Here is a 60,948-nt window from a genome sequence, read left to right as displayed (position 1 = left end):
CTGTACATGTCTGTAGAAGTAAAATATTTTATGATAATTTATCCATCAGAGGTTAATCAAGTTTTATCATCTATGAGAGAAGTTTTATTCAGGTATTTAATGCATGAAATGCAAACATGTAGAAACTGGTCAGGACACCTGGATGCAACTTAAAAATCTGTGGACAAGCAGTGGAACTAGACAGTGGACTAGCGTGGTGCTGGTCGCCTCAGACACATGACTGGACACCCCAGGGGTTGCCTCAACTGATTTACATGTGAATGGAAGAGGAGGACAAAAACATCTCTCCGGACCTGCATGGATCACCAGTATCACTACACCAGTATTATCAGTATCACCAGTATCACTACACCAGTGTCACTATACCAGCATTACTGCATCAGTGTCACCAATATCACCAGTATCAACAGTAGCCAGACACCAGTATTACAAACATCACAACACCAGTATCATTGCACTGATATCACTTGTATCACCACACTAATATCACTACATTATCAGTATCACCAGTATAATTACACCAGCCTTACAAGTATCACTACACCAGTATATCAGTATCTCCAATTTCAATATACCAGTATCACTACACCAGTATCACCAGCATCACTATAACATTATTGTCAGTATCACTATTATCACTATGCCAGCATCACTACACCAGTATTATCAGTATCACCATTATCACTACACAATTTGAAGTATTTTCTTGATTCTTTCTTTTCTAAAAATATCTGTGTGTGTGTGTGTCCACTTGTTTTTGTCCCTGTACAGCTGCTAATACCATGTAAGGCTGTTAACCTGATGTTAGCATGAAGCTGCGTAGCGGTGCTAATGTATTAGCACTAGATTAGCTCAAGTTAAAATGGGGAAACCATGTCATATTTAGTTTTCAGTGAGTGTGTTTAGAGATGACACATCCAGATTTTCAGCATGGCGAGCCAGACTGTCTCGCGGTACCAACGTAGTCTGGGGAATCAACGGATTTCTAGGGCGAAACAAAGGAGCGCGGAATCAGAAAACCAATCAGAAAAATGGTGGACGTGATGTCAATAAAGCGGCAGCCTACAATGTCCAGAAAGGTTCAGCAGAGCGAACGCAACAGAAGAAAATAAACATGGCGTGCAGTACAGAAGACCTAAATGACCTGTGTCGTTTTTTGCTGTAAAAACCTGAAGCTAAGTGGCGTTACTGGCAACTCTGTGATTCTTTTTTAACCTGATTGTAAGTCAGAAACTACGGCAAAAAGAAACAAATTCCTGCTAGGTCTGTGCGCCATCTTGAATGTTTTGAAGAATACGTGGTGATGCAAGGCAATAGTCTCCTCACATCAACCAATTAGAGTGGCCGGTTTGTTTAAGACCGATGCAAAGCTTAAAAAAAAAATCAGAAAGATGCTCAAAGATTAGCATAGGGGTGAATCAGTTACCACTACATAATCCAGTTTCATTTAAACAGGAAGCTAGCAAGGATGCTAGCTGGTTTTAAAGTAGGTACTGCATTAACATGTGGAGAAATGTATCCTGCAACCACATCAGGATCCAGTCTGCCACCACCAGACAGTAGATCAGACCTGATCCCCCTACATACTGAACCCAAAACACTAAATCATATTTACTTCCAGTGTCTCTTTTAGGCTCTGCAGAAAACAGATAAATAGAAGTTTAGTTTCTTTATTGTCTTTAAAACACATCATGATTAATCTGTCAGACTCTGTGTCTTAGTCCAGAAGTCCATTTCTCCCACAGACTCTAACCAGATAACTTTCTCTGAGGAATATTGGTTTAGTAGAACCTAATAAAACATGACTATTAGCTTATTTTTTTCATCAGCCCAATGTCTGGCCAGTCCCCACAGAGCTACAATTCATTCTGATCATATAGATCCACCTTAATAAGTAGGCAGACATCTGAAACACCTGCCTGTTTGTGTTCCACATTTTCATTTGTCTCAGTTTTTATTTTCCATTAGCACCCCATGCAGCTGAAACCTTCAAGTGATGCAGAGAACAGTGAAGGAAGGAGGAAATACTATGTCACGCTCCATTATGGAGTCAGCGTCACACCAGGGAAGAGAACAGATGCTGAAGTGTTCCTCCGAGAGAGGAGGTGAAGGACTCCATCCTTCATCAGGTAGCAGGAGAGGTGCAGGGAGAAGAAGATGTGGGGTGTCCTGCGACTGTGACCTCATTGTACACATTGCTAATTAAACAGGACAAAGGTGAAGTGCAGGTAAAAAGGTAACTGAATGAGGTCATTACCTCTTACCAAGTGTCTGACGGATTTATAATTCTGGTAAAAAGAAAATGATAATGAAAAGGCTTCGGAACAAAATTCAGCAGAAAAAAAGATGATAAAAAGAGAAAAATGTAACACGACCATTGTTCTGTGTGCACTGGCACATGATGCATCATGTCCACTGGAATTAATCTGCTGTTGATGGGTGGAAAATGGGTTCTGTATGCTCTTCATCATTACTTCATTTTGCAGGTGAACGTCTGTCCTACTAAGGAAAGACACCAACTTAATCCATTAAAGACCGTCTTCAGCTACCATGTTGTTCTTCTTTCTTTTGAATACAAAGCCTTTGTAAAAGACTTTGCATTCTATACAGTCAGTGTTTTAAAGTCTAACATCAAACCCCGACTGGCTGCAGCGCTGCATAAAATAACAGAATTTAATGGTTCATAAACCTCATGAATCCATCTTTTCTGCCCAGTAGAAGACAGACAACATATCAGATATGAAAATATGAGTTACTGTGACTCTGATGCAGCAACACACCTGTAAAAAGTTGGAACTAAAGGCTGAAAAAGTACAAAAAATAAATAGGTAGAGGAGCATTTACTGGTTTAACTGGGAACAGGTCAGTAACACGACTGGGTATAAAAAGTCTCTACGGTGGAAAGATGAGCTTCATGATTCAAAGACAAAACAAATATTAAGAAAAATACAGGGTAGAATATCATCAGAAGACTCACAGAAGGATCTGAAGGAACCTGTGTATGCTGGCAATCTTCTGCATTAAAATCAGACATAATTATTTCCTTAAAACCTCTGTATGAATTCAGGAAAACTTTCAGATATCACTGTCTGTGAACACAGTTCACCCTAAAATCCACACATGCAGGTTAAAGCTCCATCATGTTAAATGATAAATAATGGCAATATCTTGCTGAAATCTGCAAGGCCTTTCCTGAAAGAGACATTATCATGATGGAAGTAGATGTGAAATATGTTTCACATCCTTCTCAGGGAACATTTCAGCAGGACAATGCTGATCGACATCCTGCATCCATCAGAACAGCATGGTGGAACAGGAGAACTGGTCTGCTGGTGTACTGGTGAAAAGTCCAGACCTTTCACCAGTACAAAACATCTGGAGCTAACAACTGCTAATGATGCTAAACATCATCCTGGAAATACTTTTTATACATGCTAACAGCTACAAATGATGCTAAACATCACTCTGGAACTACTTTTTGCACAAATTAACAACTGCTAATGATGCTAAACATCACTCTGGAACTAAAGACACATGCTAACAGTTGCTAATGATGCTAAATATCATCCTGGAAATACTTTTTATACATGCTAACAGCTACAAATGATGCTAAACATCACTCTGGAACTACTTTTTGCACAAATTAACAACTGCTAATGATGCTAAACATCACTCTGGAACTAAAGACACATGCTAACAGTTGCTAATGATGCTAAATATCATCCTGGAAATACTTTTTACACATGCTAACAGCAGCTAATGATGTTAAATATCCCTCTGGAACTACTTTTTACACATGAGAACAGCTGCTAATGATGCTAAATATCATCCTGGAACTATTCTTTTACAAATGTGTTTCATCAGACTCACAATCAGCTCACAATTTCCACGATCAATTCTGATGATCATGATCAATTCCAATTATCAAATCTTCTTGTGAGCAGAAAAGATGTGTTCATGAAGTTCTCCTTTTGTTTACATTTTATCTTACAGACACCTGGCTTTTGGAATTGGGGTTGTACAGGGCCTTTTACAATGAGATAAGATTAAAAAAAAAAAAAGACAGCCTGACACTTTCAAGGATGAAGAGCTAATTGTGGCAAAATAATAAAACATAATTACAGGAAAAATACTGATGTAAACAAACACACTTCACGAGGACACCAAGCTGTGTCACATCACACACATCGACACAGAGCCATTAGTGTTGAAACAACAAGCTGCTATTTGTGTCCACGTGCAAAGCAAGGCTCAGACTGGTTAATTACAGTCAGTTCTGCAGGGACTTGGCAGCAGACTGATATCCTGCCAGTCAGTCACCCTGTAGTTGTTGCTACACAACCCCAAACATGGCAAAAACAGCTCAGCTTCGCCTCAACGGTTCAATCAACACAGAGTACATCAAAATTAGCCTTTATTCAGTACAAAGATCAAGATTATCTGAGATTATCTGAGAGTTGTCTGAGTGCAGCGCATGATCAAAATCTTCATAATCCAAGTGAGAAAAAGGCAGATTTGCATGCTGATTACAGCAGATACCCAACTTTACTGATGTCTTTAAAGGTGAACTGTTTCTCTGACAAGATGCGCACAAACCAAAAGAATAGTCTGGGAATAATCTGCACAGGAGTGAGCATGCAGGGATCATTTCAGGGTGAAACGGTTCTGCTAGCAGGGGAAATATTTCATTAATGTGAGAAATTTATCTGGGACCACGCGTCTGGCTTCGACCTGCGTGTGTAACATAACCCACTGATGACTTTTAGCTGACATGGTCTGGCATATGCTTGGAGAAATCAGAGAGATTCAGAGTATCGATTGAGGTTTTTTGCTGTTTTAATGGTGAATAATGAGTGTGAAGGGCCGTCCACTCATCCAGATGTCTTCTGAGTGGTCATTTGGTTAAAATCAGTTTTTCTGTCTGCATCGCCGGTCTGTCCTACTCCTGCTGATGCACATTCTTTTCTCCCAGAGACGTTAGACTAAAGGAACAGATATAAATTAGGTTATCTGTTGGAAGCTGCCATGGCCCTCTTGCTTTATTTGGCTCTGAGGAGCAGAAAGGGCTATTTTAGAACATTTAAACCATGTATCATAACTTCATCCTCACTATGTACCAACTACAGTTACTATTAAAATAGGATGTTTATGAATGTTTCGGTTGATGGAAATAGTTCCTGTCTACTCCACATTGTTTAAAAGGTGAGATAAAAAAAAAAAAACAAGATACAGTTATTTGCAAATCCTTTTCAGACCATTTTCACTACAAACACAGCTATTGATGACCAAACATTATGGGTTTTTTTTTAGAAATAACAACTTATCCCTTGCCTGGATGCAGGTCCTCAGTCCCCTTTCTAAAACAAGGCCTTGAGTGGATGAAGTCAGGGACTTGACAGCAGAAGAGGCTACCTGTAGGCCTGTGGAGTAGACAGGAACTATTTCCATCAACCGAAACATTCATAAACATCCAGAATTTAAGCGTCTAACAAAAGATCATTAAAGATCATGAGCAAAAAGTATCCCTCATTTCTCCATGTCAGTGGACCATTTGTAGAAAACGTCACAGTGCATCATCCCTGCTGGACAGAGCCTTGGTTGGCCATCTTCATCCTTTCCACAAGGTTCTCGCTCCTTCCCTCCTCTCGGAGAGAGTCCAGTGGTCTCTGCCTCCAGCCTTGTCTGTGCCATGTCTACGTTAGTTTAAAAGTGCCCCAATTAAAATCAGTAGGAAGGTGAGTTTTTACAGGTGTTTATCTGTTTGTGTTTAAGATAAAGATTAAAGGTTTGATATGCTTATGAATGTGCTTAACAATACTGTTATGTGCAAATGTGTGGATGGATTTGTTTTTGAAAAATTTTGTTGTGTGGACTCATTTTTACTGACCGGATGGGGGAAGATATTCGGTTTTACAAAAACCTGGCTACATGTGGACAAGGCCTCAGTCTGACATAGCAAATAGAACAACTGGAGACTAGTTATCCTGTTTTATATTTTGATCCAGTCAGGTTAACTTTGCTGCAATTCAATGTTTTAAGCTAACTAAGCTAACCATTATGCTAACAACTCAACTCAACTTTATTTAAGGAGCACTTTAACGCCAGCTGCAACAAAGTGCTGAACAAAGAAGTAAAACATTAGAAGTGTGCAAAGTGAGATCTGAATAATCAAAGTTAAAGGAATAAAATATAAACTAAATAAATAAAAACAAACAAAGCTAACAATTGACATCACACCAGTAAAACAAACCATTATGCTTACAAAGCCAAATATTGTGCTAATAAAGCTAAACATGATACTAACAAAGCCAACATTACACTAATAACTAACAAATATGCTAACAAAGCTAAAAATAAGACTAACAAAGCCATAATTACACTAACAGCAAAACATTATGCTAATATAGCTAACCGTTTGATTAACTGAACTGACATTATACGAACAGTTAACAATTAGACTAACAAAGCCAACATTACACTAATAACTAACAAATATGCTAACAAAGCTAAAAATAACTAATCTAATATATAGAGTCTATGAACATTACACTAAGAGCTAACAGTTATGCTAACAAGGCTGACCATTAGACTAACAAAGTTTACCAATTGACTAACAAAGCTAATATTACACTGCAGCTAACCATTTCTGAGTGGCATCATATTTAAGTTAAACGAGTGAAATCAATCTTCTGTTTGGGGAAAACTCAGTAGCATCTAATCAAATAGCTGCGGTAATTCATCCCACCTGACATGCTTTAAAAAAAAAAAAAAAAACAGATCAAATTATTTTTAGTTCTGAAAATTTTCTTTCAACAAAGATTAGCATGAATAAAAATGTATTTTATAAAGAATAATAAAAATAATTTCTTCCTCCTATGTCTGATTTTCATCATATTATTGCAGAGCAGGCTCCTTACAGCAGCAGAGGACGTGCGCTGCAGCAGCAGATCCGGCAGCCCCAGGCCAGGGCTACTGGTGGGACTTGCTGGGGAGAGTGGGTTGGATTATGTGTTGACTGCATCAGCTGTGTGAGCTGCAGTGTGTTTTCTAGAGAGGCCACGGGGAGTGGATTGCATATGTCCTTGCCCTAAGCTTTCTCTTCATGAAAATCTGGCTTCAGAAGGATCACTGGCACAGAATGAAGTCAGACGATGGAGAAGGAGTATTTCCTCTGGTGCGGAGAGTGAAATCTGACTGAAGGGAAAGCAAAGCAAGAGGAAAGTGTTCAGCAGACTTACTGCATGTTGGTTATGTTGACATCACAGCGTGAAACAGAGCAGTGAGGTTTGGTAAGAAGTGCAGCAGTTTGCTGCCCTCTAGTGCTGAACGACCAGCTCCCTTTCAGACAGAACATACCAGCTGAGATGAGGATGAATTATCCCAGAATAACAGGATGATGAAGCAGTATTTCATAAGATAAGAGATGTCAGTGATAACACAAAGTTTGGCTCTGAAGTTAAACCTTCAGGGACAAAACTGCCGCTGATGTTCCAACGTGATGTCTGCTGGACATCCTAACCTTTATATTTACCCAGGAGTTCCTGGAGCTGCGTTTATTACCGGATTATTACATTTTTATTCTTGTTTTATCCATAAAATAAAGTTGAAATGATCTTCAAGCTGGATGCATGTTTTTGGCCTGTTTGAATTTGTATCTGTGCAACAGATTATACCAGTCAGCCGCAGCACAAGGGGCGGCTCGGGCTTAATGATTAAGTTTTTACTCCCCCTCAGCTCCACACACACACACACACACACACACACACACACACACACACACACACACTGGCCAACTGCATGTGGGGAAACAACGCCTGACACATGCAGACAGAATCTGTTAGACATGGCAGCCATTTTACAGGAGCTGTAAAAAGAGACGTTCAAAGTCCACCAACATAACTTCTGCATGTCCAGCGTGTCGGTGAGGAAGGTGAGGAAGGTAAGATACTGTGTCTGTGTCTCTAACGTGTTCCACATGCGTTGACAGTCATGGCTACATGTGAAGAGCTCGCAGTGGGTTGCTGTGAGTCACAGTTCAGCTGAAATTGTTCTGTTATTATCTGCAGCCGAGCTGCGCTGTGATTCCACACTGTCAGGCGCATTCCTGTTCATCATAGTCTTCCTCATTTTGTTTTTAAAGCTTTAAACTGTTTGTTTGCTGTTTGGATCCATGTGAAAGAAATCACAGCCAGCAGGTCGTCACTGTCTGGTGAATCCAGGTGTAAATCACTGTTTCAGCAAAGTTAACTGCTGAAAACAGAAAACTATTTATCCTGGTCCTGATGAAGAGGAGGGTTTTAGACTAGTGATAATTCTACATGACGATGATGTTTAGTGAATCAGAAGCAGCTTCTATTAAACTGATCTCAGTTCTGGTCAACTCTGATGTGTTTCTGTGGTTTAGATAAACATGAATCTGTAGAACCGTTTAAACCTGTGTCCTCTCTTCCATGTTTCCTCCTCTCTTCCATGTTTCCTCCTCTCTTCCATGTCTCCTCCTCTCTTCCATGTTTCCTCCTCTCTTTCATGTCTCCTCCTCTCTTCCATGTTTCCTCCTCTCTTCCATGTCTCCTCCTCTCTTCCATGTTTCCTCCTCTCTTCCATGTTTCCTCCTCTCTTCCATGTCTCCTCCTCTCTTCCATGTCTCCTCCTCTCTTCCATGTCTCCTCCTCTCTTCCATGTTTCCTCCTCTCTTCCATGTTTCCTCCTCTCTTCCATGTCTCCTCCTCTCTTCCATGTCTCCTCCTCTCTTCCATGTTTCCTCCTCTCTTCCATGTCTCCTCCTCTCTTCCATGTCTCCTCCTCTCTTCCATGTTTCCTCCTCTCTTCCATGTCTCCTCCTCTCTTCCATGTCTCCTCCTGTCTTCCATGTTTCCTCCTCTCTTCCATGTCTCCTCCTCTCTTCCATGTCTCCTCCTCTCTTCCATGTTTCCTCCTCTCTTCCATGTCTCCTCCTCTCTTCCATGTCTCCTCCTCTCTTCCATGTCTCCTCCTCTCTTCCATGTTTCCTCCTCTCTTCCATGTCTCCTCCTCTCTTCCATGTCTCCTCCTCTCTTCCATGTTTCCTCCTCTCTTCCATGTCTCCTCCTCTCTTCCATGTCTCCTCCTCTCTTCCATGTCTCCTCCTCTCTTCCATGTTTCCTCCTCTCTTCCATGTTTCCTCCTCTCTTCCATGTCTCCTCCTCTCTTCCATGTTTCCTCCTCTCTTCCATGTTTCCTCCTCTCTTCCATGTTTCCTCCTCTCTTCCATGTCTCCTCCTCTCTTCCATGTTTCCTCCTCTCTTCCATGTCTCCTCCTCTCTTCCATGTTTCCTCCTCTCTTCCATGTCTCCTCCTCTCTTCCATGTCTCCTCCTCTCTTCCATGTTTCCTCCTCTCTTCCATGTCTCCTCCTCTCTTCCATGTTTCCTCCTCTCTTCCATGTCTCCTCCTCTCTTCCATGTCTCCTCCTCTCTTCCATGTTTCCTCCTCTCTTCCATGTCTCCTCCTCTCTTCCATGTTTCCTCCTCTCTTCCATGTCTCCTCCTCTCTTCCATGTCTCCTCCTCTCTTCCATGTTTCCTCCTCTCTTCCATGTTTCCTCCTCTCTTCCATGTTTCCTCCTCTCTTCCATGTCTCCTCCTCTCTTCCATGTTTCCTCCTCTCTTCCATGTCTCCTCCTCTCTTCCATGTCTCCTCCTCTCTTCCATGTTTCCTCCTCTCTTCCATGTTTCCTCCTCTCTTCCATGTCTCCTCCTCTCTTCCATGTCTCCTCCTCTCTTCCATGTTTCCTCCTCTCTTCCATGTCTCCTCCTCTCTTCCATGTTTCCTCCTCTCTTCCATGTTTCCTCCTCTCTTCCATGTCTCCTCCTCTCTTCCATGTTTCCTCCTCTCTTCCATGTCTCCTCCTCTCTTCCATGTTTCCTCCTCTCTTCCATGTCTCCTCCTCTCTTCCATGTTTCCTCCTCTCTTCCATGTCTCCTCCTCTCTTCCATGTCTCCTCCTCTCTTCCATGTTTCCTCCTCTCTTCCATGTTTCCTCCTCTCTTCCATGTTTCCTCCTCTCTTCCATGTCTCCTCCTCTCTTCCATGTTTCCTCCTCTCTTCCATGTCTCCTCCTCTCTTCCATGTTTCCTCCTCTCTTCCATGTCTCCTCCTCTCTTCCATGTCTCCTCCTCTCTTCCATGTTTCCTCCTCTCTTCCATGTTTCCTCCTCTCTTCCATGTCTCCTCCTCTCTTCCATGTTTCCTCCTCTCTTCCATGTTTCCTTCTCTCTTCCATGTTTCCTCCTCTCTTCCATGTCTCCTCCTCTCTTCCATGTTTCCTCCTCTCTTCCATGTCTCCTCCTCTCTTCCATGTCTCCTCCTCTCTTCCATGTTTCCTCCTCTCTTCCATGTCTCCTCCTCTCTTCCATGTCTCCTCCTCTCTTCCATGTTTCCTCCTCTCTTCCATGTCTCCTCCTCTCTTCCATGTCTCCTCCTCTCTTCCATGTCTCCTCCTCTCTTCCATGTCTCCTCCTCTCTTCCAAGTTTCCTCCTCTCTTCCATGTCTCCTCCTCTCTTCCATGTTTCCTCCTCTCTTCCATGTCTCCTCCTCTCTTCCAAGTTTCCTCCTCTCTTCCATGTTTCCTCCTCTCTTCCATGTCTCCTCCTCTCTTCCATGTTTCCTCCTCTCTTCCATGTCTCCTCCTCTCTTCCATGTTTCCTCCTCTCTTCCATGTCTCCTCCTCTCTTCCATGTCTCCTCCTCTCTTCCATGTTTCCTCCTCTCTTCCATGTTTCCTCCTCTCTTCCATGTCTCCTCCTCTCTTCCATGTTTCCTCCTCTCTTCCATGTTTCCTCCTCTCTTCCATGTTTCCTCCTCTCTTCCATGTTTCCTCCTCTCTTCCAAGTTTCCTCCTCTCTTCCATGTTTCCTCCTCTCTTCCATGTCTCCTCCTCTCTTCCATGTTTCCTCCTCTCTTCCATGTCTCCTCCTCTCTTCCATGTTTCCTCCTCTCTTCCATGTCTCCTCCTCTCTTCCATGTTTCCTCCTCTCTTCCATGTCTCCTCCTCTCTTCCATGTCTCCTCCTCTCTTCCATGTTTCCTCCTCTCTTCCATGTTTCCTCCTCTCTTCCATGTCTCCTCCTCTCTTCCATGTTTCCTCCTCTCTTCCATGTTTCCTCCTCTCTTCCATGTCTCCTCCTCTCTTCCATGTTTCCTCCTCTCTTCCATGTCTCCTCCTCTCTTCCATGTTTCCTCCTCTCTTCCATGTCTCCTCCTCTCTTCCATGTCTCCTCCTCTCTTCCATGTTTCCTCCTCTCTTCCATGTCTCCTCCTCTCTTCCATGTTTCCTCCTCTCTTCCATGTTTCCTCCTCTCTTCCATGTCTCCTCCTCTCTTCCATGTTTCCTCCTCTCTTCCATGTCTCCTCCTCTCTTCCATGTCTCCTCCTCTCTTCCATGTTTCCTCCTCTCTTCCATGTCTCCTCCTCTCTTCCATGTTTCCTCCTCTCTTCCATGTTTCCTCCTCTCTTCCATGTTTCCTCCTCTCTTCCATGTCTCCTCCTCTTATTTCCTCATTGACCATTTTTTGCTCTTTTCTCAGAAATACAAGTCCCATCCTGACAACCATGAAAACATCCAAACAGCAGGAAGATGGGAACGATGCCAGGTCCTCCTCTAGTGATCCAGCGGTACCTGTGTGGGTTGCACACACGCCCACAGTGGATCATAGTGATAATGATGATGATGATAGTAAATCTACAGCTTGCACATCCAACAAACTGCCTGATGCTGGGAACCAGAAAGAGAGCATGAAGGACAGGCTGAAATCCCTCTTTCCTGGTTTCATCCACAAGGAGACGAAGGAAACTGGGATCAAGATTCTTCCCAATGGAACCAGGGTGAGCCCCCCAGTAAGTCCCTTACTGGAGCGCAGGAACTGGGACCAGTCAGTGGGGACTCCCAGTGAGGGCTCATATAAGCCCTTGTTGAGGACTGGTGATGATCCATGCCTACGAGAGGAATCTCTGCTGACGAGCATCCATCCTGCAGAACATTACGCTGAAAAGATGGAGGTCTATCAGCTCAGGTACTCTTATTTAAAGTCCTGGCCAGGCTTGCTCCGGCTTCTGGCTGGATTTCAGCTCTTATTTGGAGGCATGGTCCTGGCATGTGTCATTGCATATGTTCAGAAAGACAGCGAGTGGTCCAACGCCTATGGACACTATAATGGTTTCTATAACAACGGACTCGGCCTGTCTGGGTACAGCTACCGAGGCCCCATGACTCCTTTCATCCTCGCTGTAGCTGGAGTGTCCTGGATCATTACCCTGTGTCTCCTGGTGATAGGAATGACCATGTATTATCGCACCATCCTCTTGGACTCCCCCTGGTGGCCCCTGACAGAGGCCCTCATCAACGTGGCGCTGTTCCTACTCTACATGGCAGCAGGGATTGTGTACGTTAACGACCTGAACCGTGGAGGGCTGTGCTACATGACGGTAGGCGTGAACCCTGTCATGGCCAGTCTGTGTCGAGTTGATGGGGGCCAGATGGCGGGAACAGCTTTCATCTTCATAAACATGGCGACATACCTCGCAAGCTTCCTGGTGTGCCTGAAGATGTGGCGGCACGAAGCTGCTCGCAGGGAGAGGGAGCAGAAAAATGTAGGTTTGCTCTTTCGTTCAGCCTGCAACCCTTAAAGCTGTGACACGCGATGAGCCGTGAGAGATGAAAGCAGGTCTGTGTTCACCCAAACAGCCCAGGTTTCCCATGGAGTAGAAAGAAAGACAATAAAATTCCCTGTTCTTGTGTTTATCTGGTTTCTATTCAAGGCAAGATAGACTTTATATAATTAACAAAGGCTTTAAAAATAGTGCTTTGTGCCTTGTAACTTTTTGGATTAATAAAAACACTGCCTTAAAGTGTAAACTGAAGGGGACTGATGATGAAATTATCCATCATCAAAAGGAGGAACTGTTGGAGAACTTAAAAACCTTTTCATGATCACCAAAAGTGTGTTTGCTGTTCAACAGTATTAAGATTTAATCCAAGGCGCATTGTAGAGATTTCTGACTTTAAAACTGCATTTCTGGCTGATGTGACATCCTACTGACATTTACGATGTCCATTCCTGGACAGAGTGTTGTCCATAAGGTACCTTGAGACGTACTGTTTTCAGAAACAGCCGCGTTTTACAGCAACGTTTCACTTCATGGCACCGTGTCACATGCCAGCAACTGGACATCAACACAGTTGTCTTCTGTACGAACACCAAGAAACCAGAGGGGACATTGTCAGGGAAAGAGACAAAAGGACATTATCAGGGAAAGAGACAATAGGACATTATCAGGGAAAGAGACAATAGGACATTATCAGGGAAAGAGACAATAGGACATTATCAGGGAAAGAGACAAGAGGACATTATCAAGGAAAGAGACAAGAGGACATTATCAGGGAAAGAGACCAGAGGACATTATCAGGGAAAGAGACAATAGGACATTATCAGGGAAAGAGACAATAGGACATTATCAGGGAAAGAGACAAGAGGACATTATCAGGGAAAGAGACAATAGGACATTATCAGGGAAAGAGACAAGAGGACATTATCAGGGAAAGAGACAAGAGGACATTGTCAGGGAAAGAGACAATAGGACATTATCAGGGAAAGAGACAAGAGGACATTATCAGGGAAAGAGACAATAGGACATTATCAGGGAAAGAGACAAGAGGACATTATCAGGGAAAGAGACAAGAGGACATTATCAGGGAAAGAGACAATAGGACATTATCAGGGAAAGAGACAAGAGGACATTATCAGGGAAAGAGACAAGAGGACATTATCAGGGAAAGAGACAAGAGGACATTATCAGGGAAAGAGACAAGAGGACATTGTCAGGGAAAGAGAAGAAGGGACAGGGTAAGACATAGAGTCAACATCAGACTGACTTTTACTGGCTGGACAGAGCTCAGAGAAGAGACAGGACTGAGACTAAAGGTCGTGACGAGACCGAACAAAGATCTGAGATTCCTCCGTCCAGTAAAAGTCGGTCTGAAGGGCTTCGTGTCGTTGTCCATCCCCAGGACGAGGCAGGACGGCAGCGTCTCCAGGGATGGACATCAGAAACACTTATTTTCAGGTCAGAAAGTTACATGTAGGAAGTTGGAGTATTATTTTCCTTCTTTAAGCAGTCTGTTATGTTAAACCTGTTTTTAAGCCTTTACAACCATCTGTATCTTCTGATGATTCTGCTTCTGTAGAACGTAGTTTCTCCAAGATCTGTGAAAGATTTCCAGTAATTCTCTCCTGATAAACAACACATTTCTTCTGGTCTTTAAAGAGCTTCTGGTGACGCAGATGCAGCAACTTTAGTTCATATAAGCTTTTAAATGTTTGCAGATAACTTTATTTCTCTTCTGGCTTCAGGAGGAGTTTCATCAGTCTGTCCCACTAACTCCACCAAACACACAACACACATCCAAGGATAATAAGTCATTGAATAAATGTCCACACCCTGAGGACGCTGTGCCCCCTGAGGTCCGACCAGTCTCAGCCGGTCTGAGAGGATCTGCAGCCTGCAGTCACGTCCCCAAAGTGCACGTCGTTGCAGATTACGTCATGTAAGTTAACATGCACATGCACACGGAGAGAAAACGTGTCGCATCACTTCAGCTGTCATCGTAGGAAGTATCCGGAGATCCGCTGTGCAGAGGAGAGGGACGAGTACAGAGCTGTGTTCAATGACCAGTATCAGGAGTACAAAGACCTCCACAGAGACATCTCCTCCACCATCAGGAAGTTCAGGGGGCTGGACGCCGTGATGGAGCGACTCCTGCGAGGAGGGAAAACCCAGCAGGTCAGGAGGATGGAAGCTCCTCTACGCACCACATCCATGTTCCTTCTCACAGGTCTGTGTTCCCAACAGGATCAGCGGAGGATTCAGAGCATCCTCACCTCTTATGAGCAGAAGAAGAGAGTAAGTGTCTGTGTGACGGACCACTCTGCGCCTCTGAAACCAAAATGACTTTTCCTTCGTTCTTTTTCCAGGATCCGGCTTTTCTGGAGAGGAAGGAACGCTGCGACTACCTGAAGGCCAAGTTAAACCACATCAAGAACCGAATCCGAACGTTTGAGCAGGCAGAGCCGGACATGAAGAACCGAATCCGCTGGAGACAAGAGGAAGAAGCAGCGAACTGACAGAAGCTCTGGCTTCATCTTTTAGTCGTTTCTTATCTGAACTTTCTGTCCAGATGAAACATGGATGACGTCACACATGTGTTTTTAACGCCAGCAGCAAGATGTTTCACATCTGGACTGTGATCAGCAGCTTCTCTCCTCTCAGGACATCCTGGGATTCTTTCTTTTATTCCTTTGTACTGTTTGTGGAAACAACATACAGAACCAGGATTCCTGATGTTCTTTTTTACCTTCCACCTGTTTTCCTTGTTTCCTGTTTACAATGTTTTTATGTTGCAGAATAATCATTCATGTCTAATAAATTATTCCAGTTTCAGTTTCACCGTGGGGTTCAATCTTTACCACTCAAATTATTATTATTATTATTATTATTATTATTATTATTGTTGTTGTTGTTGTTGTTGTCGTTAATATTTTTTATTTTTATTATTTATTATGATCATAATAATGATAACATAATTATTATTATCATCACATATTATTATATATTATTATTATAATTTATTTTCAATGTTACTATTTTTTAACATTTTTATGATTATATTATCATAATAATTATAACAATAATAATATAATTATTAATATTATCAGTTGTTATTATTATTATTATTATCGTGAATGACGTCATTAACTCCTCACTTGAAGGTAATAGCAACCCTCCACGCGCAGCAGTGTGTCCACAGAACACTGAGACCCATGAATGATTCATCTGACTGTGGCCTGAGAGCGCGTGCGTGACGACGCAGCTCGCGGAGGACTTGGAAAGTTTCCCTGCTAACTTCTGGAGCGCGTGAGGGAGGATTTTATGAACGCGACCATCATAAACTAAAGTTTATTAACGTACGCCTCGTGACGTCACACGGGAGGCGGTAGTGACGCCGTTTGCGGACGTCGAGGTGGACAGGTGCGGAGCAGAGAGGAGTTCTGGTAAGTTCTGGTTCCGGCGCGGTTTTTCCCTTTCAGCTGTGGGTTTAATGGTCCGGGAACCAGGTAGTGGCACTGGGAGGAAACACCTGGACAGGTGGAGGTCCGGAACCACCAAACCCTCCTGACTGGTTTCAACACCTCAGCTAGAGCGGTGGTGGTGGGGGGAGGGGGGGTTTGTCCCCTCGTGGCTGCAGGGTCTGAATTATTAAAGTCTGCTGGGTCCAGTTCTGTCAGAGAGAAGAGTCATTACAGAGGGTTCCGGTTCTGGGTTCCTCTTCATCTGGACCTTCTGGTACCGGGTCGTCCTCTTCATCTGGACCTTCTGGTACCGGGTCGTCCTCTTCATCAGGACCTTCTGGTACCGGGTGGTCCTCTTCATCAGGACCTTCTGGTACCGGGTGGTCCTCTTCATCCGGACCTTCTGGTACCGGGTCGTCCTCTTCATCTGGACCTTCTGGTACCGGGTCTTCCTCTTCATCAGGACCTTCTGGTACCGGGTCGTCCTCTTCATCTGGACCTTCTGGTACCGGGCCGTCCTCTTCATCCAGACCTTCTGGTACCGGGTCGTCCTCTTCATCAGGACCTTCTGGTACCGGGTCGTCCTCTTCATCAGGACCTTCTGGTACCGGGTCGTCCTCTTCATCAGGACCTTCTGGTACCGGGTCGTCCTCTTCATCCGGACCTTCTGGTACCGGGTCTTCCTCTTCATCTGGACCTTCTGGTACCGGGTCGGACCTCCATGGACTGAACAAGGTGGAGGTTCTGCTCCAGCTGACATGAAGCATCACACAGCGGCTGCAGGTCTGGGATGGACATGGTCAGCAGCAACACTCAGGTAGGCTGTGCTGGTTAAACCGGGCCATGCTGGGAATAAGGGGTCTGAACTGGGACCAGAACCCCCCCACCACCACACCATTCCAGCAGCAGCAGCAGCCTGAAGCGGTGATCCTGACGGCAGGATGGATCCATGTTGTCATGATGTTTCCAGCAGGTTCTGATCCTACCATGTGGATGTGGAGCTGAACTGGAGACTCATCAGACCAGTTTCTCCATCTTCTGCTGCATCCTGGTCCAGACAACTGCTGCTGCTGGATCTCTTCTCTCCTTCAGACCTTCTCTGGAAACACTGGAGATGTTAGTGTGGGAAAATCCCAGTAAACACTCAGACCAGCAGCCTGAAATCCCAGTTCCTCCTCAGTCTGATGCCCAGTTTCAGCAGGTCCCTGTCAGCATGCGGCCGGCAGGTTAACAGGGAGCAGGTGGGGTGATGAAGACGTCTAACCTGTAGATTAACAACAGAATATTTTTATCTTTCTTCCAGGTGAAACTGGGATTTTATCCATCACACCATGTATGAACCCAGATACTATGACAGCCCACCTGTGTACAGTCCACCTTACAGCACCACCACCCAAAGCTTCTACCCTCCCAGGAGCGTGCACTCCCCCCAGAGCCAGTATGCCGCCGCCCCCCACCATCTGGACCCCTACTACATGGAGGGGAAGCCTCAGCTCTTCTACCACTGGTTCTCTCCTCCTGGTTTCGTGAAAACCTTTGAAGGAGCCACGGTGCTCATGTGCTTCATCATCTTTGCCTGCGTGGCTTCCACCTTGGTGTGGGACATGAATGGGTTCGGGTACGGTGATGCCGGCTCTGTTGGAGGGGTGGGCTCTGGGTATTACGGCGGCAGCTACGGCTATAGCAGCTCCTACATGACGCCGCAGTCCGCCAAGGCGGCCATGATTTCTATGGCTTCCATCAACTTCCTGGTTTCTCTGGGGTTCCTGGTGGGAAGTTTCTCGCGGTCTCGGATCATGCGGGGATGCAGGTTTTACCTCATCGTGTTCATCTGTGACATCATCCTGGCTGTGCTGCAGGTGAGTCGTTCTGTCAGAACTTAACCATCACTGGTGATTGATGTTTGGTACCAGTACGGAACCAGGTCCTCTCAGGGCACTTTGATTCCAGCCAGCCACATATCTGTGGCCGGATTATCCAATGGGCTGCAGGGGCCACGCCCACGCCCACCTGGGGCGCACGTAGGTAAAACACCAGCAGTTTGGACATGAAACTAAATGTACATAAAGACCAGATAGTTACACCACAGTGTCCAGTGTGTTGCTACTGGTACCACTGGCTGAGAGATGTTAGAAATGTTTTTTCACTCTGTATCATTCATAATTTTCACAATGTTGCGGTGGGGAAGGGGCCCCTGGAACACTCAGGGCCCAGGGGCCTGTGCAGTTTTAATCCGGCCCTGCCTGTGGGCCTGGTTCTGGACAGTTACGTCTACCTGTTGTGTACTCTGAATCCATACTGGTCCTGCATCGAATCATGATTAATTCAGTGATGCACAAGGCCCCAGTGGAAACAAAAAAACATTCCCTTTTAACGGGGAGAAAAGACCGCCAGAAGAACCAGAACCAGAACCAGAACCTGAACCTGAACCCGGCTCTGGAAGGCAGTCCAGCATGTGTTGCTGTGTCTCTCTCGCTCTGTTTTCTTCCACCAATCATGTCTTCTGGCATTTCTTAGATGTGCCAGCCGTGGTGTGAGCTCAAACCAGCCTGATATCCAGTTTCTATGGTGACCCAGTGCTGGAAAGCGAAACTCAGATGTAAGGCGATGCAGCACCTGGTCCTGCTGGTCAATGACGGCTCCAGAAATGTCCAGAATAAAAGTTAGTGTGACGTAAAAACGCCCAGAAACTCTTGTCCACATACATCAGGATCTGCTGCAGCTTCACTTCCTGAACTTTCTCTGCTCAGCAGCTGGGTCTCAATTCAGGGTCTGCACCCTCTGCAGACTACGTAGTAGGGGTGGGAAGATCAAATATCAGGAATTTTGCTTCACAATTTTAAAATCGAATTTTGTTTGGTTAAAAAAATCAAGTTTTTTCAGATAAATAGAAATAATTCATTATTAACCATTTTATTGGTTTTATTGATCTTTTTACTTCTTGGCCATTATAGTAGCAGAATGATGGTCTGGCTAATGTGTTGTTTTATCCTAATTGAAATCAAGAAAAATGACGAGCAAAAAAAAAAATTTTTTAGAATTTTTTTTTGTTTTTAATCTACAAAAATCAGCAATGTCAAAAAATTGTGGGAATTGCAATTTAAATCGAATCAGCACCCAAAAAAATCGGAATCGAATCGAACCGGGACAAAAGCATATTGTCACAGCCCTACCACGTAAGCTACAAACTTTTTTACGTCGTCTGAATTCTCTGAAATTAACTTTCCGTTAGTAAAATGAGACGGCCTACCGAGTGTACGAGAATTACCCATAGTGTTCCAGTCCTCTGCTGCCTAGCAACCACATATGTCAAGTTTATCTGATTAGTGATCCCATACTTTCACAAAAAACAAAATTATTTTTTAAAATCCCATAAAATGGTGGCATTGATTTTGATTTTATTTATTTTCATTTATTTTTCATTTAAAAAAGAAATGTCCTCGTGCTCTGCTGCTTATTCTTTTCAAATAGATACATCACTTGTAGTCTTTGTTTCTAGCTAATCTGGAGCCAAACAAAGTGCGGATTTGGGACGGCACTTCACGCCACTATGACGTACAGAGCGAATCCCTGTAGACTCACATGTTAAAAAGACCAACATCACAGCAGAAACAAACATGTTTACAGCAGAAATAAACATGTTTACAGCAGAAAAAAACATGTTTACAGCCTGATTAAAAAAAAAAAATCTATTTTAGGTTTAATAGGTCAGGTTTACCTTCATCCCAAAATTCGGGCATGGGAGGAGTTCGGCGAGACCATGGAGAAAGACTTCCGGACGGCTTCGAGGAGATTCTGGTCCACCATCCGGCGGCTCAGGAGGGGGAAGCAGTGCTCCATCAACACTGTGTACAGTGGAGGTGGGGAGCTGCTGACCTCAACTCGGGACGTTGTGGGTCGGTGGAGGGAATACTTCGAAGACCTCCTCAATCCTACCAACACGTCTTCCCATGAGGGAGCAGAGCTGGTGGACTCAGGGGTGGACTCTCCTATCTCTGGGGCTGAAGTCGCTGAGGTGGTCAAAAAGCTCCTTGGCGGCAAGGCCCCGGGGGTGGATGAGATCCGCCCGGAGTTCCTTAAGGCTCTGGATGCTATGGGGCTGTCCTGGCTGACACGCCTCTGCAGCATCACGTGGACATCGGGGGCAGTACCGCTGGATTGGCAGACTGGGGTGGTGGTCCCTCTTTTTAAGAAGGGGGACCGGAGGGTGTGTTCCAATTACAGGGGAATCACACTCCTCAGCCTCCCTGGTAAGGTCTATTCAGGGGTCCTGGAGAGGAGGGTCCACCGGATAGTCGAATCCCGGATTGAGGAGGAGCAGTGTGGTTTTCGTCCTGGTCGCGGAACAGTGGACCAGCTCTATACCCTCTTTGGGGTCCTGGGGGGGGCATGGGAGTTTGCCCAACCAGTCTACATGTGCTTTGTGGACCTGGAGAAGGCATTCGACCGTGTCCCCCGGGGGCTCCTGTGGGGGGTACTCCGGGAGTATGGGGTACCGGACCCCCTTGTACGGGCTGTCCGGTCCCTGTACGACAGGTGTCAGAGCTTGGTCCGCATTGCCGGTAGTAAGTCGGATTCGTTTCCGGTGAGGGTTGGACTCCGCCAAGGCTGCCCTTTATCACCGATTCTGTTCACAACTTATATGGACAGAATTTCTAGGCGCAGCCGAGGGGTTGAGGGGATCCGACTTGGTGGCCTCAGGATTGGGTCCCTGCTTTTTGCGAATGACGTGGTCCTGTTGGCTTCATCTGGTCGTGATCTCCAGCTCTCGCTTGAGCGATTCGCAAACGAGTGTGAAGCGGCTGGGATGAGAATCAGCACCTCCAAATCTGAGACCATGGTCCTCAGCCGGAATAGGGTGGATTGCCCTCTCCGGGTCGGGAGTGAGGTCCTGCCCCAAGTGGAGGAGTTTAAATATCTCGGGGTCTTGTTCACGAGTGAGGGAAGGATGGAGCGCGAGATCGACAGACGGATCGGTGCGGCGTCTGCAGTAATGCGGACTCTGCGCCGGTCTGTCGTGGTGAAGAAGGAGCTGAGCCAGAAGGTGAAGCTCTCGATTTACCAGTCGATCTACGTTCCTACCCTCACCTATGGTCATGAGCTGTGGGTCGTGACCGAAAGAAGGAGATCTCGTATACAGGCGGCTGAAATGGGTTTCCTCCGCAGGGTGGCCGGGCTCTCCCTTAGAGATAGGGTGAGGAGCTCGGTCATCCTGGAGGAGATCAGAGTAGAGCCGCTGCTCCTTCGCATCGAGAGGAACCAGTTGAGGTGGCTCGGGCATCTTGTCAGGATGCCTCCTGGACCTCCCTGGTGAGGTGTTCCAGGCACGTCCCTCTGGGAGGAGACCCCGGGGAAGACCCAGGACACGCTGGAGGGATTATATCTCTCGGCTGGCCTGGGAACGCCTCGGGATCCCCCCGCAGAGTTGGCAAATGTGGCTGGGGAGAGGGAAGTCTGGGCTTCCCTGCTTAGGCTGCTGCCCCCGCGACCCGACCCCGGATAAGCGGCAGAAGATGGATGGATGGATGGATGGTTTACCTTCATGACAACTGTGGGGGGAGTGAAGTTTTTTCTAACTCGCCCGTTTAAAAGTAATTTAATCACGAAGTTCGGCATATTTAGGGGCGTGTCATTTTGATTGACAGGTACCCGATCTCCCGCTCATGTAAGAAGTACGTAGAACAACCACAATTTTTAGCTGGTTAACAACGTGACTTAGCTTTAGCCCACTTACCTCCATTAGCTGGTTAGCTCCTGTTATCTCCGGGTTAGCTCGGTTAGCTCTTAGCTACAGAAAGCTTGGAGTTCGCTAAATGTCAATCATCCACCATGACGCTCACAGCCCCCCTTTCAGCTCCACCTCTTTTCCCATATTTGTATTTTCCGGGAGAGACAACACGCATGCCCCTGCCAAGATGGTGATGGTAGGAACCGCCCACCGAGCTTCAATTCAGCTCTTCAGAAACCTACGGGTGACGTCACGGAGGCTCCGCCCATCTTTTATATACAGTCTATGGTTGAGACACAGCCACTGACAAATAAAAAGCACCAGAAGAAGTTAAGAACAGCAAAAGTTTTCTCTTCTTCTACCTTCTATAGACACGTTTTTTGTCAAATCAAGAGAGGAAAATGAGGATGAAGAAGTAGCAGAGGATGAGGTGGAAGTTAAGCTGGGTCTGGATCTGGAGGAGGCTACTGTTGGCCCTACAACAGAGCCTGAAGAAAGACAGACAAGACAAGAAAGAAAGACAGAGATAAGCACTGAGAGACATAGAAAGGTGAGGAGGAATGAAACATTAAGAAGTGTGTGAGTGTGTTTGTAATATAGTAATGGAAAATCTGAAGCGTATTCTGCCCGGACGGACAAGAAACGTGGGAGTTTTAATTCCGAATAAGAGTCAATTCTGCTTTAAAATGATGAAAAATGACCATGTAAACACCTAATTCCTAAATTTCTATTTGGAATTAAACTTAATTCTGATGTAAGTGTCTGGTTTATTCGCATTTTAATTCCGAACTATTTAATTCCTCTGTCATGTAAACCTTCATTCTGCTCTAAGTTAACTCCGGTCGTTCTGAGCATGCTCGTTACCTTGTCCTGTCCCGATGACGCGCGTTGTTTTACCTCCCGTATTCGGTGGTCTGTCTTTCTTCTCCTTCTCAGTTGCTGCAGAAAGTGAAGTAGTATGCTGGTGTTGAGCTGCTACGTCACATTTATAATAAAAATAGCGGTGAAACTGGTTTTTGTTATGTAGTTTTTACAAGTTACGACTGAAAAGACGAGAAGCTGGGAGCCAACTTTGTTTATTTCCGGTATACGTCATACATCACGTGTACCTTCTGTCCAATCAGAACCCTTCCCAACCCGCCACTCTGAAGAGGACATAAGGAAAGACTCGTTTCATGTAAACCTTCATTCGGAATTATTATTTTCATGTAAACTCATAGGAGAATACACTAATTCCGAATTTTTAATTCTGAATTATTATTTCCAAACTGAAAAACCATAGTCAGTGTCTAGTGTATTGCTACTGGTACCACTGACTGAGAGATGTTAGAGATGACATTTCACAGTGTATCATTCACAATTTTCCCATTGCTGCGGTGGGGAAGGGGCCGCTGGGACACTCTGGGCCTCTGCACTTTTTAATCCGGCCCTGGATGCAGCAGCGGATCATCATCAGTTCACTGTGGTACATCCAGACTGTCTTGTTTGATCAGAACTGAGAGGATGAGGAGCTAATTCAGCAGGAGTTCATCAATCAGATTGATTACACATGGCCAGTTGATCTAGTATTGATGTTAAACCATCGACTGGCTGTAAGCTCGAACAGGCAGCATGTGAACAACATTACTCCTGTAAATACAGAGATGGACCTGCTGATCAACCTGAGGAAGGCAGGAACCAAACGCTGGTGTGGGAGGAGGATCTTTATGAGTCATGTTTTTAGACTTGGCAGCATCATTTCTAAACCTGCCCTGTTTTGCTTTTCAGGGCATCATCAATATCATCTTTGTGATCGGGGTGAACCCGATGTCTCAGAGCTCACAGAGCATGCTCTATAACCCCGTGCTGATGATGTGCCAGAACTTCCAGGGCAAGCCCAGCCTCAGTGGCAGCGTGGGGGCTGGATTTCCTGGAGGGTTCCCCATGTATAATCAGTACCTGCACCATTACTGCTACATGGACCCTGAGGAGGTTGGAGGGTTTATTTCCTCTTCATTTCTCCTGTTTTATTCTCCTGTCGTGATTTCTGCTGGTTTTTCGTCAGGCGGTGGCTTTTGCGTTGGGACTGATGGTGGTCTTGGCCCTGTCCTTCTCTGCTTACTACGCTTACAAGACTCGCAGCAAGATTTGGCGCCATGGAAAGTCCAACATCTACTGGGATGAGCCTCTAGCCAGGCCGGCAGAGGGGCAGGATGTCCAGGACTGGGTCAGTATGCTCCATGCATGAACTGGTTTGCATGTTAGCATGGTGATGGTACGTCTGTGTTAGTGCCGGCATGCCGACGGGTTTCATGTTGACTCAGAATATTGTTTTCTCAGCCAGGTTTCAGTCTGACTGATGATTAACCAGCTGCTGATACCAGCTGCAGTGAAACCATGAGTCATAAAGCTCCATGTTCTGCAGTTTTATGGATCAGACATAACTTTCTTTTACATATTTACTGGGATTTTAAAATGACAAATCATTTCCACACCAGCCTGGGAATGAAATAAACAAAATGACTAAAATTATTCATGTCCACTATTGATAAAGTTTTTTTTCATTTAATTTCATTTGATTTTGGATAAATAAACAAACAAATAAATAATTACATAAATAAAATCTGTACAAATAGAAATTCAGGTTTTGGTGTAAAATGTAAATACAAGCAGAACAAATCCGTCTTTTCTTCCCAGTAGAAAATAAACAACATGTCAGATGATGAAACATTTTATCTTTTAATAGAAAGCAGGACTCTGATGTGTGGGATTATAATCCTGTCATAATCTTAATTTTGAAACCTTGAAAGTCAGTGTTTGAAATTTTAAAAACTGAAATAAAGTTTTGAAATCTTGAAAAGTATTTTAAAAGCCTGAAAAAGGTGTGAATCTTTGCAAGCTTAATTTTATATTAAAATAGTTCATTTTCATAAGTGCAACATGCACATCACAGAGTTCCAGCCTCACATGTTCAGATTGAAACCTGTGGTTGTAGCGCGACATTTTCAGAGTTTCAGAAACGGCATCGTTGTCCCACCTTAGTAGTTTGCAGAAAATGTCTCAAACCTTAAAAAACGGGATCTGAAAACTAATGTGGTTTTAATCTGAACATGCGAGGCGGAAACTCTGTGATGTGCACGTTGCACTACTACAAAGTTATGCCTGCAGAGATTCATATCTTCTTTCAGACTTTCTGAATACATTTCAAAGTTTTAAAACTTTAGTTTTTAATTTCCAAACGCTGACTTTAAAGGTTTCAAAACTTTTTTGGTCGTTTTGGTTTCAGATTGTGGCAGGATTGTAATCTCACACTGATGCAGCAGCACATCTGTAAAAAGCAGATCCAGGATGACGTTTAGCATCTCCTCTTCTTCTAACGTCTGTCTGGAAACATCTGGGAGGTGAGGAGAGCAGCTGCTGGAGGTTTAGGAGAGGAATGTCGTCCCGTTCCGGTCTGATGCAGGATTCCAGCTGCTTCCATGGTGTTCCAGATGTTTTGTACTGGTGAAAGGTGTGGACTGCAGCAGACCAGTTCTCCTGTTCCAGCATGTGATGATGCAGGATGTGGTTCAGGATGGTCCTGCTGAAATCTGCAAGCTCTCCCCTGTAGGAGATGCCTGGAAAGTTGATCTGAAACCATCAAATTCCAAATGAACACCTTAGTTTTTCACATCTGCTGCCATCCAGACGTCTCTTTCCAAGAAGACCTTGCTGATTTCAGCAAGACAATTCAAAATAAATATTTTCCATGTAATGGTAAAATGTCTCATATGAACTGATGACACCTGGAAATCATCACGTATTTCAATTTTCTTTAAACTGGTATTAAACCTGTTTGCAGTTAACGTATTAAGGCAAAATTTCAGTAACAGCGGCGTTTCTGGATCCTGTTCACATATGATGGAACTTTAACCTGCAGTTATTGATTTTAAGGTGAACTGTGTTCATAGACGGTGATTTCTGGAAGTTCTGGAGTCCGAGCAGTAGCTCGACATTGTTCATTAAGAACAATGACTGTTCTTAATGCAGAAGATGACCAGCCTTGTCCCGTGCACACAGAGATTCCTCCTATTCTCTAGCTGGCAGCATGGTTCTATTCACTGAACTGGGTCTGGGGGAAATGATCAAGGTGGGGAGAACATATAAAAAAACAAACTTCCTATAAAGGCTCTGCTTGAACATTTCGAAGCTTGTTCTAATTTGTATGTCAGATCAGCAGCGTTCAATGTGTTGAACAGGGATTCCTCCATCAGATCAGTGTTGTGCTGTGAATGTTTTATGTCATATAGCAAATCAGCCGGTTCAATCAGTCTGTCAGCAATGCCTGGCCTACATTTGTTTGTGGTGCAGCTCCATACAGGCCCTATTCTGGGGCAGTCAGTGAAGATGCCTGCCTTACAGGGAGCCATATATAATGTATGTAGCATGTATAATGTATGAAAAGGGTTGAGTTGCCTCAGTGCTGCTGCTGCCAGTCCCTGCAGAGTGTTGTGGCACTAAATGATTCAGCCTGTGAAACAGCTTCAGCAGATAACATTGTTCCTACCTTTTCAGCCTCATTTCTATTCAACAGAAGTTAAAAACAAAAAACAATGAAGAAAAATTAGATTCACCATTAAAACACTCGGACATTTTAGGTCCGCCTGGTTTTTCTACTACAAACCATCCCGTAGAAGCTGAAGCTTGTAAACCCAGTCAGCAGACATTAAGCTTCTATGCAGACATGATGTTTCCTTCCAGTTGATGGACTGCTGGATAATTTCAATCTGAAAATCTTAAATGTGATGGATTCTGTTGCACCAATAAAAATCAAGAGCACCTTAAGCAAACAGAAATTGGTGAAATACTAGTATATTAGTAAACCTAAAAAGAGAATGCAGAACAGCTGAATGTAAATGGAGGAAAATAAAACTACAGATCCAACATGAGCTGTTCAAACAAAGCCTGTAAATTTATAGCAATGAGCTGTGCGAGGCCGGAGAGTGTTAACCATCTCAGATGATTAATAGGAATGTCAGCTATTCTGTTTGCTATGATAGAAAAACTAGCAAGTCCTCCTGAACAGTTCAGACCACAACTCCTTTCCACTGAGAAATGCAATGAATTTGCTAATTTTTTTTAGCAGAAAAATTAAATCAACTAGACAAAACATTAATGCCACACAGTCAAACAAGAAAACTAGTTTATGTCCAAATGTTAGAAGTAACTCCGACTTTCTGTCACAATGTAATGTTGTTGATTTGAGATTCTGACAAGAAAGTTTGTCATTAAAAATCAACAACATGAGACTATCCGACTTCTTAAAAGCAGTTTGTACCTCAGTAGAAAGGGATTTCCAGCTTATTGTCAACAGCTCACTGGCATCAAGAATTTTCCCAAGTCTCTGAAGATAGCTGCTATTAAGCCACTCCTAAAGAAAAGTACTCTAGATGCCTGTAATAAACAACTACAAACCTTTCTCTAACCAGTTAAATACCTGTCTCTAACAGGCTGTAGACCTGTCTCCAACCAGCTACAGACTTGTCTTTAACCAGCTACAGACCTGTCTCTAACCAGCTACAGACCTGTCTCTAACCAGCTATAGACCTGTCTCTAACCAGCTATAGACCTGTCTCTAACCAGCTACAGACCTGTCTCTAACCAGCTATAGACCTGTCATTAACCAGTGACAGACCTGTCTCTAACCAGCTACAGACCTGTCTCTAACCAGCTATAGACCTGTCTCTAACCAGCTACAGACCTGTCTCTAACCAGCTATAGACCTGTCATTAACCAGTGACAGACCTGTCTCTAACCAGCTACAGACCTGTCTCTAACCAGCTATAGACCTGTCTCTAACCAGCTACAGACCTGTCTCTAACCAGCTACAGACCTGTCTCTAACCAGTGACAGACCTGTCATTAACCAGTGACAGACCTGTCTCTAACCAGCTACAGACCTGTCTCTAACCAGCTACAGACCTGTCTCTAACCAGTTACAGACCTGTCATTAACCAGTGACAGACCTGTCTCTAACCAGCTACAGACCTGTCTCTAACCAGCTATAGACCTGTCTCTAACCAGCTATAGACCTGTCTCTAACCAGCTACAGACTTGTCTTTAACCAGCTACAGACCTGTCTCTAACCAGCTACAGACCTGTCTCTAACCAGCTATAGACCTGTCTCTAACCAGCTATAGACCTGTCTCTAACCAGCTACAGACCTGTCTCTAACCAGCTATAGACCTGTCATTAACCAGTGACAGACCTGTCTCTAACCAGCTACAGACCTGTCTCTAACCAGCTACAGACCTGTCTCTAACCAGCTACAGACCTGTCTCTAACCAGTGACAGACCTGTCATTAACCAGTGACAGACCTGTCTCTAACCAGCTACAGACCTGTCTCTAACCAGCTACAGACCTGTCTCTAACCAGTGACAGACCTGTCATTAACCAGTGACAGACCTGTCTCTAACCGGCTACAGACCTGTCTCTAACCAGCTACAGACCTGTCTCTAACCAGTGACAGACCTGTCATTAACCAGTGACAGACCTGTCTCTAACCAGCTACAGACCTGTCTCCAACCAGCTACAGGCCTGTCTCCAACCAGCTACAGACCTGTCTCCAACCAGCTACAGACCTGTCTCCAACCAGCTACAGACCTGTCTCTAACCAGCTATAGACCTGTCTCTAACCAGCTACAGACCTGTCTCTAACCAGCTATAGACCTGTCTCTAACCAGCTATAGACCTGTCTCTAACCAGCTATAGACCTGTCTCTAACCAGCTATAGACCTGTCTCTAACCAGTGACAGACCTGTCATTAACCAGTGACAGACCTGTCCATAACCAGTTCCAGACATGTCTCTAACCAGTTACAGACCTGTTCCTCATCAGCTAAAGACCTGTCTCTAAACAGTAACAGACCTGTCTCTAACCAGCTACAGACCTGTCTCCAACCAGTTCCAGACCTGTCTCTAACCAGTTACGGACGTGTCTCTAACCAGTGACAGACCTCTCTCTAACCAGCTACAGACCTCTCTCTAACCAGCTACAGACCTGTCTCTAACCAGTTCCAGACCTGTCTCTAACCAGCTACAGACCAGTCTCGAGCCAGTGACAGACCTCTCTCTAACCAGCTACAGACCTGTCTCTAACCAGTTCCAGACCTGTCTCTAACCAGCTACAGACCAGTCTCTAACCAGTGACAGACCTGTCTCTGACCAGTGACATACCTGTCTCTAACCAGCTACAGACCTGTCTCTAACCAGTTCCAGACCTGTCTCTAACCAGTTACGGACCTGTTCCTAATCAGCAACAGACCCGTCTCTAACCATTCACAGACCTGTCTCTAACCAGCTTCAGACCTTTCTCTAACCAGTTCCAGACTTGTCTCTAACCATTCACAGACCTGTCTCTAACCAGCTTCAGACCTTTCTCTAACCAGTTACAGACCTGTCTCTAACCAGTTACATACCTGTCTCTAATCAGTTACAGACCCGTCTCTAATAAGCTACAGACCTGTCTCTTACCAGCTACTGACTAGTCTCTAACCAGTTCCAGACCTGTCTCTAACCAGCTACAGACCTGTCTCTAACCAGTGACAAACCTCTCTCTAACCAGCTACAGACCGTCTCTAACCAGCTACAGATCTGTCGCTAACCAGTGACAGACCTGTTTCTAACCAGTGACAGACCTGTTTCTAACCAGCTACAGACCTGTCTCTAACCAGTGACAGACCTGTCTCTAACCAGTCACAGACCTGTCTCTAACCAGCTATAGACCTGTCTCTAACCAGCTACAGACCTGTCTCCAACCAGTTACAGGCCTGTCTCTAACCAGCTACAGACATGTTTCTAACCAGTTACGGACGTGTCTCTAATCAGTTACAGACCCGTCTCTAACCAGCTACAGACCTGTCTCTAACCAGTGACAAACCTCTCTCTAACCAGCTACAGACCGTCTCTAACCAGCTACAGATCTGTCGCTAACCAGTGACAGACCTGTTTCTAACCAGTGACAGACCTGTTTCTAACCAGCTACAGACCTGTCTCTAACCAGTGACAGACCTGTCTCTAACCAGTCACAGACCTGTCTCTAACCAGCTATAGACCTGTCTCTAACCAGCTACAGACCTGTCTCTAACCAGCTACAGACCTTTCTCTAACCAGTTCCAGACTTGTCTCTAACCAGTTCCAGACCTGTTCCTAATCAGCTACAGACCTGTCTCTAACCAGCTACAGACCTGTCTCTAACCAGTGACAAACCTCTCTCTAACCAGCTACAGACCTGTCTCTAACCAGTGACAGACCTCTCTCTAACCAGCTATAGACCTGTCTCTAACCAGCTACATACCTGTCTCTAACCAGCTACAGACCTGTCTCTAACCAGTGACAGACCTGTTTCTAACCAGCTACAGACCTGTCTCTAACCAGTGACAGACCTGTTCCTAATCAGCAACAGACCTGTCTTTAACCAGTCACAGACCAGTCTCTAACCAGTTACAGACCTGTCTCTAACCAGCTACATACCTGTCTCTAACCAGCTACAGACCTGTCTCTAACCAGTGACAGACCTGTTTCTAACCAACTATAGACCTGTCTCTAACCAGTTACAGACCTGTTCCTAATAAGCTATAGACCTGTCTCTAACCAGTGGCAGACCTTTCTCTAACCAGCTACAGACCTTTCTCTAACCAGTTCCAGACTTGTCTCTAACCAGTTCCAGACCTGTTCCTAATCAGCTACAGACCTGTCTCTAACCAGCTACAGACATGTGTCTAACCAGCTACAGACCTGTCTCCAACCAGCTACAGACCTGTCTCTAACCAGCTACAGACCTGTCTCTAACCAGCTACAGACCTGTCTCTAACCAGCTACAGACCTCTCTCTAACCAGTTACAGACCTGTCTCTAACCAGTTACATACCTGTCTCTAACCAGTTACAGACCTGTTCCTAATCAGCAACAGACCGTCTCTAACCAGTTACAGACCTGTCTCTAACCAGTTACATACCTGTCTCTAATCAGCTACAGATCGTCTCTAACCAGCTACAGACAAGTTTCTAACCAGTTACGGACGTGTATCTAATCAGTTACAGACCTGTCTCTAATAAGCTACAGACCTGTCTCTAACCAGTTCCAGACCTGTCTCTGACCAGAGTCCGGACCAGTCTCTAACCAGTTCCAGACCTGTCTCTGACCAGTTCCAGACCTGTCTCTAACCAGCTACAGACCAGTCTCTAACCAGTTACATACCTGTCTCTAACCAGTTACAGACCTGTCTCTAACCAGTTACATACCTGTCTCTGACCAGTTCCAGACCGTCTCTAACCAGCTACAGACCTGTCTCTAACCAGTTACATACCTGTCTCTAACCAGTTACAGACCTGTCTCTAACCAGTTACAGACCTGTCTCTAATCAGCTACAGACCGTCTCTAACCAGCTACAGACCTGTCTCTAACCAGTTACGGACGTGTCTCTAACCAGTTCCAGATATGTCTCTTACCAGCTACAGACCAGTCTCTAACCAGTTCCAGACCTGTCTCTGACCAGAGTCCGGACCAGTCTCTAACCAGTTCCAGACCTGTCTCTGACCAGTTCCAGACCTTTCTCTAACCAGCTACAGACCAGTCTCTAACCAGTTCCAGACCTTTCTCTGACCAGAGTCCGGACCAGTCTCTAACCAGTTACATACCTGTCTCTAACCAGTTACAGACCTGTCTCTAACCAGCTACAGACCAGTCTCTAACCAGTTCCAGACCTGTCTCTGACCAGTTACAGACCTGTCTCTAACCAGCTGCAGACCAGTCTCTAACCAGTTCCAGACCTGTCTCTAACCAGCTACAGACCAGTCTCTAACCAGTTCCAGACCTGTCTCTAACCAGCTACAGACCTGTCTCTAACCAGCTACAGACCAGTCTCTAACCAGTTCCAGACCTTTCTCTGACCAGTTCCAGACCTTTCTCTAACCAGCTACAGACAAGTTTCTAACCAGTTCCAGACCTGTCTCTAACCAGCTACAGACCAGTCTCTAACCAGTTCCAGACCTTTCTCTGACCAGAGTCCGGACCAGTCTCTAACCAGTTACATACCTGTCTCTAACCAGTTACAGACCTGTCTCTAACCAGCTACAGACCAGTCTCTAACCAGTTCCAGACCTGTCTCTGACCAGTTACAGACCTGTCTCTAACCAGCTACAGACCAGTCTCTAACCAGTTCCAGACCTGTCTCTGACCAGCTACAGACCAGTCTCTAACCAGTTCCAGACCTGTCTCTAACCAGTTCCAGACCTGTCTCTAACCAGTTCCAGACCTGTCTCTAACCAGCTACAGACCAGTCTCTAACCAGTTCCAGACCTGTCTCTAACCAGCTACAGACCAGTCTCTAACCAGTTCCAGACCTGTCTCTGACCAGTTCCAGACCTTTCTCTAACCAGCTACAGACCAGTCTCTAACCAGTTCCAGACCTTTCTCTGACCAGAGTCCGGACCAGTCTCTAACCAGTTACATACCTGTCTCTAACCAGTTACAGACCTGTCTCTAACCAGCTACAGACCAGTCTCTAACCAGTTCCAGACCTGTCTCTGACCAGTTACAGACCTGTCTCTAACCAGCTGCAGACCAGTCTCTAACCAGTTCCAGACCTGTCTCTAACCAGCTACAGACCAGTCTCTAACCAGTTCCAGACCTGTCTCTAACCAGCTACAGACCTGTCTCTAACCAGCTACAGACCAGTCTCTAACCAGTTCCAGACCTGTCTCTGACCAGTTCCAGACCTTTCTCTAACCAGCTACAGACAAGTTTCTAACCAGTTCCAGACCTGTCTCTAACCAGCTACAGACCAGTCTCTAACCAGTTCCAGACCTTTCTCTGACCAGAGTCCGGACCAGTCTCTAACCAGTTACATACCTGTCTCTAACCAGTTACAGACCTGTCTCTAACCAGCTACAGACCAGTCTCTAACCAGTTCCAGACCTGTCTCTGACCAGTTACAGACCTGTCTCTAACCAGCTACAGACCAGTCTCTAACCAGTTCCAGACCTGTCTCTAACCAGCTACAGACCAGTCTCTAACCAGTTCCAGACCTGTCTCTAACCAGTTCCAGACCTGTCTCTAACCAGTTCCAGACCTGTCTCTAACCAGCTACAGACCAGTCTCTAACCAGTTCCAGACCTGTCTCTAACCAGCTACAGACCTGTCTCTAACCAGTTCCAGACCTGTCTCTGACCAGTTCCAGACCTTTCTCTAACCAGCTACAGACAAGTTTCTAACCAGTTCCAGACCTGTCTCTAACCAGCTACAGACCAGTCTCTAACCAGTTCCAGACCTTTCTCTGGCCAGAGTCCGGGCCAGTCTCTAACCAGTTACATACCTGTCTCTAACCAGTTACAGACCTGTCTCTGACCAGCTACAGACCAGTCTCTAACCAGTTCCAGACCTGTCTCTGACCAGAGTCCGGACCAGTCTCTAACCAGTTACATACCTGTCTCTAACCAGTTCCAGACCTGTCTCTAACCAGCTACAGACCAGTCTCTAACCAGTTCCAGACCTGTCTCTAACCAGCTACAGACAAGTTTCTAACCAGTTCCAGACCTGTCTCTAACCAGCTACAGACCAGTCTCTAACCAGTTCCAGACCTGTCTCTAACCAGCTACAGACCTGTCTCTAACCAGCTATAGACCTGTCATTAACCAGTGACAGACCTGTCTCTAACCAGCTACAGACCTGTCTCTAACCAGCTATAGACCTGTCTCTAACCAGCTACAGACCTGTCTCTAACCAGCTATAGACCTGTCATTAACCAGTGACAGACCTGTCTCTAACCAGCTACAGACCTGTCTCTAACCAGCTATAGACCTGTCTCTAACCAGCTACAGACCTGTCTCTAACCAGCTACAGACCTGTCTCTAACCAGTGACAGACCTGTCATTAACCAGAGTGACAGACCTGTCTCTAACCAGCTACAGACCTGTCTCTAACCAGCTACAGACCTGTCTCTAACCAGTGACAGACCTGTCATTAACCAGTGACAGACCTGTCTCTAACCAGCTACAGACCTGTCTCTAACCAGCTATAGACCTGTCTCTAACCAGCTATAGACCTGTCTCTAACCAGCTACAGACTTGTCTTTAACCAGCTACAGACCTGTCTCTAACCAGCTACAGACCTGTCTCTAACCAGCTATAGACCTGTCTCTAACCAGCTATAGACCTGTCTATAACCAGCTACAGACCTGTCTCTAACCAGCTATAGACCTGTCATTAACCAGTGACAGACCTGTCTCTAACCAGCTACAGACCTGTCTCTAACCAGCTACAGACCTGTCTCTAACCAGCTACAGACCTGTCTCTAACCAGTGACAGACCTGTCATTAACCAGTGACAGACCTGTCTCTAACCAGCTACAGACCTGTCTCTAACCAGTGACAGACCTGTCATTAACCAGTGACAGACCTGTCTCTAACCAGCTACAGACCTGTCCCTAACCAGCTACAGACCTGTCTCTAACCAGCTACAGACCTGTCTCTAACCAGTGACAGACCTGTCATTAACCAGTGACAGACCTGTCTCTAACCAGCTACAGACCTGTCTCTAACCAGCTACAGACCTGTCTCCAACCAGCTACAGACCTGTCTCTAACCAGCTACAGACCTGTCTCCAACCAGCTACAGGCCTGTCTCCAACCAGCTACAGACCTGTCTCCAACCAGCTACAGACCTGTCTCTAACCAGCTATAGACCTGTCTCTAACCAGCTACAGACCTGTCTCTAACCAGCTATAGACCTGTCTCTAACCAGCTATAGACCTGTCTCTAACCAGCTATAGACCTGTCTCTAACCAGTGACAGACCTGTCATTAACCAGTGACAGACCTGTCTCTAACCAGCTACCGACCTTTCTCTAACCAGCTACAGACCTGTCTCTAACCAGTGACAGACCTGTCTCTAACCAGTGACAGACCTGTCTCTAACCAGCTACAGACCTGTCTCTAACCAGCTACAGACCTGTCTCTAACCAGCTACAGACCTGTCTCTAACCAGCTACAGACCTGTCTCTAACCAGCTACAGACCTGTCTCTAACCAGCTACAGACCTGTCTCTAACCAGTGACATACCTGTCTCTAACCAGCTATAGACCTGTCTCTAACCAGTTCCAGACCTGTCTCTAACCAGCTACAGACCTGTCTCTAACCAGCTACAGACCTGTCTCTAACCAGTGACAGACCTGTCATTAACCAGTGACAGACCTGTCTCTAACCAGCTACAGACCTGTCTCCAACCAGCTACAGGCCTGTCTCTAACCAGCTACAGACCTGTCTCTAACCAGTGACATACCTGTCTCTAACCAGCTATAGACCTGTCTCTAACCAGTTCCAGACCTGTCTCTAACCAGCTACAGACCAGTCTCTAACCAGTAACAGACCTGTCTCTAACCAGCTACAGACCTGTTTCTAACCAGCTATAGACCTGTCTCTAACCAGTGACAGACCTCTCTCTAACCAGCTAAAGACCTGTCTCCAACCAGTTCCAGACCTGTCCATAACCAGTTCCAGACATGTCTCTAACCAGTTACAGACCTGTTCCTCATCAGCTAAAGACCTGTCTCTAAACAGTAACAGACCTGTCTCTAACCAGCTAAAGACCTGTCTCCAACCAGTTCCAGACCTGTCTCTAACCAGTTACGGACGTGTCTCTAACCAGTGACAGACCTGTCTCCAACCAGCTACAGACCTCTCTCTAACCAGCTACAGACCTGTCTCTAACCAGTTCCAGACCTGTCTCTAACCAGCTACAGACCAGTCTCGAACCAGTGACAGACCTCTCTCTAACCAGCTACAGACCTGTCTCTAACCAGTGACATACCTGTCTCTAACCAGCTATAGACCTGTCTCTAACCAGTTCCAGACCTGTCTCTAACCAGCTACAGACCTGTCTCTAACCAGCTACAGACCTGTCTCTGACCAGTGACATACCTGTCTCTAACCAGCTACAGACCTGTCTCTAACCAGTTCCAGACCTGTCTCTAACCAGTTACGGACCTGTTCCTAATCAGCAACAGACCCGTCTCTAACCATTCACAGACCTGTCTCTAACCAGCTTCAGACCTTTCTCTAACCAGTTCCAGACTTGTCTCTAACCATTCACAGACCTGTCTCTAACCAGCTTCAGACCTTTCTCTAACCAGTTACAGACCTGTCTCTAACCAGTTACATACCTGTCTCTAATCAGTTACAGACCCGTCTCTAATAAGCTACAGACCTGTCTCTTACCAGCGACTGACCAGTCTCTAACCAGTTCCAGACCTGTCTCTAACCAGCTACAGACCTGTCTCTAACCTGTGACAAACCTCTCTCTAACCAGCTACAGACCGTCTCTAACCAGCTACAGATCTGTCGCTAACCAGTGACAGACCTGTTTCTAACCAGTGACAGACCTGTTTCTAACCAGCTACAGACCTGTCTCTAACCAGTGACAGACCTGTCTCTAACCAGTCACAGACCTGTCTCTAACCAGCTATAGACCTGTCTCTAACCAGCTACAGACCTGTCTCCAACCAGCTACAGGCCTGTCTCTAACCAGCTACAGACATGTTTCTAACCAGTTACGGACGTGTCTCTAATCAGTTACAGACCCGTCTCTAACCAGCTACAGACCTGTCTCTAACCAGTGACAAATCTCTCTCTAACCAGCTACAGACCGTCTCTAACCAGCTACAGATCTGTCGCTAACCAGTGACAGACCTGTTTCTAACCAGTGACAGACCTGTTTCTAACCAGCTACAGACCTGTCTCTAACCAGTGACAGACCTGTCTCTAACCAGTCACAGACCTGTCTCTAACCAGCTACAGACCTGTCTCTAACCAGCTACAGACCTTTCTCTAACCAGTTCCAGACTTGTCTCTAACCAGTTCCAGACCTGTTCCTAATCAGCTACAGACCTGTCTCTAACCAGCTACAGACCTGTCTCTAACCAGTGACAAACCTCTCTCTAACCAGCTACAGACCTGTCTCTAACCAGTGACAGACCTCTATCTAACCAGCTATAGACCTGTCTCTAACCAGCTACATACCTGTCTCTAACCAGCTACAGACCTGTCTCTAACCAGTGACAGACCTGTTTCTAACCAGCTACAGACCTGTCTCTAACCAGTGACAGACCTGTTCCTAATCAGCAACAGACCTGTCTTTAACCAGTCACAGACCAGTCTCTAACCAGTTACAGACCTGTCTCTAACCAGCTACATACCTGTCTCTAACCAGCTACAGACCTGTCTCTAACCAGTGACAGACCTGTTTCTAACCAACTATAGACCTGTCTCTAACCAGTTACAGACCTGTTCCTAATAAGCTATAGACCTGTCTCTAACCAGTGGCAGACCTTTCTCTAACCAGCTACAGACCTTTCTCTAACCAGTTCCAGACTTGTCTCTAACCAGTTCCAGACCTGTTCCTAATCAGCTACAGACCTGTCTCTAACCAGCTACAGACATGTGTCTAACCAGCTACAGACCTGTCTCCAACCAGCTACAGACCTGTCTCTAACCAGCTACAGACCTGTCTCTAACCAGCTACAGACCTCTCTCTAACCAGTTACAGACCTGTCTCTAACCAGTTACATACCTGTCTCTAACCAGTTACAGACCTGTTCCTAATCAGCAACAGACCGTCTCTAACCAGTTACAGACCTGTCTCTAACCAGTTACATACCTGTCTCTAATCAGCTACAGATCGTCTCTAACCAGCTACAGACAAGTTTCTAACCAGTTACGGACGTGTATCTAATCAGTTACAGACCTGTCTCTAATAAGCTACAGACCTGTCTCTAACCAGTTCCAGACCTGTCTCTGACCAGAGTCCGGACCAGTCTCTAACCAGTTCCAGACCTGTCTCTGACCAGTTCCAGACCTGTCTCTAACCAGCTACAGACCAGTCTCTAACCAGTTACATACCTGTCTCTAACCAGTTACAGACCTGTCTCTAACCAGTTACATACCTGTCTCTGACCAGTTCCAGACCGTCTCTAACCAGCTACAGACCTGTCTCTAACCAGCTACAGACCTGTCTCTAACCAGTTACATACCTGTCTCTAACCAGTTACAGACCTGTCTCTAACCAGTTACAGACCTGTCTCTAATCAGCTACAGACCGTCTCTAACCAGCTACAGACCTGTCTCTAACCAGTTACGGACGTGTCTCTAACCAGTTCCAGATATGTCTCTTACCAGCTACAGACCAGTCTCTAACCAGTTCCAGACCTGTCTCTGACCAGAGTCCGGACCAGTCTCTAACCAGTTCCAGACCTGTCTCTGACCAGTTCCAGACCTTTCTCTAACCAGCTACAGACCAGTCTCTAACCAGTTCCAGACCAGTCTCTAACCAGTTCCAGACCTGTCTCTAACCAGCTACAGACCAGTCTCTAACCAGTTCCAGACCTGTCTCTAACCAGTTCCAGACCTGTCTCTAACCAGTTCCAGACCTGTCTCTAACCAGCTACAGACCAGTCTCTAACCAGTTCCAGACCTTTCTCTGACCAGAGTCCGGACCAGTCTCTAACCAGTTACATACCTGTCTCTAACCAGTTACAGACCTGTCTCTAACCAGCTACAGACCAGTCTCTAACCAGTTCCAGACCTGTCTCTGACCAGTTACAGACCTGTCTCTAACCAGCTGCAGACCAGTCTCTAACCAGTTCCAGACCTGTCTCTAACCAGCTACAGACCAGTCTCTAACCAGTTCCAGACCTGTCTCTAACCAGCTACAGACCTGTCTCTAACCAGCTACAGACCAGTCTCTAACCAGTTCCAGACCTGTCTCTGACCAGTTCCAGACCTTTCTCTAACCAGCTACAGACAAGTTTCTAACCAGTTCCAGACCTGTCTCTAACCAGCTACAGACCAGTCTCTAACCAGTTCCAGACCTTTCTCTGACCAGAGTCCGGACCAGTCTCTAACCAGTTACATACCTGTCTCTAACCAGTTACAGACCTGTCTCTAACCAGCTACAGACCAGTCTCTAACCAGTTCCAGACCTGTCTCTGACCAGTTACAGACCTGTCTCTAACCAGCTACAGACCTGTCTCTAACCAGTTCCAGACCTGTCTCTAACCAGCTACAGACCAGTCTCTAACCAGTTCCAGACCTGTCTCTAACCAGTTCCAGACCTGTCTCTAACCAGTTCCAGACCTGTCTCTAACCAGCTACAGACCTGTCTCTAACCAGTTCCAGACCTGTCTCTGACCAGTTCCAGACCTTTCTCTAACCAGCTACAGACAAGTTTCTAACCAGTTCCAGACCTGTCTCTAACCAGCTACAGACCAGTCTCTAACCAGTTCCAGACCTTTCTCTGACCAGAGTCCGGGCCAGTCTCTAACCAGTTACATACCTGTCTCTAACCAGTTACAGACCTGTCTCTAACCAGCTACAGACCAGTCTCTAACCAGTTCCAGACCTGTCTCTGACCAGAGTCCGGACCAGTCTCTAACCAGTTACATACCTGTCTCTAACCAGCTACAGACCGTCTCTAACCAGCTACAGATCTGTCGCTAACCAGTGACAGACCTGTTTCTAACCAGTGACAGACCTGTTTCTAACCAGCTACAGACCTGTCTCTAACCAGTGACAGACCTGTCTCTAACCAGTCACAGACCTGTCTCTAACCAGCTATAGACCTGTCTCTAACCAGCTACAGACCTGTCTCCAACCAGCTACAGGCCTGTCTCTAACCAGCTACAGACATGTTTCTAACCAGTTACGGACGTGTCTCTAATCAGTTACAGACCCGTCTCTAACCAGCTACAGACCTGTCTCTAACCAGTGACAAACCTCTCTCTAACCAGCTACAGACCGTCTCTAACCAGCTACAGATCTGTCGCTAACCAGTGACAGACCTGTTTCTAACCAGTGACAGACCTGTTTCTAACCAGCTACAGACCTGTCTCTAACCAGTGACAGACCTGTCTCTAACCAGTCACAGACCTGTCTCTAACCAGCTACAGACCTGTCTCTAACCAGCTACAGACCTTTCTCTAACCAGTTCCAGACTTGTCTCTAACCAGTTCCAGACCTGTTCCTAATCAGCTACAGACCTGTCTCTAACCAGCTACAGACCTGTCTCTAACCAGTGACAAACCTCTCTCTAACCAGCTACAGACCTGTCTCTAACCAGTGACAGACCTCTATCTAACCAGCTATAGACCTGTCTCTAACCAGCTACATACCTGTCTCTAACCAGCTACAGACCTGTCTCTAACCAGTGACAGACCTGTTTCTAACCAGCTACAGACCTGTCTCTAACCAGTGACAGACCTGTTCCTAATCAGCAACAGACCTGTCTTTAACCAGTCACAGACCAGTCTCTAACCAGTTACAGACCTGTCTCTAACCAGCTACATACCTGTCTCTAACCAGCTACAGACCAGTCTCTAACCAGTGACAGACCTGTCTCTGACCAGTGACATACCTGTCTCTAACCAGCTACAGACCTGTCTCTAACCAGTTCCAGACCTGTCTCTAACCAGTTACGGACCTGTTCCTAATCAGCAACAGACCCGTCTCTAACCATTCACAGACCTGTCTCTAACCAGCTTCAGACCTTTCTCTAACCAGTTCCAGACTTGTCTCTAACCATTCACAGACCTGTCTCTAACCAGCTTCAGACCTTTCTCTAACCAGTTACAGACCTGTCTCTAACCAGTTACATACCTGTCTCTAACCAGTGACAGACCTGTTTCTAACCAGCTACAGACCTGTCTCTAACCAGTGACAGACCTGTCTCTAACCAGTCACAGACCTGTCTCTAACCAGCTATAGACCTGTCTCTAACCAGCTACAGACCTGTCTCCAACCAGCTACAGGCCTGTCTCTAACCAGCTACAGACATGTTTCTAACCAGTTACGGACGTGTCTCTAATCAGTTACAGACCCGTCTCTAACCAGCTACAGACCTGTCTCTAACCAGTGACAAACCTCTCTCTAACCAGCTACAGACCGTCTCTAACCAGCTACAGATCTGTCGCTAACCAGTGACAGACCTGTTTCTAACCAGTGACAGACCTGTTTCTAACCAGCTACAGACCTGTCTCTAACCAGTGACAGACCTGTCTCTAACCAGTCACAGACCTGTCTCTAACCAGCTACAGACCTGTCTCTAACCAGCTACAGACCTTTCTCTAACCAGTTCCAGACTTGTCTCTAACCAGTTCCAGACCTGTTCCTAATCAGCTACAGACCTGTCTCTAACCAGCTACAGACCTGTCTCTAACCAGTGACAAACCTCTCTCTAACCAGCTACAGACCTGTCTCTAACCAGTGACAGACCTCTATCTAACCAGCTATAGACCTGTCTCTAACCAGCTACATACCTGTCTCTAACCAGCTACAGACCTGTCTCTAACCAGTGACAGACCTGTTCCTAATCAGCAACAGACCTGTCTTTAACCAGTCACAGACCAGTCTCTAACCAGTTACAGACCTGTCTCTAACCAGCTACATACCTGTCTCTAACCAGCTACAGACCTGTCTCTAACCAGTGACAGACCTGTTTCTAACCAACTATAGACCTGTCTCTAACCAGTTACAGACCTGTTCCTAATAAGCTATAGACCTGTCTCTAACCAGTGGCAGACCTTTCTCTAACCAGCTACAGACCTTTCTCTAACCAGTTCCAGACTTGTCTCTAACCAGTTCCAGACCTGTTCCTAATCAGCTACAGACCTGTCTCTAACCAGCTACAGACATGTGTCTAACCAGCTACAGACCTGTCTCCAACCAGCTACAGACCTGTCTCTAACCAGCTACAGACCTGTCTCTAACCAGCTACAGACCTCTCTCTAACCAGTTACAGACCTGTCTCTAACCAGTTACAGACCTGTTCCTAATCAGCAACAGACCGTCTCTAACCAGTTACAGACCTGTCTCTAACCAGTTACATACCTGTCTCTAATCAGCTACAGATCGTCTCTAACCAGCTACAGACAAGTTTCTAACCAGTTACGGACGTGTATCTAATCAGTTACAGACCCGTCTCTAACCAGCTACAGACCTGTCTCTAACCAGTGACAAACCTCTCTCTAACCAGCTACAGACCGTCTCTAACCAGCTACAGATCTGTCGCTAACCAGTGACAGACCTGTTTCTAACCAGTGACAGACCTGTTTCTAACCAGCTACAGACCTGTCTCTAACCAGTGACAGACCTGTCTCTAACCAGTCACAGACCTGTCTCTAACCAGCTACAGACCTGTCTCTAACCAGCTACAGACCTTTCTCTAACCAGTTCCAGACTTGTCTCTAACCAGTTCCAGACCTGTTCCTAATCAGCTACAGACCTGTCTCTAACCAGCTACAGACCTGTCTCTAACCAGTGACAAACCTCTCTCTAACCAGCTACAGACCTGTCTCTAACCAGTGACAGACCTCTATCTAACCAGCTATAGACCTGTCTCTAACCAGCTACATACCTGTCTCTAACCAGCTACAGACCTGTCTCTAACCAGTGACAGACCTGTTTCTAACCAGCTACAGACCTGTCTCTAACCAGTGACAGACCTGTTCCTAATCAGCAACAGACCTGTCTTTAACCAGTCACAGACCAGTCTCTAACCAGTTACAGACCTGTCTCTAACCAGCTACATACCTGTCTCTAACCAGCTACAGACCAGTCTCTAACCAGTGACAGACCTGTCTCTGACCAGTGACATACCTGTCTCTAACCAGCTACAGACCTGTCTCTAACCAGTTCCAGACCTGTCTCTAACCAGTTACGGACCTGTTCCTAATCAGCAACAGACCCGTCTCTAACCATTCACAGACCTGTCTCTAACCAGCTTCAGACCTTTCTCTAACCAGTTCCAGACTTGTCTCTAACCATTCACAGACCTGTCTCTAACCAGCTTCAGACCTTTCTCTAACCAGTTACAGACCTGTCTCTAACCAGTTACATACCTGTCTCTAACCAGTGACAGACCTGTTTCTAACCAGCTACAGACCTGTCTCTAACCAGTGACAGACCTGTCTCTAACCAGTCACAGACCTGTCTCTAACCAGCTATAGACCTGTCTCTAACCAGCTACAGACCTGTCTCCAACCAGCTACAGGCCTGTCTCTAACCAGCTACAGACATGTTTCTAACCAGTTACGGACGTGTCTCTAATCAGTTACAGACCCGTCTCTAACCAGCTACAGACCTGTCTCTAACCAGTGACAAACCTCTCTCTAACCAGCTACAGACCGTCTCTAACCAGCTACAGATCTGTCGCTAACCAGTGACAGACCTGTTTCTAACCAGTGACAGACCTGTTTCTAACCAGCTACAGACCTGTCTCTAACCAGTGACAGACCTGTCTCTAACCAGTCACAGACCTGTCTCTAACCAGCTACAGACCTGTCTCTAACCAGCTACAGACCTTTCTCTAACCAGTTCCAGACTTGTCTCTAACCAGTTCCAGACCTGTTCCTAATCAGCTACAGACCTGTCTCTAACCAGCTACAGACCTGTCTCTAACCAGTGACAAACCTCTCTCTAACCAGCTACAGACCTGTCTCTAACCAGTGACAGACCTCTATCTAACCAGCTATAGACCTGTCTCTAACCAGCTACATACCTGTCTCTAACCAGCTACAGACCTGTCTCTAACCAGTGACAGACCTGTTCCTAATCAGCAACAGACCTGTCTTTAACCAGTCACAGACCAGTCTCTAACCAGTTACAGACCTGTCTCTAACCAGCTACATACCTGTCTCTAACCAGCTACAGACCTGTCTCTAACCAGTGACAGACCTGTTTCTAACCAACTATAGACCTGTCTCTAACCAGTTACAGACCTGTTCCTAATAAGCTATAGACCTGTCTCTAACCAGTGGCAGACCTTTCTCTAACCAGCTACAGACCTTTCTCTAACCAGTTCCAGACTTGTCTCTAACCAGTTCCAGACCTGTTCCTAATCAGCTACAGACCTGTCTCTAACCAGCTACAGACATGTGTCTAACCAGCTACAGACCTGTCTCCAACCAGCTACAGACCTGTCTCTAACCAGCTACAGACCTGTCTCTAACCAGCTACAGACCTCTCTCTAACCAGTTACAGACCTGTCTCTAACCAGTTACAGACCTGTTCCTAATCAGCAACAGACCGTCTCTAACCAGTTACAGACCTGTCTCTAACCAGTTACATACCTGTCTCTAATCAGCTACAGATCGTCTCTAACCAGCTACAGACAAGTTTCTAACCAGTTACGGACGTGTATCTAATCAGTTACAGACCTGTCTCTAATAAGCTACAGACCTGTCTCTAACCAGTTCCAGACCTGTCTCTGACCAGAGTCCGGACCAGTCTCTAACCAGTTCCAGACCTGTCTCTGACCAGTTCCAGACCTGTCTCTAACCAGCTACAGACCAGTCTCTAACCAGTTACATACCTGTCTCTAACCAGTTACAGACCTGTCTCTAACCAGTTACATACCTGTCTCTGACCAGTTCCAGACCGTCTCTAACCAGCTACAGACCTGTCTCTAACCAGCTACAGACCTGTCTCTAACCAGTTACATACCTGTCTCTAACCAGTTACAGACCTGTCTCTAACCAGTTACAGACCTGTCTCTAATCAGCTACAGACCGTCTCTAACCAGCTACAGACCTGTCTCTAACCAGTTACGGACGTGTCTCTAACCAGTTCCAGATATGTCTCTTACCAGCTACAGACCAGTCTCTAACCAGTTCCAGACCTGTCTCTGACCAGAGTCCGGACCAGTCTCTAACCAGTTCCAGACCTGTCTCTGACCAGTTCCAGACCTTTCTCTAACCAGCTACAGACCAGTCTCTAACCAGTTCCAGACCAGTCTCTAACCAGTTCCAGACCTGTCTCTAACCAGCTACAGACCAGTCTCTAACCAGTTCCAGACCTGTCTCTAACCAGTTCCAGACCTGTCTCTAACCAGCTACAGACCAGTCTCTAACCAGTTCCAGACCTTTCTCTGACCAGAGTCCGGACCAGTCTCTAACCAGTTACATACCTGTCTCTAACCAGTTACAGACCTGTCTCTAACCAGCTACAGACCAGTCTCTAACCAGTTCCAGACCTGTCTCTGACCAGTTACAGACCTTTCTCTAACCAGCTACAGACAAGTTTCTAACCAGTTCCAGACCTGTCTCTAACCAGCTACAGACCAGTCTCTAACCAGTTCCAGACCTTTCTCTGACCAGAGTCCGGGCCAGTCTCTAACCAGTTACATACCTGTCTCTAACCAGTTACAGACCTGTCTCTAACCAGCTACAGACCAGTCTCTAACCAGTTCCAGACCTGTCTCTGACCAGAGTCCGGACCAGTCTCTAACCAGTTACATACCTGTCTCTAACCAGCTACAGACCGTCTCTAACCAGCTACAGATCTGTCGCTAACCAGTGACAGACCTGTTTCTAACCAGTGACAGACCTGTTTCTAACCAGCTACAGACCTGTCTCTAACCAGTGACAGACCTGTCTCTAACCAGTCACAGACCTGTCTCTAACCAGCTATAGACCTGTCTCTAACCAGCTACAGACCTGTCTCCAACCAGCTACAGGCCTGTCTCTAACCAGCTACAGACATGTTTCTAACCAGTTACGGACGTGTCTCTAATCAGTTACAGACCCGTCTCTAACCAGCTACAGACCTGTCTCTAACCAGTGACAAACCTCTCTCTAACCAGCTACAGACCGTCTCTAACCAGCTACAGATCTGTCGCTAACCAGTGACAGACCTGTTTCTAACCAGTGACAGACCTGTTTCTAACCAGCTACAGACCTGTCTCTAACCAGTGACAGACCTGTCTCTAACCAGTCACAGACCTGTCTCTAACCAGCTACAGACCTGTCTCTAACCAGCTACAGACCTTTCTCTAACCAGTTCCAGACTTGTCTCTAACCAGTTCCAGACCTGTTCCTAATCAGCTACAGACCTGTCTCTAACCAGCTACAGACCTGTCTCTAACCAGTGACAAACCTCTCTCTAACCAGCTACAGACCTGTCTCTAACCAGTGACAGACCTCTATCTAACCAGCTATAGACCTGTCTCTAACCAGCTACATACCTGTCTCTAACCAGCTACAGACCTGTCTCTAACCAGTGACAGACCTGTTTCTAACCAGCTACAGACCTGTCTCTAACCAGTGACAGACCTGTTCCTAATCAGCAACAGACCTGTCTTTAACCAGTCACAGACCAGTCTCTAACCAGTTACAGACCTGTCTCTAACCAGCTACATACCTGTCTCTAACCAGCTACAGACCAGTCTCTAACCAGTGACAGACCTGTCTCTGACCAGTGACATACCTGTCTCTAACCAGCTACAGACCTGTCTCTAACCAGTTCCAGACCTGTCTCTAACCAGTTACGGACCTGTTCCTAATCAGCAACAGACCCGTCTCTAACCATTCACAGACCTGTCTCTAACCAGCTTCAGACCTTTCTCTAACCAGTTCCAGACTTGTCTCTAACCATTCACAGACCTGTCTCTAACCAGCTTCAGACCTTTCTCTAACCAGTTACAGACCTGTCTCTAACCAGTTACATACCTGTCTCTAACCAGTGACAGACCTGTTTCTAACCAGCTACAGACCTGTCTCTAACCAGTGACAGACCTGTCTCTAACCAGTCACAGACCTGTCTCTAACCAGCTATAGACCTGTCTCTAACCAGCTACAGACCTGTCTCCAACCAGCTACAGGCCTGTCTCTAACCAGCTACAGACATGTTTCTAACCAGTTACGGACGTGTCTCTAATCAGTTACAGACCCGTCTCTAACCAGCTACAGACCTGTCTCTAACCAGTGACAAACCTCTCTCTAACCAGCTACAGACCGTCTCTAACCAGCTACAGATCTGTCGCTAACCAGTGACAGACCTGTTTCTAACCAGTGACAGACCTGTTTCTAACCAGCTACAGACCTGTCTCTAACCAGTGACAGACCTGTCTCTAACCAGTCACAGACCTGTCTCTAACCAGCTACAGACCTGTCTCTAACCAGCTACAGACCTTTCTCTAACCAGTTCCAGACTTGTCTCTAACCAGTTCCAGACCTGTTCCTAATCAGCTACAGACCTGTCTCTAACCAGCTACAGACCTGTCTCTAACCAGTGACAAACCTCTCTCTAACCAGCTACAGACCTGTCTCTAACCAGTGACAGACCTCTATCTAACCAGCTATAGACCTGTCTCTAACCAGCTACATACCTGTCTCTAACCAGCTACAGACCTGTCTCTAACCAGTGACAGACCTGTTCCTAATCAGCAACAGACCTGTCTTTAACCAGTCACAGACCAGTCTCTAACCAGTTACAGACCTGTCTCTAACCAGCTACATACCTGTCTCTAACCAGCTACAGACCTGTCTCTAACCAGTGACAGACCTGTTTCTAACCAACTATAGACCTGTCTCTAACCAGTTACAGACCTGTTCCTAATAAGCTATAGACCTGTCTCTAACCAGTGGCAGACCTTTCTCTAACCAGCTACAGACCTTTCTCTAACCAGTTCCAGACTTGTCTCTAACCAGTTCCAGACCTGTTCCTAATCAGCTACAGACCTGTCTCTAACCAGCTACAGACATGTGTCTAACCAGCTACAGACCTGTCTCCAACCAGCTACAGACCTGTCTCTAACCAGCTACAGACCTGTCTCTAACCAGCTACAGACCTCTCTCTAACCAGTTACAGACCTGTCTCTAACCAGTTACAGACCTGTTCCTAATCAGCAACAGACCGTCTCTAACCAGTTACAGACCTGTCTCTAACCAGTTACATACCTGTCTCTAATCAGCTACAGATCGTCTCTAACCAGCTACAGACAAGTTTCTAACCAGTTACGGACGTGTATCTAATCAGTTACAGACCTGTCTCTAATAAGCTACAGACCTGTCTCTAACCAGTTCCAGACCTGTCTCTGACCAGAGTCCGGACCAGTCTCTAACCAGTTCCAGACCTGTCTCTGACCAGTTCCAGACCTGTCTCTAACCAGCTACAGACCAGTCTCTAACCAGTTACATACCTGTCTCTAACCAGTTACAGACCTGTCTCTAACCAGTTACATACCTGTCTCTGACCAGTTCCAGACCGTCTCTAACCAGCTACAGACCTGTCTCTAACCAGCTACAGACCTGTCTCTAACCAGTTACATACCTGTCTCTAACCAGTTACAGACCTGTCTCTAACCAGTTACAGACCTGTCTCTAATCAGCTACAGACCGTCTCTAACCAGCTACAGACCTGTCTCTAACCAGTTACGGACGTGTCTCTAACCAGTTCCAGATATGTCTCTTACCAGCTACAGACCAGTCTCTAACCAGTTCCAGACCTGTCTCTGACCAGAGTCCGGACCAGTCTCTAACCAGTTCCAGACCTGTCTCTGACCAGTTCCAGACCTTTCTCTAACCAGCTACAGACCAGTCTCTAACCAGTTCCAGACCAGTCTCTAACCAGTTCCAGACCTGTCTCTAACCAGCTACAGACCAGTCTCTAACCAGTTCCAGACCTGTCTCTAACCAGTTCCAGACCTGTCTCTAACCAGCTACAGACCAGTCTCTAACCAGTTCCAGACCTTTCTCTGACCAGAGTCCGGACCAGTCTCTAACCAGTTACATACCTGTCTCTAACCAGTTACAGACCTGTCTCTAACCAGCTACAGACCAGTCTCTAACCAGTTCCAGACCTGTCTCTGACCAGTTACAGACCTGTCTCTAACCAGCTGCAGACCAGTCTCTAACCAGTTCCAGACCTGTCTCTAACCAGCTACAGACCTGTTTCTAACCAGTGACAGACCTGTCTCTAACCAGCTACAGACCTGTCTCTAACCAGCTACAGACCAGTCTCTAACCAGTTCCAGACCTGTCTCTGACCAGTTCCAGACCTTTCTCTAACCAGCTACAGACAAGTTTCTAACCAGTTCCAGACCTGTCTCTAACCAGCTACAGACCAGTCTCTAACCAGTTCCAGACCTTTCTCTGACCAGAGTCCGGACCAGTCTCTAACCAGTTACATACCTGTCTCTAACCAGTTACAGACCTGTCTCTAACCAGCTACAGACCAGTCTCTAACCAGTTCCAGACCTGTCTCTGACCAGTTACAGACCTGTCTCTAACCAGCTACAGACCTGTCTCTAACCAGTTCCAGACCTGTCTCTAACCAGCTACAGACCAGTCTCTAACCAGTTCCAGACCTGTCTCTAACCAGTTCCAGACCTGTCTCTAACCAGTTCCAGACCTGTCTCTAACCAGTTCCAGACCTGTCTCTGACCAGTTCCAGACCTTTCTCTAACCAGCTACAGACAAGTTTCTAACCAGTTCCAGACCTGTCTCTAACCAGCTACAGACCAGTCTCTAACCAGTTCCAGACCTTTCTCTGACCAGAGTCCGGGCCAGTCTCTAACCAGTTACATACCTGTCTCTAACCAGTTACAGACCTGTCTCTAACCAGCTACATACCAGTCTCTAACCAGTTCCAGACCTGTCTCTGACCAGAGTCCGGACCAGTCTCTAACCAGTTACATACCTGTCTCTAACCAGTTACAGACCTGTCTCTAACCAGCTACAGACCTGTCTCTAACCAGCTACAGACAAGTTTCTAACCAGTTCCAGACCTGTCTCTAACCAGCTACAGACCAGTCTCTAACCAGCTACAGACCTGTCTCTAACCAGCTACAGACCTGTCTCTAACCAGCTACAGACCAGTCTCTAACCAGTTCCAGACCTGTCTCTGACCAGTTCCAGACCTTTCTCTAACCAGCTACAGACAAGTTTCTAACCAGTTCCAGACCTGTCTCTAACCAGCTACAGACAAGTTTCTAACCAGTTCCAGACCTGTCTCTGACCATAGTCCGGACCAGTCTCTAACCAGTTCCAGACCTGTCTCTAACCAGCTACAGACAAGTTTCTAACCAGTTACAGACCTGTCTCTAACCAGCTACAGACCAGTCTCTAACCAGTTCCAGACCAGTCTCTGACCAGAGTCCGGACCAGTCTCTAACCAGCTACATACAAGTTTCTAACCAGTTACAGACCTGTCTCTAACCAGTTACAGACCAGTCTCTAACCAGCTACATACAAGTTTCTAACCAGTTACAGACCTGTCTCTAACCAGTTCCAGACCTGTCTCTAACCAGCTACAGACCTGTCTCTAACCAGTTCCAGACCTGTCTTTGACCAGAGTCCGGACCAGAGACTAGACTAAACATGGAGAATCAGCATAAATAGAAGTGTGATAGTGTAATAGTCATCTTCGTTAGCATACCTCTGTGAAAATAAACAAAACAAAGGAAATATGAGAAATAAAGGCAGAACTTTATTTACTCTACTGTTCTCTGAAGTCGTCGTTGACTTTCCATCGTTGTGGAAACCACTTCAGACGAGCTGCGTTGCGTTTAGATGTTCTGGGTTTGACTCGAGAGTGGATCTGGTGATGACTTGAGGGTTACAGTTGGTTTTCTCACCCGCTTTCAGGTGAACCACGTTGGAGAGGCTCCCACCGTTGTGGTGTCGGAACGAGCAGCGCCTCACCTGAGGGTGGAGAACAGCCCGGTCTCCAATGGCAACAAGACTGTCAGCATCCACAGTGAGGGATGCTATAAAAGCAACAGGTGAGCTGATACACCTGAACTTCACCAGAACCTGGCCTTTAACTAGCTTCCTGGTCCTGAGTGGGTTTTCTGGTTCCTGTACCAGTGCTGGTCCTGACTGGTTTTTGTTGTTCCAGTACCAGTGATGGTTTAAACTGATTTTTTCTGGTTCCAGTACCAGAGCTGGTCCTAACTGCTCTTTGTGGCTCCAGTACCAAGGCTGGTCCTAACTGGTTTTTGTGGTTCCAGTACCAGTGCTGGTCCTAACTGGTTTTTGTGGTTCCAGTACCAGTGCTGGTCCTAACTGGTTTTTGTGGTTCCAGTACCAGTGCTGGTCCTAACTGGTTTTTGTGGTTCCAGTACCAGTGCTGGTCCTAACTGGTTTTTGTGGTTCTAGTACCAGTGCTGGTCCTAACTGGTTTTTGTGGTTCTAGTACCAGTGCTGGTCCTGGACCTCTGCACCAGAGCAGCTCAGATGAGAGCATCAGGAAACCTCCTCCTCAGCCCAGGAAGAAGGAGCAGCTCGTCTCTGCTACTCATGGGGTTTTGGAGACCCAGTATGAAACTGGTTATACTACTGGAGACACTGGGAATGAACTGGGCCGGGACCACATGGATGAGCTGTACAGGTGAGTGAAACCTGGATAATCTTAATGGAGACCGTGGATGTTGTTGTTTAAACTGGTTTCATGATGAAGGTGTGATGTCAGACATTTTGTCAATCAGCTGCTGATCAGGTAACTTCCGTCTGCTGAACGCTGTACTGGTCAGACGTCAGAAACAAACCAGTATTCTCATCATATAAAGTGTTTTTAAGACCACACGTTGTTCAGAGCTCATGCTTCTAGAGAAGCTCTGCAGGATGAAGATGACATGTATGACTGATGTCTGTCCAGGCGCTACCCGGTAATAACGTCAGACAAGCAGCGCCGTGAATACAAGAAGGAGTTCGACTCTGATCTGGCTCGCTATAAGAGCCTCTGCTCTGACATGGATGACATCAGTGACCAGCTGCACGAGCTCAGCCGAGAACTGGACGCACTGGACCATGACTCTGTGAAGTACCAGGTACCTGGACTGCTTTTTGCTTTGGGAGTTTCTTCTCGTTGTGGCCGTGTGGAATCAATGATCAATGTTGGGATTTCTGCTACAACTAAACTGTTTTCCCTAAAAACATAAAATCATTCAGTCAGATCCACCAACATGGTCTCAGACCAGAAAGTTGTTCGCGTCTTTGCTCATAGACTGATGAGTAGTGTCCACCCACAGCTGCCCGCGTCAGACAGAGACGAGGTCAGGACATGTCCTCCATCTCCTAATGACACCGTTGATAATAAAAGACTCATGTAAGAAATGTGAATCATTAAAAGAGTCAAGACTCGATCCGAGTCCCGAGTCGATCCGTGTCACGAGACAATCAGAGTCATAAATAGATCCGACCCCTCAGTTCCACCCAACGAGAAAACACCCCGGAAACCATAGCAACAGATTGCGGCCATTTGAGTCAATCCCAGTGGGACCACCAGGTGCACTGCTGCGTTTATCTGAAGCGTCCCAGAAGCAGCATCACTCTCCACTTCTCTAAAACACACAGCCGTTCTACTTTTGCTTCTTACCGCTTTGAAATCAGATAAAAACCAGAGCAGAGCAGATGGTTCAGACAGGAATCCAGTCGATTTCACAGACTAGATGTCCAGACTTTGGATCATATTTTACTTTGAAATGTCAACATTTCCTCATTACAGCGGCAGCGACACCCAGCCATCAGCTGAAAGAGGGTCTGACTCGATACTTCACACATTGGAAAATGAGGCATTCATCTTAAAGGTGGTATTCTGCAGCATTTTGGTTTGACACCACAAATAAAGAAATACAATAAAGAAAATAAAAAGCAGCAACAAGACCTGGTCCGACTGGTAAAATAACTTCTTTGCTGGTTTATTGGTCACGTCAAAGCTTACACGTACATCGATCATCACACAACGATGTAATCCTCATACGATCGAAATTAACTGCGACAGACATGCCGCTCTGAAACACTCCTGGTGGAACACGGTTCTAGACGGAGAGCTCAGCAGAGCTGGTCCTCAGAGCCTCCACGACTCCTCCACAACACCTTCAGTAAAACCCTGGAGTGAGACACAAGTTGGTGCGTCGATCCGGGTTAGGAGTCAATTCGAATCATGATTCAAACCGAGTCACGGTCGATCAGAGTCACGAACTGATCCTAGTTGATGGAGTCATAAGTCTGGTGGCGGATGTGGGAGGATGCTTTGACTTTCATCACACTGTTGGTGTTATGACGACCAGCAGCAGAATTAGACCTCTTGGCTGCACTGCACCTTCTGTATGTGGAAACTTTGTGTCATGTGACCAGATTATGTATTTCATCCATGATTGATGGAAAAGTACAGATAATGGATGGCTCAGATGTTCACACAGTGTCTCCCATCAGCCAAACTGTCCAAAGTCGAGATAACATGAACGTGGTGGAACAGGGTCAGCTTCAAACCAAGGTCCATCAGCTTTTGCCAGTCCTTATCAGACTGGGCAAGTTCATTTCCAGGTCCTGATAGACTGGTTCCCTTTATAGGTAAACTGCTAGTAAGCAGGACTGGGATGAAGGAAGTCCATGTTATGTGTTTAAAAAAGAGAAATCCACTAATCTGTTTCTCTTCTATTAATGGACTTCATCTCAAGCAAAATACTTACATATTTCATTTATTTAAAAAAAAAAAACTAACTTCCTAAAATAAATAAATGATAAAAATATGTTGAATTCTGTTGATGAACGAAGCCAAATGGTTTTTCTGTTTCCTTCTGCAGGGTGTTGCAGACGAGTACAATCGCCTGAAGGACCTGAAGATGGTGAGAAAAGCTGAACCCATGAACGGATGGATGGATAGATGGATGGATGGATGGATGGATGATAAATGGATGGATGAATGGATGGATGGATGGATGGGTGGGTGGATGGATGGATGGATGAATGGGTGGATGGATGGATGGATGGATGGATGGATGGATGAATGGATGGATGGATGGATGGATGGATGGGTGGGTGGATGGATGGATGGATGGATGGGTGGGTGGATGGATGGATGGATGGATGGATGAATGGATGGATGGATGGATGGGTGGGTGGGTGGATGGATGGATGAATGGATGGATGGGTGGATGGATGGATGGATGGATGGGTGGATGGATGGATGGATGGATGGGTGGGTGGGTGGGTGGATGGATGGATGGATGGATGGGTGGGTGGGTGGGTGGATGGATGGATGGATGGATGGATGGGTGGGTGGGTGGGTGGATGGATGGATGGATGGATGGATGGGTGGATGGATGGATGGATGGATGGATGGATGAGTGGATGGATGGATGGATGGATGGGTGGGTTGTGGAATAAAGTATGTCAATGATGAGGAGTCTGATTCTAGAGTGAAAAAGATTACGATGTTTATTGAACAGAAAAAAAGAACAGAACAGAATAATACAAATTGCAATTTTGAGAGAGTTCAGAGGTCCGCTGGGGTGGAAATTCTGAAAATGTTCAACATGACGTATAAGGGCGGCAATTGCATGCCTGAATCTATGTTATTCTAAACAAGAAAGGTCTGTTGTTGCTTAAAAAGTTCGGTCAGACTGACCTCTAAGCTATGATCTCCCTAGTGGCACCATGGTATCTGACTCCTTAGCTGTAAAATTCTTCAAGGAAGAGATTGTTCTAATTAATCAGATCTTAGATGTCTGAATGCAGACATCTGAGGGCCTCTACTTCATTAGCTCTGTCTGTAAGGAGAATGAGCAGAACCTGTGTAACTAAGTTTAAGTTCATCATGACCTTTTCAGAAAGCCCACAAAGCCATAATCAGAAATTACTATATTCTAAGGACTATGAAATATATGAAAATCTAAGTTAGAACATACAATTTCCACAAAAGATGGATGGATGGATGGATGGATGGATGGATGGAAGATGGTTTTCTATCCACCTGACAGTTACAAGCGGTTGAGTGTCAATCCGCCACTGAAGCTGTGACATGGAACGTGGGATACTTTCTAAATGCACAGTAGCATGTGAACCTTTTCTGAATGAAGTACTCAGGAAAGTATTGGGAGGCATTAGTCAGTTAACAGATTCATGGACGAAAACAAATCCAGAATAACATAACGTGTCATTAAAAGCAGTTTGCTTGTTTTAACTAAGTTGAGCTTCTTTCTTCTGACGTGGAAGTGATGGACTCGTCTCATCTAACTGTAAAACCAAGTATAGAGTTTTGCTTTTTGTCTCGTTTCCTCAGACTTCAGATTATCAAGCAAAGAAGAAGCAGAGCAAAGAACTTCGGCAGAAACTTTTCCACATTAAACGCCTGGTGAAAACCTACGACCATGGTTTCTGTTAGCGTGAGGAGATGCCCGTCTCTTCCTGTCCCTCGGATCTCTTCAGTTCAGTCCTGAGGAGACGGGACACAAAAGGAGGTATTTCTAGCTTTTCTTTCCATCTTTCTACCTCCATCAGAAGATCTCCAACCTCCATCAGATAAACACACCTGTGTGTCGCGCCATCTTTAAGGGTTCTATTGAGAATATGTGGTTTCGGACTCCTCCAGGAAGTCTCTTCGGTCCTCATTCCTCTATTCCAGCTGCATTTTAAAAATGGAAATATCTTTAAAATGGCCGGCGGATTGATTTGTCCAGGTCACATGATGGGAGAATGGAGGAAAGATGGGACTGTCCACAGTGGCAAAACTGAGGAAAAAAAAGACTGGACTTAGTGACCATCCACTCGCACCGTGTTTGACATTTAATGTTTCTTACCTTCACATAGAGTTTTTGTTTTTGCCAGCATTTATCTGCTTTTCTCTGTCTGTCTGTTTGTCAGCAAACTTTACGTGAAACCTCCTGGAGGGATCTTCATGATGTGTCTCTGAGAACTGACACTCCATTAAATATTGGGAGCGATCCAGATCAGCCTCTGGATGCAGAAATGTTGTGAAAAATTCTTCCTCACTGTGAGATAGGAGCATTTTCAGTATATTTCCATATAACTCCACAATGGCTCCGGTTACATGATGTTTTTTAATTTGGAATTAGTAATTCAGAATGAAATAACTCCAAATTAGCAGTATTCTCCTACGAGTTTACATGGAAATGATAATTCCGAATGGAGGTTTACAGGAAACACGTCCTCCCTGAATTCCGCTGTAGATCGGCGGGTTGGGAAGGGTTCTGATTGGACAAGGGTGCATGTGACGTATTGATGTCTACCAGAAATAAACAAAGTTTGCTCCGTTCTACTTGTCTTTTCAGTCGCAACTTGTAAAAACTGCATATTAAGTACCCATTACGCTGTTATTTTGATTATAATTTTGAAGTACCAGCTTGACACAAGCATACTACTTAACTATTTTCAGCAACTGCGAAAATAACTAGAAAAAGAAGACTACCAAAGACGGGATGCAAAACAACACACGGAATATGTGCCTCATTAGGACAGGACAAGGTAATGAGAATGCAGAGAACGACCAGAATTAACTTGGAGCGGAATAATGGTTTACATGACAGAGGATTTAATCAGTTTGGAATTAAAATGCGAATAAATCAGCCACCTACTTTGAAAATAAGTTTAATTCCGAATAGGCTTTTACATTAGAAATTAGGTGTTTCTGGGTCGTTTTTCATCAGTTTAAAGCGGAATAAACTTTTATTCTAAATTGAAGAGGAATTAAAATTTCTCATGTAAGTGTAGAAAATAACTGGTGAGAAAATCCAAAAGTTCCAAAAAGGTTTTCCAAGATATCAAAGATAGATGTAGATCCTGGCAACATTCTGGAAACTAACATCCAGAACCGGAACAACATGCTGGAAACTACCATCCAGGACAGAACGAACATCTTAGGTGCTACCATCTAAAACAGGAACAACATCCTGGAATTCACTTTCCAGAACAGGAACAACATCCTGGGTACTACCATCCAGAATAGGAACAACATCCTGGAGACTACCATCCAGAACAGGAACAACATCCTGGAATTCACTATCCAGAACAGGAACAACATCCTGGGTACTACCATCCAGAACAGGAACAACGTCCTGGATACTACCATCTAGAACAGGAACAACATCCTGGAGACTACCATCCAGAACAGGAACAACATCTTGGATACTACCATCTAGAACAGGAACAACACTCTGGAGACTACCATCCAGAACAGGAACAACATCCTGGATACTACCGTCTGGAACAGGAACAACATCCTGGAATTCATCATCCAGAACAGGAACAACATCCTGGATACTACCATCTAGAACAGGAACAACATCCTGGAAATCACTATCCAGAACAGGAACAACATCCTGGATACTACCATCTAGAACAGGAACAACATCCTGGATACTACCATATAAAACGGTAACAACATCCTGAATACTACCATCCAGAACAGGAACAACATCCTGGATACTACCATCTAGAACAGGGACAACATCCTGGATACTACCAACTAGAACAGGAACAACATCCTGGGTACTACCATCTAGAACAGGAACAACATCCTAGATACTACCATTCAGAACAGGAACAACATCCTGGATACTACCATCTGGAACAGGAACAACATCCTGGATGCTACCATCCGGAACAGGAACAACATCTTGGACACTACCATCCAGAACAGGAACAACATCCTGGAATTCACTATCCAGAACAGGAACAACATCCTGGATACTACCATCTAGAACAGGAACAACATCCTGAATACTACCATCCAGAACAGGAACAACATCCTGGATACTACCATCCAGAACAGGAACAACATCCTGGATACTACCATCTAGAACAGGAACAACATACTGGATACTACCATCCAGAAGAGGAAAAACATTCTGGATACTACCATCTAGAACAGGAACAACATCTTGGATACTACCATTCAGAACAGGAACAACATCCTGGATACTACCATTTGGAACAGGAACAACATCCTGGATACTACCATCTAGAACAGGAGCAACATCCTTGAGACTACCATCTAGAACAGTAACAACATCCTGGAATTTACCATCCAGAACAGGAACAACATCCTTTGAAATTACCATCCAAAACAGGAACAGCCTCCTGGATACTACCATCCAGAACAGGAACAACATCCTGGAGACTACCATCCAGAACAGGAACAACATCCTGGAGACTACCATCTAGAACAGGAACAACATCCTGGATACTACCATCTAGAACAGGAACAACATCCTGGATACTACCATATAAAACAGTAACAACATCTTGGATACTACCATTCAGAACAGGAACAACATACTGGATACTACCATATAGAACAGGAACGACATCCTAGGTACTACCATATAGAACAGGAACAACATCCTGGAATTCACTTTCCAGAACAGGAACAACATCCTGGATACTACCATCTGGAACAGGTACAACATCCTGGCGACTACCATCCAGAACAGGAACAACATCCTGGATACTACCATCTAGAACAGGAACAACATCCTGGAATTCACCATCCAGAACAGGAACAACATCCTGGATACTACCATCCAGAACAGGAACAAAATCCTTTGAAATTACCATCCAGAACAGGAACAACATCCTGGAATTCACTATCCAGAACAGGAACAACATCCTGGATACTACCATCTAGAACAGGAACAACATCCTGGATACTACCATATAAAACGGTAACAACATCCTGAATACTACCATCCAGAACAGGAACAACATCCTGGATACTACCATCTAGAACAGGAACAACATACTGGATACTACCATCCAGAAGAGGAAAAACATTCTGGATACTACCATCTAGAACAGGAACAACATCTTGGATACTACCATTCAGAACAGGAACAACATCCTGGATACTACCATTTGGAACAGGAACAACATCCTGGATACTACCATCTAGAACAGGAGCAACATCCTTGAGACTACCATCTAGAACAGTAACAACATCCTGGAATTTACCATCCAGAACAGGAACAACATCCTTTGAAATTACCATCCAAAACAGGAACAGCCTCCTGGATACTACCATCCAGAACAGGAACAACATCCTGGAGACTACCATCCAGAACAGAAACAACATCCTGGAGACTACCATCTAGAACAGGAACAACATCCTGGATACTACCATATAAAACAGTAACAACATCCTAGGTACTACCATATAGAACAGGAACAACATCCTGGATGCTACCATCCGGAACAGGAACAACATCTTGGACACTACCATCCAGAACAGGAACAACATCCTGGAATTCACTATCCAGAACAGGAACAACATCCTGGATACTACCATCTAGAACAGGAACAACATCCTGGATACTACCATATAAAACGGTAACAACATCCTGAATACTACCATCCAGAACAGGAACAACATCCTGGATACTACCATCTAGAACAGGAACAACATACTGGATACTACCATCCAGAAGAGGAAAAACATTCTGGATACTACCATCTAGAACAGGAACAACATCTTGGATACTACCATTCAGAACAGGAACAACATCCTGGATACTACCATTTGGAACAGGAACAACATCCTGGATACTACCATCTAGAACAGGAGCAACATCCTTGAGACTACCATCTAGAACAGTAACAACATCCTGGAATTTACCATCCAGAACAGGAACAACATCCTTTGAAATTACCATCCAAAACAGGAACAGCCTCCTGGATACTACCATCCAGAACAGGAACAACATCCTGGAGACTACCATCCAGAACAGGAACAACATCCTGGAGACTACCATCTAGAACAGGAACAACATCCTGGATACTACCATCTAGAACAGGAACAACATCCTGGATACTACCATATAAAACAGTAACAACATCTTGGATACTACCATTCAGAACAGGAACAACATACTGGATACTACCATATAGAACAGGAACGACATCCTAGGTACTACCATATAGAACAGGAACAACATCCTGGAATTCACTTTCCAGAACAGGAACAACATCCTGGATACTACCATCTGGAACAGGTACAACATCCTGGCGACTACCATCCAGAACAGGAACAACATCCTGGATACTACCATCTAGAACAGGAACAACATCCTGGAATTCACCATCCAGAACAGGAACAACATCCTGGATACTACCATCCAGAACAGGAACAAAATCCTTTGAAATTACCATCCAGAACAGGAACAACATCCTGGAATTCACTATCCAGAACAGGAACAACATCCTGGATACTACCATCTAGAACAGGAACAACATCCTGGATACTACCATATAAAACGGTAACAACATCCTGAATACTACCATCCAGAACAGGAACAACATCCTGGATACTACCATCTAGAACAGGAACAACATACTGGATACTACCATCCAGAAGAGGAAAAACATTCTGGATACTACCATCTAGAACAGGAACAACATCTTGGATACTACCATTCAGAACAGGAACAACATCCTGGATACTACCATTTGGAACAGGAACAACATCCTGGATACTACCATCTAGAACAGGAGCAACATCCTTGAGACTACCATCTAGAACAGTAACAACATCCTGGAATTTACCATCCAGAACAGGAACAACATCCTTTGAAATTACCATCCAAAACAGGAACAGCCTCCTGGATACTACCATCCAGAACAGGAACAACATCCTGGAGACTACCATCCAGAACAGGAACAACATCCTGGAGACTACCATCTAGAACAGGAACAACATCCTGGATACTACCATATAAAACAGTAACAACATCCTAGGTACTACCATATAGAACAGGAACAACATCCTGGATGCTACCATCCGGAACAGGAACAACATCTTGGACACTACCATCCAGAACAGGAACAACATCCTGGAATTCACTATCCAGAACAGGAACAACATCCTGGATACTACCATCTAGAACAGGAACAACATCCTGGATACTACCATATAAAACGGTAACAACATCCTGAATACTACCATCCAGAACAGGAACAACATCCTGGATACTACCATCTAGAACAGGAACAACATACTGGATACTACCATCCAGAAGAGGAAAAACATTCTGGATACTACCATCTAGAACAGGAACAACATCTTGGATACTACCATTCAGAACAGGAACAACATCCTGGATACTACCATTTGGAACAGGAACAACATCCTGGATACTACCATCTAGAACAGGAGCAACATCCTTGAGACTACCATCTAGAACAGTAACAACATCCTGGAATTTACCATCCAGAACAGGAACAACATCCTTTGAAATTACCATCCAAAACAGGAACAGCCTCCTGGATACTACCATCCAGAACAGGAACAACATCCTGGAGACTACCATCCAGAACAGGAACAACATCCTGGAGACTACCATCTAGAACAGGAACAACATCCTGGATACTACCATCTAGAACAGGAACAACATCCTGGATACTACCATATAAAACAGTAACAACATCTTGGATACTACCATTCAGAACAGGAACAACATACTGGATACTACCATATAGAACAGGAACGACATCCTAGGTACTACCATATAGAACAGGAACAACATCCTGGAATTCACTTTCCAGAACAGGAAC

The 60,948-nt window shown here is 45.6% G+C and overlaps 2 protein-coding genes across 2 annotated transcripts; both read left to right on the top strand.

Moving 5' to 3' along the window:
• Window positions 1-1,974: 1,974 nt before the first annotated feature.
• LOC306758581 (MARVEL domain-containing protein 2-like) lies at window positions 1,975-15,153 on the top strand (the record flags this gene model as incomplete). Its single annotated transcript, XM_079243908.1, has 5 exons — window positions 1,975-2,105; window positions 11,560-12,622; window positions 14,383-14,576; window positions 14,641-14,932; window positions 15,004-15,153. 5 exons carry the CDS (start codon window positions 1,975-1,977, stop codon window positions 15,151-15,153), a joined length of 1,830 nt encoding a protein of 609 aa, XP_079100034.1.
• A 2,276-nt stretch (window positions 15,154-17,429) lies between these two features.
• Window positions 17,430-54,769, top strand: LOC306758580 (occludin-like; the record flags this gene model as incomplete). Its single annotated transcript, XM_079243907.1, has 8 exons — window positions 17,430-17,957; window positions 23,594-23,797; window positions 23,871-24,032; window positions 50,248-50,384; window positions 50,798-50,992; window positions 51,260-51,431; window positions 53,190-53,231; window positions 54,668-54,769. 8 exons carry the CDS (start codon window positions 17,430-17,432, stop codon window positions 54,767-54,769), a joined length of 1,542 nt encoding a protein of 513 aa, XP_079100033.1.
• Between the last annotated feature and the right edge of the window lie 6,179 nt (window positions 54,770-60,948).

This window comes from Telmatherina bonti (assembly GCF_933228915.1).
Source record: "Telmatherina bonti genome assembly, chromosome: 7".
In the NCBI taxonomy this organism is placed as follows: Eukaryota; Metazoa; Chordata; class Actinopteri; order Atheriniformes; family Telmatherinidae; genus Telmatherina; species Telmatherina bonti.
This window is presented reverse-complemented; position numbering and strand designations above follow the sequence as displayed.